Here is a 70,966-nt window from a genome sequence, read left to right on the forward strand (position 1 = left end):
AGGGTCTCAACCAATGCCTAATCCTATGTCGCAGGGACTGTCAGGGTCTCATAAGCGCCCACTATCCAGATTGTTGACACAGATACCGACACGGATTCTGACTCCAGTGTCGATTACGATGATGCAAAGTTACAGCCAAAATTGGCAAAATACATTTGATATATGATTATGGCAATAAAAGATGTTTTGCACATCACAGAGGAGCCCCCTATCCCTGACAAGAGGGTACATATGTACAAGGGAAAGAAGCCTGAGGTAACCTTTCCCCCCTCACACGAGCTGAACGAGTTATGTGAAAAAGCTTGGGAATCTCCTGCAGATTTCCAAAAGGATTCCCCTTTCCCATCAACGGATAGGTTACGATGGGAATCCTCCCCTTGGGTGGACAAAGCATTAACACGCTTATCCAAGAAGGTAGCCCTCCCATCCCAGGATACGGCTACCCTCAAAGAGTCTGCTGACCGCAAACAGGAGATTACCCTGAAGTCCATTTATACACATTCAGGTACCTTACTCAGACCGGCAATTGCGTCGGCCTGGGTGTGTAGTGCTGTAGCGGCATGGACGGATACCCTAGATAAGGCTACTATTTTATTGCCCCTGGGGCATATAAGAGATGCTGTCCTATATATGTGTGTATGCAAACTACAGGTGGTGCTGCAGGGCTCACACCCTTTTACTTGTCTTGTAGAGCAACTCTGGAGCTGTTACTGGGTCCAGCTGCTGCAAGAAATCAGCTTGAATGCTTCAGGGGCTTGGGCATGGCCAACATGAGCCCCACACTGATGGGGGTGTATAAAGCGATCTAGGGGTCATCCAAGCGCAACCCCACAAAGGCCGCCATGCCCTGCGTGACCATTTTCTCTTTTCATATGCAGACGAGGGTTGCAGCCAACTATGCCCATTGCTTGGATGACATCACCGTATGCAAATCCGTCTGCTGCAGACCTTTCCCCAGGAATGCTTGTACTAGTTGTTGCATATGGTTTGATGTTTGAGGGTGCTTCAGTATTAGGCAGCCTTCCGCCCTCTCATGTTCATCTGAAAATATGTGGTCTCCCTGCAGTTCCCTTGTGCTTCCTCAGTTGAATCTCCTTAACTTGACGGGTGTGTGCCCGAGCAGCCGCCCTCCACAGCCCTATCCCAGCACATGCTTTTCTTGCGTATGAGATCTCTTGATCATGAAGATAGTTCTCACAGGGTGAGGTTCATCCATTACATTTTAAAGTAGGAAGGTACAAATTACATATTCAAATTACATATATGTGCTGGATTCAAATGTTTTCCCCCCTTCCTTTCTCAATTGTGCCCATCAGCAGCTATTCTAATGTTGCTGCCAATGGGTGTGACACATTAATTTCTTCTGTGGGATACACTGGACTCCACAAGGATTCACATTGGGGTGTAGAGTAGGATCTTGATCTGAGGCACCAACAGGCTCAAAGCTTTTGACTGTTCCCAAGATGCTCAGCGCCCCCTCCTCTATAACCTCGCTTCCATGAACAAGGGAGCTCAGTTTGTAGTTGGTGCCTTCAGTAGCAGGCCACTTAAGAGGGGGCTGCCTCAGGCAGCCTATTCTTAGCTATTAATTTTGACAAGAAAAGAAGAACTTTTTTTTATAAGAATCTACAAGGGCTGCAGCAGGCTAGGTCTAATAGACATCTTTACTGCAGCTCCATCACTCCCAGCGGCGCAGTATACTCCCGCGCCCTGGTTGCTGGGTCACTGCAGCGGAGGCTCCGGTTTCTTCCTAAGGTCAGTCACACACACACCGCCCTCCGGGATCACGAGGCCGCTGATGAAAGGGAGGTAAGGGACTTCTGTGCCCACACTATACCGTGATCCAGCGTGGCTGTAGGGGGCGGGCCATGTGCGCACTGGCGTGGACACTGATTACTGGGCAGCCGCTCCACTAGCCACCAGGGACAGTTAAGGAGCACAGCTCTGGGGGGTTTTCTCTTATATTAACCCCATTTTGTACTACCCGCAGTGCATTGTGATAGGTAATAGAGCCTGATTCAGGTTGGATTGCAATCGCAATAAGCAGTCCAACTGCAAAAATTGCTAAGAGCATACGCATGCGCCTGCATTTTCTGCGGCACCCCGCAGTTAATGCAATCGCCTCTGACTGTCAATCGGTGCTGGGGGGGGGGGTCAGCAACACTCCATTTCCAAGTCGGAGATGGAGCGGTGCGTGGGCAGGGCTTCAAAATGGGGTCGGCAACGGAGAAACAGGAGGCGTGGTCAGAGCGGTTGCATGACATCACATGCAGCAGCTGCGATCACAAAAATGGTGGCGGCTTCCTGCGCACACATACAGTCTGCACCAACAGGAGGCTAACCCATTTTTTATGATCACGCTGAACTGCACTGCGACTGCAATTTCAGCGTGGTCAAGAAGGGAGGCGGCATGCTGGGTGGCCCCAGCATGCGAACCAAAGGATTGCAAATTCTGTTACTTAGCAGAATTTGCAATCCTTACTGAATTAGGCCCATTGATTACAAAATTTATTTGTAAATATTTGAAGTTTTTCTTCAGGGACTAACACAAAAGATGCTTGGGGCTACTAACACATGGGTAAGCCACGTAAAGCTTCCCATTGGTCAGTGGCATCACAACGGGGTTGCGGCCCACACCCGAGTGTCACCCGCCAAGGGGGGTGACACCAAAGTGCCGGCTCCTCTTCAGTGACAGAATATGGGTGTTTCACTGTGACATTACGTGCAACACCCAGTTTCTGTCACTGTGCAGGAGCCAGCACCACTCACACACTAGTCCCCGGGTGCAGCACTCAACCCCCGGGATACCCGGAGCAACAAAATGGAGATTCAGGCCAACAGGCCACACCCCTACCTATGAGACCATGCCTCCATTTTACCATTGCGCTGCTTATCTGCGTGCACTGCATTACAATCTCCCTCGCTGCCTCTCTGGGTGTCACCAATGATAGTGACACCTTTGCCATGCTTGTAGCAGCTGGTCCTAAGATCTACGCCTCCAGCCCTGAGTGTTTGCCCTTGTGACTTGTTGATCATCATAGCGAAGCAGATTCTTACAGAAAACTGCAGGGGCTTAGATTGAAAAGAAAAACATTGACGAACCCATCATTTCAGCAACAGGGTCTGCCACACGGCTGACTGAAATGACTGGTTGGTTTGGACCCCCACCAAAAAAGAAGCAATCAATCTCTCCTTGCACAAACTGGCTCTACAGAGGCAAGATGTCCACCTCATCATCCTCCGATTCCTCACCCCTTTCACTGTGTACATCGCCCTCCTCACAGATTATTAATTCGTCCCCACTGGAATCCACCATCTCAGATCCCTGTGTACTTTCTGGAGGCAATTGCTGGTGAATGTCTCCACGGAGGAATTGATTATAATTCATTTTGATGATCATCATCTTCTCCACATTTTCTGGAAGTAACCTCGTACGCCGATTGCTGACAAGGTGAGCGGCTGCACTAAACACTCTTTTGGAGTACACACTGGAGGGAGGGCAACTTAGGTAGAATAAAGCCAGTTTGTGCAAGGGCCTCCAAATTGCCTCTTTTTCCTGCCAGTATACATACGTGCCTACCTGGATGCGGTCACTCATATAATCCTCCACCATTCTTTCAAAGGTGACAGAATCATATGCAGTGACAGTAGACGACATGTCAGTAATCGTTGCCAGGTCCTTCAGTCCGGACCAGATGTCAGCACTCACTCCAGACTGCCCTGCATCACCGCCAGCGGGCGGGCTCGGAATTCTTAGCCTTTTCCTCGCACCCCCAGTTGCGGGAGAATGTGAAGGAGGAGCTGTTGACGGGTCACGTTCCGCTTGACTTGACAATTTTCTCACCAGCAGGTCTTTGAACCTCTGCAGACTTGTGTCTGCAGGAAAGAGAGATACAATGTAGGTTTTAAATCTAGGATCGAGCACGGTGGCCAAAATTTATTGCTCTGATTTCAACAGATTGAATCCTGGTTAAGCGAATTAAGGGCTCCATCCACAAGTCCCACATGCCTAGCAGAATCGCTCTGTTTTAGCTCCTCCTTCAATGTCTCCAGCTTCTTCTGCAAAAGCCTGATGAGGGGAATGACCTGACTCAGGCTGGCAGTGTCTGAACTGACTTCACGTGTGGCAAGTTCAAAGGATTGCAGAACCTTGCACAACGTTGAAATCATTCTCCACTGCGCTTGAGTCAGGTGCATTCCCCCTCCTTTGCCTATATCGTGGGTAGATGTATAGGCTTGAATGGCCTTTTGCTGCTCCTCCATCTTCTGAAGCATATAGAGGGTTGAATTCCACCTCGTTACCACCTCTTGCTTCAGAGGATGGCAGGGCAGGTTCAGGAATGTTTGGTGGTGCTCCAGTCTTCGGCACGCGGTGGCTGAATGCAGAAAGTGGCCCTCAATTCTTCGGGCCACCGACAGCATCTCTTGCATGCCCCTGTCGTTTTTTAAATAATTCTGCACCACCAAATTCAATGTATGTGCAAAACATGGGACGTGCTGGAATTTGCCCAGATGTAATGCACGCACAATATTGGTGGCGTTGTCCGATGTCACAAATCCCCAGGAGAGTCAAATAGGGGTAAGCCATTCTGCGATGATGTTCCTCAGTTTCCGTAAGAGGTTGTCAGCTGTGTGCCTCTTATGGAAAGCGGTGATACAAAGCGTAGCCTGCCTAGGAACGAGTTGGCATTTGCGAGATGCTGCTACTGGTGCCGCCGCTGCTGTCCTTGCTGCGGGAGGCAATACATCTACCCAGTGGGCTGTCACAGTCATATAGTCCTGAGTCTGCCCTGCTCCACTTAACCACGGACATGTGGACTAGTGGACATTGGGTACAACTGCATTTTTTAGGACACTGGTGACTCTTTTTCTGAGGTCTGTGTACATTTTCGGTATCGCCTGCCTAGAGAAATGGAACCTAGATGGCATTTGGTACCGGGGACACAGTACCTCAATCAAGTCTCTAGTTGCCTCTGAATTAACGATGGATACCGGAACCACGTTTCTCACCACCCAGGCTGACAAGACCTGAGTTATCCGCTTTGCAGCAGGATGACTGCTGTGATATTTCATTTTCCTCGCAAAGGACTGTTGGACAGTCAATTGCCTACTGGAAGTAGTACAAGTGGTCTTCCGACTTCCCCTCTGGGATGACGATCGACTCCCAGCAGCAACAACAGCAGCGCCAGCAGCAGTAGGCGTTACACTCAAGGATGCATCGGAGGAATCCCAGGCAGGAGAGGACTCGTCAGACTTGCCAGTGACATGGCCTGCAGGACTATTGGCTCTCCTGTCTAAGGAGGAAATTGACACTGAGGGAGTTGGTGGTGTGGTTTGCAGGAGCTTGGTTACAAGAGGAAGGGATTTAGTGGTCAGTGGACTGCTTCCGCTGTCATCCAAAGTTTTTGAACTTGTCACTGACTTATGATTAATGCGCTGCAGGTGACGTATAAGGGAGGATGTTCTGAGGTGGTTAACGTCCTTACCCCTACTTATTACAGCTTGACAAAGGCAACACACGGCTTGACACCTGTTGTCCGCATTTGTGTACAGGATGCATACCTTCATGTCCAAATTTATCCATCTCATCAGTCGTACCTCAGATTTGCGGTACAGGACTGTCATTGCCAATTTCAGACGTTGCTGTTTGGTCTCTCCACTGCCCAGAGAATTTTCACCAAGGTAATGGTGGAAATGATGGTTTTCCTGCGCAAGCAAGGTGTCACAATTATCCCGTACTTGAGCGATCTCATAAAAGCGAGATCAAGAGAGCAGTTGCTGAACAGCGTATCACTTTCACTGAAAGTGTTACAGCAACACGGCTGGATTTTCAATATCCCAAAGTCGCAGTTGGTTCCTACGACTCGTCTGTCTTTCTTGGGCATGATTCTGGACACAGACCAGAAGAGGGTTTATCTCCTGATAGAAAAGGCCCAGGAACTCATGACTCTTGTCAGGAACCTATTGAAACCAAAACTTGTGTCAGTGCATCACTGCACTCGAGTCCTGGGAAAGATGGTGGCATCATACAAAGCCACTCCATTCGGCAGGTTCCATGCGAATACTTTCCAATGGGACCTACTGGACAAGTGGTCTGGGTCACATTTACAGATGCATTGGTTGATCACCCTGTCCCCCAGGGTCAGGGTATCACTCCTGTTGTGGCTGCAGAGTGCTCACCTTCTCGAGTGACGCAGATTCGGCATTCAGGACTGGATCCTGGTGACCACAGATGCAAGCCTCCAAGGTTGGGGAGCAGTCACACAGGGAAGAAATTTCCAAGGTCTTTGGTCAAGTCAAGAGACTTGTCTTCACATCAACATCCTGAAACTAGGGGCCATATACAATGCCCTACGTCAAGCGGAGACCTTACTTTGCGACCAACCGGTTCTGATCCAGTCAGACAACGTCACCGCAGTGGCTCATGTAAACCGCCAAGGCGGCACAAGGAGCAGAGTGGCGATGGCACAAGCTACCTTTGCATTTTTCTCCCAAACGAAGGACACTAGAATGAAAATTTTAAAGCCTCCTGTTAGTGCTTCATCTACACGGTATAGCCCTGAATTTTCCAATGCGTAGCTCTTTGCAAAAGAGAGATATTGGCAAGGAAAAGCTGTCTTGTACCTTTGCATTTTTCTCCCAAACGAAGGACACTAGAAAGAAAATTTTAAAGCCTCCTGTTAGGCCATCATCTACACGGCTTAGCCCTGAATTTTCCAATGCGTAGCTCTTTGCAAAAGAGAGATATTGGCAAGGAAAAGCTGTCTTGTACCTTTGCATTTTTCTCCCAAACGAAGGACACTAGAAAGAAAATTTTAAAGCCTCCTGTTAGGCCATCATCTACACGGCATAGCCCTGAATTTTCCAATGTGCAGCTCTTTGCAAAAGAGAGATATTGGCAAGGAAAAGCTGTCTTGTACCTTTGCATTTTTCTCCCAAACGAAGGAAACTAGAATGAAAATTTTAAAGCCTCCTGTTAGTGCTTCATCTACACGGTATAGCCCTGAATTGTCCAATGCGTAGCTCTTTGCAAAAGAGAGATATTGGCAAGTAAAAGCTGTCTTTCAACTCTTCCACAACTGAAAAACAGATAGTGTTCCCAAGCCTTCCATCCTGTAATATCTTCAGTCTCTCGTCAATGAAGAAAACAATCCCTCCAGCAGACTCTTCAACCACGATACAAGATCACAGCCAAAAGGGCGAGAAGCAACTACACTTGCGTTTAACCAAAATGGCTAAAACTTAGTGGAGGAAAGTGCAGTGCACCAAAACATAAGCTGACACAATCATGGAGAATGCGCCAGCATATATGCTCTTCTATCTATATTTTGCAAACCTGCTCTTGTCCCCTCCAGCTGCTCCATGTAGATTTGACGCCTGGCAAGGTGCATAACCCACTGACAAGCAGGCACACTCCTGCATGAGTTTTCACTCTCACTAGCAGGATGATACACATTCATTTGCATGTGCTCCACCTCTGACACACCGCCCACCCAACCACCCAGTCACCAGAGCCACCCACAAGCCAACTGGCTCCGTGATTTAATTTGCACAGTGCAGTCATCCAGGCAGCATGTCCTTCTCAATGGAATAATCTCTGGTTCCATGGAATCTTCCGCATTGGAATGCTGCGGAACAAAAAGGATTTAAACATTCAGCTTGCTAGCATTCAATGTACCTGCGGCTTGGCTCTAGCACATGGGTCTTCATCCTGTGGCCCTCCAGCTGCTGTGAAACTACACATCCCAGCATGCCCTGCCACAGTTTTGCTATTAAGGTATGCTAAAACTGAGGCAGGGCATGCTGGTATATGTAGTTCCACAGCAGCTGGAGGGTCGCAGGTTGAAGACCCATATTCTGGCATGCCTGTTCTATGATGCATGTTCCGTGATGTCACAATCAGCTTGGAATGGGGTGTCTAGCATGCATTTGCTGACAGCCACTTGAGGGAGACACACATCAGGAGATGCAGCATATCGGAGGTCTTCGATGCCTTTCCAGCAAATGCACACCACCAGCTGCTGGTCTGGACACAAAACAATACCCACAATTGAAGGCTCAAAATGCTCAACTACAGGATTAATGTAAGTAGTGAATTTAGGAATGAATTTAGAAGTAGGAAATTAAGTTAGTTCACAAGTACATTCAAATTCCGATCTAAAGTCTAGGTAGGCCTCACGTCCTGGCAGCCCCCAGCATTTAAAAATGCCTTGATTAGAGGTAGGTAATTAAATGTAGATAAGAAGTAGACACAAAATAACACTCCACAGAGCAATTATCAGGTGTCTTTATCAATTGTTGCATTTAAAAAATCAAGCAATTAGGGAACACAATGTTGCGACAATGTAACCCTATTTGCAAAATAGTACTAAATAAGTTTGTCGATGTAAGACATTTGCAAAGGCGCAAACAAAACACGCTGGAAAATGCAACTGAATCTGTTTTTGGAGGTTAGAATAGATGCAGGATCAAGTAGCTCAATGGGTAGGGTGTTTGATTAGAATTCAACAGGTTATAGATTTGAATCCTGGGTATGATAGTTTGAGGTGTTATTTAATAAAGTATGTTTATATATTAGTCACACATGGCTTACTTGTACAAATGGCATGTCACCAGTTAGTGCTGACTGCTGATATGCCATTTGCACAAACACGCCATGTGTGACTGTATATGCATTTAAGGAGGGCACCCCGGCAATACCACAAACCATTGAGTGTCAAGTATACTAGATATATCTTCATATCTCATGTGCTTTCTCTGAGACCAATCTTGTTATGCCCCTTCCCCACAAGGCATGCGCCTTTTGTCCATATTGCAAAAATGGGGAGGGGAGGGGGGGGGCATATAATTCTCTGTCACAGGGCACCAAAAAGTCTAGTTATGGCTCTGGTATGCATTATGTAATCTGGCAGACCATATCTCCAACACTGGCTGGTTGGAATAGAAATCCGGTTATCTATGTGAGCAAATGACCATCAACGATTTACTCTCAAACACTAGAAAATGGACAAACATGGTCCCCTAAACAAATTGGTTAAATTTTGGGTTTAACCAATTTGTGTAATGACCATTTTTGACCACTTTTCTAGTGTTTGGGAGCAAATGGTTAATTGACATTTGCTACTATACATTACCAGATCAGATTTTCATTCCATCCATCCAGACTGGATAGATAGCCTGACAGATAATTGTGTAGTGTACGCCCAGGATAACTGTCAGTTGTGCTTTCTTTTATGACGGCACATAAATGGGTGGGCAGATCCAGAGCAAGCACTGCCCACTCATGCATAGTTGTCAACTGATGTGAAGTTCCAGGGGGCAATCTCAGTTATAAAGAAAAGTATCTGGAAATTGTCCCAAGTTTAAAAAAAAAATTAAAAAAAATTGATCAACTCCATTTATTTAGTATGATATCCCAGCAGTCAGAACAACATACTTTATTAAATAACACATCTCAAACTACCATACCCAGGATTCAAACCTATAACCTGTTGAATTCTAATCAAACACCCTACCTATTGAGCTATTTGATCCTGCATAAAAATTGTGAACATTATATGAAGCTATTGGTACTTTGCAAAAAAAAAGTATCAGCATTACAACGCAGCAGATCCATGCAGTTTGCAGCCACACACTACATGTATCTGCTCAGCCACAATGCTGATTATTTCTTCACAAAGTACAAGGTGAGCTCCAAACAGAATTCTCTAGCTTAGAATTATACCTTTCTATGCCAAACCTAGAAGTCGGGCCCCCCACCATGGGATCCCCCAGAGGGAGGCCTGCACCGTCATGCGGCAGGCTTGTCCGTTTTGGAAGCAGGCTGATGGGCAGCCCAGGCTTGCTTCAGTCTGGGCTTGGCAGGTCTGGAAGCATGAGCTTGCTTTGGGTATGCCTGACCTTGGGTACGCTTTACCTGAGGGATGAAAGGGCCAAGGGAAAGTACTTTTAGCCTTCTGCGTGGTAGGAGTCATACGAGGTAGGCAAGCTGTTTTAGCAGTAGCCAGATCAGCTACAATCTTATTGAGGTCTTCTCCAAAGAGAGTGTCTCCCTTGAAAGGAAGCACCTCCAGGGTTTTCTTGGAATCCATATCCACCGACCAGGATCTCAACCAGCTGTATAAAGTATTACCTTGGAACTGGCTCTCCACTCCCCATTATCTGGTTATCATGGCTTCCTCCGCCAGTGTCCAGACTCGCTTGCTGAAGCTCGGCCACTTCTTCCTAGCAGCAGGCTCCTGGATCACTGGGCAGCAGAGGTGCTTGGGAGCCGGAAGGGGGCGGAGCAATCAGGCAGGCAGTTGCAGTGCTGCCCAGCTATCTGTGGTGTGAGAAGAAGCAGGGGCACCCCACCGCTGGCAGTGCTGCAGCTAGCGGTGGTGGCAGCGGCGAGGCTGCTGGGCTGGGTCTTGAAAAAGGTGGAAAGAAGGGTGTTACGGCATGGAATGTACAAACTGCGAGACCCTGCTGGTAGCGCCTTTGTCTATTTAGTAGGAAGGGCACGTAACAGCCGGGGGGCAATGGAGGAAGCCCCTTTAGGGCTGGAGCCCCTTCAGGGCTGGAGCCCGGCGGCAACTGACTCCGTTGTCTCTGGCAGTTCTGCCCCTGGACTAGAGGAATGGTCAAGAACATGGCAACATTTAATGCCAAAAAATGCAAAATCATACACGTCTCAAAAATGCAAAGGCTAACTATAATATTAAGGGCATTATAATGGCAAGAGGAAAGCTATCTAAGTATTACTATTTCAGGTGAGCAATGTAACAAAGCAATAGGAAAGGCAAGTCAGATGCTTGTTTGCATAGGTTAAAGAACCAGTAGCAGAAAAAAGTAATACAGGTTGAGTATCCCATATGCAAATATTCTGAAATACGGAATATTCCGAAATACGGACTTTTTTGAGTGAGACTGAGATAGTGAAACCTTTGTTTTTTGATGGCTCAGTGTACACAAACTTTGTTTAATACTCAAAGTTATTAAAAATATTGTATTAAATGAACTTCAGACTGTGTGTATAAGGTGTATATGACACATGAATGAATTCTGTGAATGTACACACACTTTGTTTAATGCACAAAGTTATAAAAAATATTGGCTAAAATGACCTTCAGGCTGTGTGTATAAGGTGTATATGAAACATAAATGCATTCTGTGCTTAGATTTAGGTCCCATCACCATAATATCTCGTTATGGTATGCAATTATTCCAAAATACAGAAAAATCCGATATCCAAAATTCCTCTGGTCCCAAGCATTTTGGATAAGGGATACTCAACCTGTAATGCCACTGTATAGGTCCTTGGTACAGCCACATTTAGAATCCTGTGTTCAGTTCCAGAAGCCATATCTCCAGAAGGCTGTAAATACATTAGGGCAACTAAAATTGTGCATGGCCTACATCACAAAACTTACCTGGAAATACTAAAAGATTATGTGTATAGTTTGGAGAAGGGAAGAGGGAACATACAGTAATAGAAACATTTAAATATATAGGGAGGAATGTAATAGGGTGTGAGAATCAGAAAGTGAGAGATTTTGTGTTTTTTCCTGTTGTTTTTTTTTTTTTTATTGTTTGTTTTTTAAAGTGGCAATCCTTTACATGGCAAAACCAGGTTGATATTTGCCATGTAAAGGATTGCCACCGTGGGCATGTGTAGAAGGGGCACTGCTACTGTTGGCATTATGTGTGTAAGCTGCACTGATATGGTGGTTATGTGTATAAAGGGCACTGCGACTGTGGGTATTATTATTATTATTATTATTATTACATGCGGTGTAATGACAATAAGATAGTGCTACTGTGTGGCGTATTTTGATTTGGGGTGCTATTGTGTGGCCATGCCCCTTCCTTGTGATACCACACCGTCTTTTTTTAAGGAGCGCACTGTCCCTTTATTAAGTATTGGAGAGAGGGCCCAAATTAATAGTTTGCAGGGAGGCGCCAAACACCCTAGCACTGGCCCTTTGGTAGGGGACAGGATTTGCTTCTGCTTGTGCACATATGTTATGATTGCCAGCCAACAGCACTGGTTTTGCCTATAACACTAACTATAAATATTTTGAATTGGTCCTGGACCACCAATCCAAGGCACCCCTGCAAGTGTCCTGAGGCACCCCAGGGTGCAGTTTGAGAACCACTGGTCTAGTGAGTACCCAGGATAATTATTGTAGCTGGTCTGCGGGTAACAGCTCTCAGATCCACTTCTAGAAAAAATGCAGCAATGTAATTTGAGTGACAAACTGCAGAGATGAACCCTTTCTGTGACTGCTGCACAGGGATCACACAAACTCTATTCATAGGGCTGACTTCACTTAGGGGAGATGTTCTCACCCCGCAAAGAAGTGCGAGTATATACCGCACTTACGGTACCATTGGATTTACAGATATTTTCTTGCAATACACTATGGGGTTCATTCTGAGTTGATTGCTCGCTAGCAGTTTTTAGCAGCCATGCAAACGCATTGTCGCTGCCCACTGGAGAGTGTATATTCACTTTGGAGAAGTGCGAACACTTGAGCAGCAGAGCGCCTGCAAAATCATTTCAAAATAAGACCAGCACTGTAGTTACACTTCGTGTGCGTTGATTCTAACAACCGAGGGACGGCTTTTGATGTCACACACCCATCCAGCGAATGCCCAGCCACGTCTGCATTTCTTCTGCCACGCCTGCATTTTTCCAAGCACTCCCTGAAAACGGTCAGTTGACACCCAGAAACGCCCTCTTTCTGTCAATCTCCTTGTGGCCTGTTCTGTGATTGGAATAATCGCTAGAACTAGTGCAAAACCACAATGGACTTTGTACCCGTACGATGCGCATGCACATTACGGAGCATGCGCATGCACAGATTAGCCATTTTTTTTCAACTGATTGCTACGCAGCGAACAACGGCAGCAAGCGATCAACTCGGAATGACCCCCTATATACATAGAAACATGGATTTTTACTGCAGGAATTATGGTTAGTTTAGGGGTATCGGTTAGGGTCAACAGAGGTGTAGCTAGGGGTCCAAGCGCCCCTGGCAAAGTAAGGGACTAGCGCCCCCCCTTTCGATAAAGCATTGCAGTCCATTGGCGGTTACCATGTTGGAGCCACAGCAACTGACCCCCTCCCCCACACGCTGCCCTACATCATCGGCTGGGATTCACTGTTGGTGTGAAGCCACTGGGAACATTCTGGTAGCATTAGCAGCAGTCTGTGTCATAGATAGGGAAGGCAGAAGGTTAACTAGCTAAAAGCAGTCTGTTGGCAGCAGAGGCTGGGCGGGGGGCTGAGAATGAGCCAACGCTGATCAGTGTCCAGTCTGCTCAGACAAAAATATTTTGTGATCAGGGCTGGTTCTAGACCAAAGGAGCCAATGGCAAAAATTTCCTTTGGCACCCCCCCCCCCCACACACACACACATACACACACACACACACACACACACACACACACACACCAAAAAAGAACAATTCCCAGTTTAACATAATGCTATGTGGTGCAAGGTGTGGAGCTGGTCACTTGTATCAGACCTCTGACATTTGCCTTTTCACCCATATTGCATACTTTTTCTTGCAGGTTGTGTCTTAATTCAAGAAGTGTTCTAAGTACTTCAGCTTAGTATCTTTACTGACCCCTCTTTACCCCACACTACATAACTGACCCCTCTATACCCTACACTACATCACTGACCTTTCTATAACCATCACTGCATTACTGACCCCTCTATACAGTACACTGACCTCTATATACCTGCTAGTACATCCCTGATGCCTATATTCCCTAAGCTAAATCCCTGACGCCTCTATTCCCTACGCTACATTCCTGATGCCTCTATAACCTACGCTACATCCCTGACGCCTCTATACCCTACGCTACATCCCTGACGCCTCTATACAGTACAATGCATTACTGATCCCTCTAGACCATACATCCTCATTACATCAGAGAGATAGTGAAACACTGGAAAAAATAAGGATAAAGTGGACTACAGAAACTGATGCTCTAAACAAAGGAGAGAGAGAGAAAAGCACAAGGGAAAGTGGGCAATCGGAACACCATAGAGAGAGGAGAGATAGAAATGCCTGAAAAAGTAAAGGGGGTTGGGTATGGCATCCGGCGCTCGGGATTCCAGCAGTCACATGATACCTAATCCTAATCCTAACCCTCTGGGGGGGGTGGCGGATAGGGCTAACCCTCAGGGGGTGGCAGCTAGGACTAACCCCCCCCCTCCTAGTGCCTTCCCTAACACCCCCTCCCCCGGTCCTAACCCTCCCTCTAATACTCGCCTTCGGGATGTTGGCTGTCTGTGTGCCGGCACCAGTCTCCCAAGTGGTGTCAGGATTCCAACATCGGTCAAATGACCGCCGGTATACCGTCTGCCGGGATGGTAAATGTATCCTGAGGACAGGTAGTGAGTGTGGAGGGATAGGTGGTTCAGTAAAATGTAACAGCTCAAACTGCGATCATTCACTGATAAATTGATTTATAGCTCTCCCTTTTTAACCATTGCAGTCATAAAAGCAATGTTTTTTAAACTTTTAAATAAAGCTTGTTAGCATCCCCAGCACACTGTATATGCTGGGAGATGTAGTTCTCAATATGAAAACATTTAATTACTGTATGAACTCTAATTCCCCAACTAAAACCTCTCACAAACACACACTCCTAAATCTAGTACACACACACACACATTTCCCCAGTACTGACAACTCTCATCACTTCCACACACTGACAACTCCCTCCTGCTCCTCTCCCCACTGACACTGACAGCTCCCTCACAGTCACACACATCCTCCACCCCCCCACCCCCCACACACACACACTGATAGCACACATGCACAAATCCCCCCCTCCTCGACACTAACTGTCACGGACTGCTTGGGCAGCAGGGGGCAGGCTCTGACTTGAAGTGCTGAAATTCAACAGCTCTCTCGAACTTGCAAGGCATGGCTGTGCAGCTGTCTCCAGCCATCTCCTTGCCCACTGTGTAATTTGTGGCGTTCTCTGATGTTCCCCGCTCTGCCTCTACAACTGGCACATAATGTACAGCAGTGGTGACTCCTGAGTATGGGCCTGGAGAACTCCGCCTACCGGGGGGTAGGGATTAATAATTTCAAAGGGGCAGAGCTAGGAGTGAAGCAGTGGACAGCAGTTGAGGGGCGTTTCAAACTGTAACAGGGTTGGGACAATTTCAGTATCCTTCCCTCACCGTCTAATTGGTCAGTCCCACGCTGATTGCCATAGCGCCCTTTCGAGACTGCAGAACTCTATCCCTTAGCCACGGTTGGCACAGCTGGATGGTGCCCCTGGCAAGTGCCATCCTGGCCAAGGGGTAGATACGCCCCTGAGGGTCAGGGCCAGCAACAGAAATCTCGGGGCCCAGTACACTGATATCTCTGGGGCCCCCTCAACCCCCCCTTAACTTGGCAGAGGGATCTTTAAAAAAAAATGGAGCCTTTGACTCGGACCGTCAGTGAGGCCGGCAGGTGGTTTTCATACTGGGCTATCCAGCTCTTCGGTGGCGGTGGCAGGGACATTCAGAAAAGGGCCAGCACAGCAACATGCATAATAATGGCAATACAGTATGGACCACAGGGACTGGACAAAGTGATGGGGTAAAAGGAGGGGGGAGGGCTTAGTTGGCCTGTTAATTGTTTTCCTGCTTAAATTGAGCAGTTGGTGGATACACTTTAAAAAGCAATATTGGCACTGTGGCCCCATTATTTCTGTTCTTAATACTTGGAGCCCTGAACAAGTGTCCCCTTTGTTTCCCCTGTCAGCGGGCCTGTTCAGGCGTTACCTATGGAGAAGCTGCGACATGACATCCTAGGACACGATACTGCACCATGCATCACCATTATATTTCAGTGTGCCTTGTCAATATTTAAATCTTGTTCTGTGTGACGTGAGTTGTAAATGGTTGAAAATCTCTGTGCTACAGTATCGTCACCATGTAGTTATAACAACACCGCAAAACCACCAAAAGACGTGTTTTGGTAGAGGGACTGCTGGAGGGGCCCATTGGGGCCCCCAGTTTGCTACCCCACCCCAGTATACCTGTGCTGTAGCCAGTGGAAGGGGCACTATCTTCCCGGTGATCTCTTCGGGAAGATGGTGCCGCACATAGAAAGCAAAGACTCTGGCTGCACTCTCCTGCCCTCGCTCTAAGCAAGGTGATCGGGCCACAAAAGGACCCCTGTCGGACCCCTGCCGGACCCCGGCCTGTGGGCCACAAAAGGATGCATTGGGGGCGGCATGCGGCCCATGGGTTTGACACCCCTGCCCTAGAGTATCAAAATTTGTTTCACGGCACCCCTAGGCCAAAGTTTTTTTTATTGAGAAATTCAGAAAAAAATATAAAATTAAGTAAATTGTGTTTATAGCATGTCATCCTCAGGTTCAGTTATGTTGTGAGGGAATGGTTTTGCCAATTTAATAAAGTATAAATAATTTTAATTGGTCCTGGACCACCAAACTATGCTACCAGTGCAAGAACCCCAGTTTGGAAACTACTGCCATAAAATAAACCTTTTTTGTTTTTTTTAAACTACATGTAATACACCTTAGAGCTCAGTTCCTAAAAGGTTTTAAACCCTTGCATACAGTAAACTACACATATTTAAAAATCCTACACCGGGCACAAGTGCTCACGGGCCAATTTCATGGCAGTCTCGGATAGGAGGGCATTGTGGATTCACCAAGGGAATGCTGATGCTGACTCCAAGAAGAAAGGGAGTCTCTTCCCTATGAAGGTGAAGCCTTGTTTGGCGACGGCCTAGTTAATTTGATCTCGGCAGCTCCCGCAGGTAAGTCATCCTTCTTGCCCTATGTTCCCTCTCAACGGATGAAGACGCATCATTATCTGACGCAGTCATTTCGGCCCAATAGATATGCAAGAAGTTAAGATTCCCCTTTCTTTGCAGGTAGAGGAAGGAAAAGAGGGAAGAGGTCTGTAGCCTCTTCAAGATCGCAGGAGCAGAGATCGTCCTCTGCTTCTGCCAAATCCACTGCATGACGCTGGGGCTCTCTTGCAGGAGCCCGCACCAGTGGGGGGCACGTCTAAAACTCTTCAGTCAGTTCTGGATTCATTCGGACCTGGACTCGTGGGTTTTACAAATAGTGTCCCAAGGGTACAAACTGGGGTTTCAAGACGTTCCCCCTCACCGATTGTTCAAATCAGCCTTAGTCAGCAGGGAGAAGGTTTTTATTCAAGCCTCTTCGTGGTCCCGAAGCCGGACGGCTCAGTCAGACCAATCTTAAATCTGAAATCCCTTAATTTCTACCTAAAGAAATTCAATTTCAAGATGGAATCTCTCAGGGTAGTGATCTCCAGTCCGGGGGATAAAGGAGATTTCATGGTTTTGGTAGACATAAAGGATGCCTACTTATATGTTCCCATTTAGCCACTGCATCAAGCTACCTGAGGTTTGCAATTCAGGATTGTCATTACCAATTTCAGACGTTGCCGTTTGGTCTGTCCACGGCTCCGAGGATTTTCACCAGGGTGATGGCGGAAATGATGGTTCTCCTTCGCAAGCAAGGAGTCACAATTATCCCGTACTTGGATGATCTCCTGATAAAGGCGAGATCCAGGGACCAGTTGGTGCAAAACATCTACTCTCCCTGACAGTTCTTCAACAACATGGTTGGCTCCTAAACTTGCCAAAATCGCAGTTGGTCCCAATGACGCGGTTGTTGTTTTTGGGAGTGATACTGGACACAGAAGAGGTTTTCTTCTAGTGGAAAGGCTCTGGAGATCCAGAGTCTGGTCAAACAAATTCTGAAACCAGCAAGAGTGTTAATCCATCAATGCATTCAGTTGCTGGGGAAGATGGTTGCGGCCTACGAGGCCATTCAGTTTGGCAGGTTCCATGCCAGAGTGTTCCAGTGGGACCTGTTGGACAAGTGGTCCGGATCCCACCTACACATGCACCGGAGGATAATCCTGTCTTCCAAGACCAGAATCTCACTCCATTGGTGGCTGCACAGTTCTCACCACCTAGAGGGGCGATGGTTCGGGATCCAGGACGGGATCCTAGGGACCACGGATGCAACCCTCCGAGTCTGGAGAGCAGTCACACAGGGGGAAAACATCCAAGGAAGATGGTCAAGTCTTCCTTGGATGTTTTCATCTCCACATAAATGTTCTGGAGTTAAGGGCCATTTAATAACTGCAGACACAGTACGCACTGGGACGGGTGCCCAGCATCCTCTACGGACTAAGAGAAAAGGATTTACCGGTAGGTATTAAAATCCTATTTTCTCTAACGTCCTAGAGGATGCTGTGGACTCCGTAAGGACCATGGGGATAGACGGGCTCCGCAGGAGACATGGGCACTTTCAGAAAGACTTTAGTTCTGGGTGTGCACTGGCTCCTCCCTCTATGCCCCTCCTCCAGAACTCAGTTTGATACTGTACCCAGTGGAGACTGGGTGCTTTTCAGGAGCTCTCCTGAGCTTTCTGACAGAAAGTATTTTGTTAGGTTTTTAATTTTCAGGGAGCACTGCTGGCAACAGACTCCCTCATCGAGGGACTGAGGGGAGAGAAGCAGCCCTGCTCTCTGAGTTGCAAGGTCCTGCTTCTTAGGCTACTGGACACCATTAGCTCCAGTGGGATTGGTACGCAGGATCTCACCCTCGCCGTCCGTCCCAGAGCCGCGCCGCCGTCCCCCTCGCAGAGCCGGAAGATAGAAGCCGGGTGAGTATGAGAAGAAAAGAAGACTTCAGAGGCGGCAGAAGACTTCATGATCTTCACTAAGGTAACGCATAGCACTGCAGCTGTGCGCCTTTGCTCCCATACACCTCACATACTCCGGTCACTGTAAGGGTGCAGGGCGCAGGGGGGGCGCCCTGGGCAGCAATATAAACCTCTTTCGCAAAAATATAACATATATACAGCTGGGCACTTTATATATGTATAAGCCCCCACCAATTTTACAGTTTAAGCGGGACAGAAGCCCGCCTCCGAGGGGGCGGGGCTTCTCCCTCAGCACTCACCAGCGCCATTTTTTCTCCACAGCACCGCTGAGAGGAAGCTCCCCGGACTCTACCCTGCTTATACCACGTTAGACAAGAGGGTTGAAAAGAGGGGTGGGGGGGGCACATAATTCGCAAATTACATACAGCAGCACTACTGGGCAAACATTAAGTTACTGTTTTATTCCTGGGTTATATAGCGCTGGGGGGTGTGCTGGCATACTCTCTCTCTGTCTCTCCAAAGGGCCTTGTGGGGAAACTGTCTTCAGAAAAAGCATTCCCTGTGTGTGTAGTGTGTCGGTACACGTGTGTCGACATGTCTGAGGAAGAAGGCTATATTAGAGAGGAGCGGGAGCAAATGAATGTGGTGTCTCCGCCGACAGCTGATTGGATGGATATGTGGAATGTTTTAAATGCTAGTGTAAACTCATTGCACAAAAGATTAGACAAGGCAGAAGCTTTGGGACAGTCAGGGTTTCAACCCATGCCTGATCCTATGTTGCAGGGACTGTCAGGGTCTCATAAGCGCCCACTATCCCAGATTGTTGACACAGATACCGACACGGATTCTGACTCCAGTGTCGATTACGATGATGCAAAGTTACAGCCAAAATTGGCAAAATCCATTCGATTCATGATTATGGCAATAAAAGATGTTTTGCACATCACAGAGGAACCCCCTGTCGCTGACAAGAGGGTACATATGTACAAGGGAAAGAAGCCTGAGGTAACCTTTCCCCCCTCACACGAGCTGAACGAGTTATGTGAAAAAGCTTGGGAATCTCCAGATAAAAGACTGCAGATTTCCAAAAGGATTCTTATGGCGTATCCTTTCCCATCAACGGATAGGTTACGATGGGAATGCTCCCCTAGGGTGGACAAAGCATTAACACGCTTATCCAAGAAGGTAGCCCTCCCGTCCCAGGATACGGCTACCCTCAAAGAGTGTGCTGACCGCAAACAGGAGATTACCCTGAAGTCCATTTATACACATTCAGAGGCAGAGGTGACAGGGATAGTGGGTGACTGAGGTAGGGGTGATATGGAGATAGTGGTTGACTGAGGCAGGGGTGACAGAGATAGTGGGTGACTAAAGCAGGGGTGACTGGTATAGTGGGTGACTGAGGCAGGGGTCGCAGGTATGGTGGTTAACTGAGGCAGCGGTGACTGGGAGATAGTGGGTAACTGGGGCAGGGGTGACAGGGAAAGTGTGTGACTCAGGCAGGGGTGATAGGGAGATAGTGGGCAGCAGATCACTGCCTCGCTGACAGCAGCACATCCCTGCTTCACTGACAGCAGCACATCCCTGCCTCATTGACAGCAGCACATACCTGCCTCACTTATAGCAGCACATCCCTGCCTCACTGGCAGCAGCAGATCCCTGCCTCACTGGCAGCAGCAGATCACTGCTTCACTGACAGCAGCACATCCCTGCCTCACTGGCAGCAGCAGATCCCTGCCTTACTGACAGCTGTATATAGGGCCTAATTCAGACCTGATCTCTGCTGTGCATATTCACACAACAGGAGATCAGGTCTGAAGTGTGTGTGTGTGTGCTGGTGCCGCAGTGCACCGGCACATGCCAGAGATGCGATCAGCATCTCTGCCCAGTGAGCGCCTCTGCCAACACATACTTATCTTGCATATGAGATCTCTTGTTCATGAAGATAGTTCTCACAGGGTGAGGTTCATCCATTACATTTTAAAGTAGGAAGGTACAAATTACATATTCAAATTACATATATGTGCTGGATTCAAATGTTTTCCCCCCTTCCTTTCTCAATTGTGCCCATCAGCAGCTATTCTAATGTTGCTGCCAATGGGTGTGACACATTCATTTCTTCTGTGGGGTACACTGGACTCCACAAGGATTCACATTGGGGTGTAGAGTAGGATCTTGATCTGAGGCACCAACAGGCTCAAAGCTTTTGACTGTTCCCAAGATGCTCAGCGCCCCCTGCTCTATAACCTCGCTTCCATGAACAGGGAGCTCAGTTTGTAGTTGGTGCCTTCAGTAGCAGGACACTTAACAGGGGGCTGCCTCAGGCAGCCTATACTTAGCTATTAATTTTGACAAGAAAAGAAGAACTTTTTTTATAAGAATGTACAAGGGCTGCAGCAGGCTAGGTCTAATAGACATCTTTACTGCAGCTCCATCACTCCCAGCGGCGCAGTATACTCCCGTGCCCTGGTTGCTGGGTCACTGCAGCGGAGGCTCCGGTTTCTTCCTAAGGTCAGTCACACACACACCGCCCTCCGGGATCACGAGGCCGCTGATGAAAGGGAGGTAAGGGGCTTCTGTGCCCACACTATACCGTGATCCAGCGTGGCAGTAGGGGGCGGGCCGTGTGCGCACTGGCGTGGACACTGATTACTGGGCAGCCGCACCACTAGCCACCAGGGACAGTTAAGGAGCACAGCTCTGGGGGTTTTTCTCCTATATTAACCCCATTTTGTACTACCTGCAGTGCATTGTGATAGGTAATAGAGCCTGATTCAGGTTGGATTGCAATCACAATAAGCAATCCAACTGCAAAAATTGCTAAGAGCATACGCAAGCGCCTGCATTTTCTGTGACTGTCAATCGGTGTGGGGGGGGGGGGGGGGGTCAGCAACACTCCATTTCAAAGTCGGAGATGGAGCGGTGCGGGGGCAGGGCTTCAACGGAGAAACAGGAGGCGTGGTCAGAGCGGCTGCATGACATCACATGCAGCCGTTGCGATCACAAAAATGGTGGCGGCTTCCTGCGCACACGTACAGTCTGCACCAACAGGAGGCTAACCCATTTTTTATGATCACGCTGAACTGCACTGAGACTGCAATTTCAGCGTGGTCAAGAAGGGAGGCGGCATGCTGGGTGGCCATGCCCTGTGATGGGTGGCCCCAGCATGCGAACCAAAGGATTGCAAATTCTGTTACTTAGCAGAATTTGCAATCCTTACTGAATTAGGCCATTGATTACAAAATTGTAAACAATATTTGAAGTTTTTCTTCAGGGACTAACACAAAAGATGCTTGGGGCTACTAACACATGGGTAAGCCACGTAAAGCTTCCCATGGGTCAGTGGCATCACAACGGGGTTGCGGCACACACCCGAGTGTCACCCGCCAAGTGGGGTGACACCAAAGTGCCGGCTCTTCTTCAGTGACAGAATATGGGTGTTTCACTGTGACATTACGTGCAACACCCAGTTTCTGTCACTGTGCAGGAGCCAGCACCACTCACACACTAGTCCCCGGGTACAGCCCCCAACCCCCGGGATACCCGCAGCAACAAAATGGTGATTCAGGCCACGCCCCTACCTATGAGACCATGCCTCCTTTTTACCATTGCGCTGCTTATCTGCGCGCACTGCATTACAATCTCCCTTGCCGCCTCTCTGGGTGTCACCAGTGATAGTGACACCTCTGCCATGCTTGTAGCAGCTGGTCCTAAGATCTACGCCTCCAGCCCTGAGTGTTTTCCCTTGTGACTTGTTGATCATCATAGCGAAGCAGATGCTTACAGAAAACTGCAGGGGCTTAGATTGAAAAGAAAAACATTGACGAACCCATCATTTCAGCGACAGGGTCTGCCACACGACTGACTGAAATGACTGGTTGGTTTGGGCCCCCACCAAAAAAGAATCAATCAATCTCTCCTTGCACAAACTGGCTCTACAGAGGCAAGATGTCCACCTCATCATCCTCCGATTCCTCACCCCTTTCACTGTGTACATCCCCCTCCTCACAGATTATTAATTCGTCCCCACTGGAATCCACCATCTCAGATCCCTGTGTACTTTCTGGAGGCAATTGCTGGTGAATGTCTCCACGGAGGAATTGATTATAATTAATTTTGATGATCATCATCTTCTCCACATTTTCTGGAAGTAACCTTGTACGCCGATTGCTGACAAGGTGAGCGGCCGCACTAAACACTCTTTCGGAGTCCACACTGGAGGGAGGGCAACTTAAGTAGAATAAAGCCAGTTTGTGCAAGGGCCTCCAAATTGCCTCTTTTTCTCCACCATTCTTTCAAAGGTGACAGAATCATATGCAGTGACAGTAGACGACATGTCAGTAATCGTTGCCAGGTCCTTCAGTCTGGACCAGATGTCAGCACTCACTCCAGACTGCCCTGCATCACCGCCAGCGGGTGGGCTCGGAATTCTTAGCCTTTTCCTCGCACCCCCAGTTGCGGGAGAATGTGAAGGAGGAGCTGTTGACGGGTCACGTTCCGCTTGACTTGACAATTTTCTCACCAGCAGGTCTTTGAACCACTGCAGACTTGTGTCTGCCGGAAAGAGAGATACAATGTAGGTTTTAAATCTAGGATCGAGCACGGCGGCCAAAATGTAGTGCTCTGATTTCAACAGATTGAATCCTGGTTAAGCAAATTAAGGGCTCCATCCACAAGTCCCACATGCCTAGTTGAATCGCTCTGTTTTAGCTCCTCCTTCAATGTCTCCAGCTTCTTCTGCAAAAGCCTGATGAGGGGAATAACCTGACTCAGGCTGGCAGTGTCTGAACTGACTTCACGTGTGGAAAGTTCAAAGGGTTGCAGAACCTTGCACAACGTTGAAATCATTCTCCACTGCGCTTGAGTCAGGTGCATTCCCCCTCCTTTGCCTATATCGTGGGCAGATGTATAGGCTTGAATGGCCTTTTGCTGCTCCTCCATCCTCTGAAGCATATAGAGGGTTGAATTCCACCTCGTTACCACCTCTTGCTTCAGATGATGGCAGGGCAGGTTCAGGAATGTTTGGTGGTGCTCCAGTCTTCGGCATGCGGTGGCTGAAGGCAGAAAGTGGCCCGCAATTCTTCGGGCCACCGACAGCATCTCTTGCACGCCCCTGTCGTTTTTTAAATAATTCTGCACCACCAAGTTCAATGTATGTGCAAAACATGGGACGTGCTGGAATTTGCCCAGATGTAATGCACGCACAATATTGGTGGCGTTGTCCGATGTCACAAATCCCCAGGAGAGTTCAATTGGGGTAAGCCATTCTGCGATGATGTTCCTCAGTTTCCGTAAGAGGTTGTCAGCTGTGTGCCTCTTATGGAAAGCGGTGATACAAAGCGTAGCCTGCCTAGGAACGAGTTGGCAATTGCGAGATGCTGCTACTGGTGCCGCCGCTGCTGTTCTTGCTGCGGGAGGCAATACATCTACCCAGTGGGCTGTCACAGTCATATAGTCCTGAGTCTGCCCTGCTCCACTTAACCACAGACAAGTGGACATTGGGTACAACTGCATTTTTTAGGACACTGGTGACTCTTTTTCTGAGGTCTGTGTACATTTTCGGTATCGCCTGCCTAGAGAAATGGAACCTAGAGGGTATTTGGTACCGGGGACACAGTACCTCAATCAAGTCTCTAGTTGCCTCTAAATTAACGATGGATACCGGAACCACGTTTCTCACCACCCAGACCTGAGTTATCCGCTTTGCAGCAGGATGACTGCTGTGATATTTCATCTTCCTCGCAAAGGACTGTTGGACAGTCAATTGCTTACTGGAAGAAGTACAAGTGGTCTTCCGACTTCCCCTCTGGGATGACGATCGACTCCCAACAGCAACAACAGCAGCGCCAGCAGCAGTAGGCGTTACACTCAAGGATGCATCGGAGGAATCCCAGGCAGGAGAGGACTCGTCAGAGTTGCCAGTGACATGGCCTGCAGGACTATTGGCTCTCCTGTCTAAGGAGGAAATTGACACTGAGGGAGTTGGTGGTGTGGTTTGCAGGAGCTTGGTTACAAGAGGAAGGGATTTAGTGGTTAGTGGACTGCTTCCGCTGTCATCCAAAGTTTTTGAACTTGTCACTGACTTATGATGAATGCGCTGCAGGTGACATATAAGGGAGGATGTTCCGAGGTGGTTAACGTCCTTATCCCTACTTATTACAGCTTGACAAAGGCAACACACGGCTTGACACCTGTTGTCCGCATTTGTGTACAGGATGCATACCTTCATGTCCCCATTTATCCACCTCATCAGGCGTAACTCAGATTTGCGGTACAGGACTGTCATTGCCAATTTCAGACGTTGCTGTTTGGTCTCTCCATGGCCCTGAGAATTTTCACCAAGGTAATGGCGGAAATGATGGTGCTCCTGTGCAAGCAAGGTGTCACAATTATCCCGTACTTGGGCGATCTCATAAAAGCGAGATCAAGAGAGCAGTTGCTGAACAGCGTATCACTTTCACTGAAAGTGTTACAGCAACACGGCTGGATTCTCAATATCCCGAAGTCGCAGTTGATTCCTACTACTCGTCTGTCTTTCTTGGGCATGATTCTGGACACAGACCAGAAGAGGGTTTATCTCCTGATAGAAAAGGCCCAGGAACTCATGACTCTTGTCAGGAACCTATTGAAACCAAAACAGGTGTCAGTGCATCACTGCACTCGAGTCCTGGGAAAGATGGTGGCATCATACGAGGCCATTCCAATCGGCAGGTTCCATGCGAGGACTTTCCAATGGGACCTACTGGACAAGTGGTCCGGGTCACATTTACAGATGCACTGGTTGATCACCCTGTCCCCCAGGGTCAGGGTATCACTCTTGTGGTGGCTGCAGAGTGCTCACCTTCTCGAGGGACGCAGATTCAGCATTCAGGGCTGGATCCTGGTGACCACAGACGCAAGCCTCCAAGGTTGGGGAGCAGTCACACAGGGAAGAAATTTCCAAGGTCTTTGGTCAAGTCAAGAGACTTGTCTTCACATCAACATCCTGGAACTAAGGGCCATATACAATGCCCTACGTCAAGCGGAGACCTTACTTTGCGACCAACCGGTTCTGATCCAGTCAGACAACGTCACCGCAGTGGCTCATGTAAACCGCCAAGGCGGCACAAGAAGCAGAGTGGCGATGGCACAAGCCACCAGAATTCTTCGCTGGGTGGAGAATCACGCAAGCGCACTGTCAGCAGTGTTCATTCCGGGAGTGGACAACTGGGAAGCAGACATCCTCAGCAGACACGACCTACATCCGGGAGAGTGGGGACTTCATCAGGAAGTCTTTGCACAGATTACAAGTCGGTGGGAACTGCCACAGATAGACATGATGCCGTCCCGGCTCAACAAAAAGCTACAGAGGTATTGCGCAAGGTCAAGAGACCCTCAGGCAGTAGCTGTAGACGCCCTAGTGACACCGTGGGTGTTCCGGTCGGTCTATGTATTTCCTCCTCTTCCTCTCATACCCAAGGTGTTGAGGATAATAAGACAAAGAGGAGTGAGAACAATCCTCATTGTTCCAGATTGGCCACGGAGGACCTGGTATCCGGATCTGCAGGAAATGCTCACAGAAGATCTGTGGCCTCTCCCTCTAAGACAGGACCTGTTGCATCAGGGGCCCTGTCTGTTCCAAGACTTACCGCGGCTGCGTTTGACGGCATGGCGGTTGAATGCCGGATCCTAGCATTCCGGTTGAGGTCATCCCTACGCTGATAAAGGCTAGGAAGGATGTAACGTTAAAACATTACACCGTATATGGCGAAATTATGTTTCTTGGTGTGAGGCCAGGAATGCTCCTACGGAAGAATTCCATCTGGGCCGTTTCCTTCACTTCCTACAAACTGGAGTGAATTTGGGCCTAAAATTAGGCTCTATTAAGGTCCAGATTTCGGCCTTATCCATTTTCTTTCAAAAAGAATTGGCTTCTCTTCCAGAAGTTCAGACTTTTGTAAAAGGAGTGCTGCATATTCAGCCTCCTTTTGTGCCTCCGGTGGCACCTTAGGACCTTAACGTGGTGTTAAGTTTTCTAAAATTACACTGGTTTGAACCACTTAAAACAGTGGAGTTAAAATATCTCACATGGAAGGTGGTCATGTTATTAGCCTTGGCTTCGGCTAGGCGAGTGTCAGAATTAGCGGCTTTGTCACATAAAAGCCCATATTTGGTATTCCATGTGGATAGAGCGGAATTGCAGACCCGTCCTCAATTCCTACCAAAAGTGGTCTCATCTTTTCATAGGTTGGTTCATGCTTGTGGCTACGCGTGACTTGGAGGATTCCGAGTTACTTGATGTGGTTAGGGCTTTGAAAATTTACGTGGCCAGGACGGCTAGAGTCAGGAAAACTGAAGCGCTGTTTGTCCTGTATGCAACCAACAAGATTGGTGCCCCTGCTTCAAAGCAGGCTATTGCTCGCCGGATATGTAACACGATTCAGCAAGCGCATTCTATGGCTGGATTGCAGTTACTGAAATCGGTCAAGGCCCATTCCACGAGGAAAGTGGGCTCTTCTTGGGCGGCTGCCCGAGGGGTCTCGGCACTACAGCTGTGTCAAGCTGCTACTTGGTCGGGTTCACACACCTTTGCAAAATACTATAAGTTTGATACCCTGGCTGAGGAGGAACTCATGTTTGCTCAATCGGTGCTGCAGAGTCATCCGCACTCTCCCGCCCGTTTTGGAGCATTGGTATAATCCCCATGGTCCTTACGGAGTCCCCAGCATCCTCTAGGACGTTAGAGAAAATAAGATTTTAAACCTACTGGTAAATCTTTTTCTCGTAGTCCGTAGAGGATGCTGGGCGCCCGTCCCAAGTGCGGACTACTTCTGCAATACTTGTATATAGTTATTGCTTCAATAAGGGTTATGTTATAGTTGCATCGGTCCTGCACTGATGCTATGTTGTTTTTTCATACTGATAACTGGGTAGTTTATCACAAGTTATACGGTGTGATTGGTGTGGCTGGTATGAATCTTGCCCTGGATTAACAAAATCCTTTCCTCATACTGTCCGTCTCCTCTGGGCACAGTTTCTCTAACTGTGGCATAGAGGGAGGAGCCAGTGCACACCCAGAACTAAAGTCTTTCTTAAAGTGCCCATGTCTCCTGTGGAGCCCGTCTATCCCCATGGTCCTTACGGAGTCCCCAGCATCCTCTACGGACTACGAGAAAAAGATTTACCGGTAGGTTTAAAATCTTATTTTCTACTTTATTCTTTTCTATCCTAGTTTATTACGACCAACTCTCATCCAAGGAGTTTGATATTCTACTACCTGCATGCAATTTAAATTGCTTAAATTGTTTATATGGTTGATTTGTCCTTCACAATCCATAATCTGCAACTTGGATGTACTTGTGTCATTGAAAATCTTATAATAAAAATGTATATACAGATACTCAACCTGTATATTGAAAAAAAAAAAAAAGTTATAAGACATATGCATTCAATATTTGAAGAAACAAAATAAAATAAAGCTATCTATTGGGTTTCACTAACAAGCACATTGGAAGACTTGACTACTGTTAAAAGACATGCATTACATGGTATAGAGCCACAAACCACAATGTAGTAAAATAAAAACAAACTTACATGTGTATCAAACCTATGTGAGGCTTACATTGATAGTGCAAGATCAACACTCTATCAACTGTGCAAACTAGACTGCACATAAATGCCATAAAATTTATCTGAGATCTTAGTAAATAAGGCCCGTTGCTGTCCGGGTCACGCAGCCGTCACGGCCCGCCCCCATACGGTCCGGTCATGTCTGCGTTGTCCTGACTGTGCCCCCAAAATGGCGGCACAACGCCGCTGGCCCGACTCCTCCTGCCCAGTGACCGCCTCTGCCTGTCAATCAGGCAGAGGCGCTCACTGGGCAGAGATGCTGATCGCATCTCTGGCATGTGCCGGTGCACTGCGGCACCAGCACACACGCACTTCAGACCTGATCTCCTGTTGTGTGAATATGCACAGCAGGGATCAGGTCTGAATTAGGCCCTATATACAGCTGTCAGTAAGGCAGGGATGTGCTGCTGCCAGTGAGGCAGGGATGTGCTGCTGGTAGTGAAGCAGTGATGTGCTGCTGTCAGCGAAGCAGTGCTGTGCTGCTGTCAGCGAGACAGGGATGTGCTGCTGTCAGCGAAGCAGGGATGTGCTGCTGTCAGCGAAGCAGGGATGTGCTGCTGTCAGCGAAGCAGGGATGTGCTGCTGTCAGCGAGGCAGGGATGTGCTGCTGTCAGCGAGGCAGGGATGTGCTGCTGTCAGCGAGGCAGGGATGTGCTGCTATAAGTGAGGTAGGGATGTGCTGCTGTCATTGAAGCAGGAATGCACTTGGCTTTGTGGACACTTTTCAGAGAACAAATTTGTTAGCATAAAAATAAAGCCAGAAAATGAAGAGCTGTTTAATCACTCAATTGGATTTTTCTGCCAGCATATTTTTTTTCTCTGCAACCCACTGCTAAATTGTGCTTCCTAGCTGTTTTTTATAAAATCACTGAATCAAATCTAACTCTGATTACATCAGAGAAGGCCAGGTACCCTACACAATAAGAGTGGGTTTGAAATTTTGACTTGTCTACTTAAATATCACCAAAATCTGATCACAAGGTCAATTACGTCGCTGGGTGGGATTGAACCACCAACCTTTTGGTTAATAGCCGAACACACTAACCGATTGCGCCACAGAGACACTTTGCAAACAGTACATACTGACAAAGGCTAATAAGCATACATCTAGAACGTTTCCTAGAAAAACATTAAAAAATCAATAATCTGGAGAGTTTTTGTAAGATGTTTCTTCCATCAACCAATGAATAAACACATTGGTACTTTCCCATGATGAGTGAGTGCTTCAGGATCTCTTGCACTTACATGTGCAGCAGAGTACTGCAATGGAAGCATGCTGGACCCATAACCCAGAGGTAGGCAGATTGAAACTATCCTTTGCTATATGCATTTTTTTTTTGTTAATTTAAGTAATCAAAACTGGGATTGATATTTTTGCTCTTTTATTTTTACTTAAAGTACAATAACTTTTACCATTTTAATTTGTTTTAATAGTATATTGACAGTATAGTTTTCTTTCAAAAATCCACTTAATTTTCTTTACCCTATTATTAAAATGGTAATTGACAAAAAAAACGACATTGTCACCAGAAGAGCAATACAAAATGTACAAGTGATATATTAAAATCATCTTTCCAGCTTGAATTTCAATGATGCATTGGGGCAACAATTTTGTGAGAAACATCTTCACCCTTAAATAAAGATTTTTGTAATTTCTTACCTGTGTGCTAATTAGATATCACCTTGTTTTCACATTAAACAGACTTCCACATGAGAAAGCAGCAAGGATGCAGTGGCGTTAATGTTTCCTGGTGTCAACCTGTATTATTTCAGTAGACATTGAAATGAGGATGCATCTTGCTGCCTTTCCAATGAAGCAAGTTTAATTTAGTAATAGGTGAAAAACCATCCCTACAAAGGTGTTAATCAGAGACTTGGCTTTGTGGACACTTTTCAGAGAACAAATTTGTTAGCATAAAAATAAAGCCAGAAAATGAAGAGCTGTTTAATCACGCAATTTGATTTTTTTGCCAGCATATTTCTTTTTCTCTGCAACCCACTGCTAAATTGTGCTTCCTAGATGTTTTTATAAAATCACTGAATCAAATCTAACTCTGATTACATCAGAGAAGGCCAGGTACCCTACACCATAACAGGGGGTATGAAATTTGACTTGTCTACTTAAAGATCACCAAAATCTGATAACAAGGTCAATTAGGTCCCTGGGTGGGATTGAACCACCAACCTTTTGGTTAATAGCCGTACATACTAACTGATTGCGCCACAGAGACCCTTTTACTTGCCTTACAGAGCAGCTCTGGAGCTGTTACAGTGCCCAGCTGCTGCAAGAAATCAGCTTGAATGCTTAAGCGGCTGGGGCATAGCCAACATGAGCCCCACACCGAAGGAGGGTGGAGGTGTTTAATGCGAACTAGGGGTCATCCAAGCGCCGCAAAAGGCCGCCATGCCCTGCACACCCCTTTTCTCTTTTCATATGCAGACGAGGGTTGAAGCCAACTTTGACCCACTGCTTGGATGACATCACCATATGCAAATCCATCTGCTGCAGGCCTTCCCCCAGGAATGCTTGCACTAGTTGTTGCATTTGGTTTGTTGTTTGGGGGTGCTTCAGTATTAGGCAGCCTTCTGCCCTCCCATGTTCATCTGAAAATATGTGTTCTCCCTGCAGTTGTTGTCCCCAGATGAGAGTTCCCTTGTGCTGCCTCAGTTGAATCTCCTTTACTTGACAGAGATGTGCCTGAGCAGCGGCCCTCCCCAGCTCTATCCCAAATCATACTTATTTTGCATAGGAGATACCATGGTCATGAAGATTGTTCTCCCAGGGTGAGGTTCATTCATTGCATTCTGGGTATGCTGACCCCTATGATTTCCCCAAATGTGGGAAACTCGACTGCATTATTTGTGGTAGTGGGGGACTGTGTTTGTGCTTTCCTCTGGTCAGCTCTGGTAAAAGTCAGATTTCTTTGTCTCAGATCTTCCTCTAGCCTTGTTCTTTTTTCTAGAGTTCCCTTGCGCTGCCTCAGTTGGATCTCCTTCACTTGACAGGGGGGTACCCGAGCAGCAACCCTCCCCAGCTCTAGCCCAACTCCTACTTACCTGCCAGGTGAGATACTATGATCATGAAGGTGCTTCTCCCAGGGCAAGGCTCACCCATTGCACTCTGGGTGTGCTGCTCCTGCGATTTCCCCAAATGTGGGAAACTTGACTGCATAATTTGTGTTTCCCCTGGTCGGCTCTCGTATAATTCAGATCTCTTTGTCTCAGGTCTCTCTCCAGCCTAGTTTGCTGTCTGTTTCCACTTCTCTTTTCTTGAGCCGCTCCCTTCTATGCCCTTGCGCACTATCCTGACTTCTCCCGTCTGCTTACTTTGTGCTTTCCAATGCACAATGCAAACTACAGGTAGTACTGCAGGGCCCACACCCTTTTACTTGCCTTACAGAGCAGCTCTGTGGCTGTTACAGTGCCCAGCTGCTGCAAGAAATCAGCTTGAATGCTTCAGGGGCTGGGGCATAGCCAACATGAGCCCCACACCGAAGGAGGGTGGAGGTGTTTAATGCGAACTAGGGGTCATCCAAGCGCCGCAAAAGGCCGCCATGCCCTGCACGCCCCTTTTCTCTTTTCATATGCAGACGAGGGTTGAAGCCAACTTTGACCCACTGCTTGGATGGCATTACCATATGCAAATCAATCTGCTGCAGGCCTTCCCCCAGGAATGCTTGCACTAGTTGTTGCATTTGGTTTGTTGTTTGGGGGTGCTTCAGTATTAGGCAGCCTTCTGCCCTCCCATGTTCATCTGAAAATATGTGTTCTCCCTGCAGTTGTTGTCCCCAGATGAGAGTTCCCTTGTGCTGCCTCAGTTGAATCTCCTTTACTTGACAGAGATGTGCCTGAGCAGCGGCCCTCCCCAGCCCTATCTCAAATCATACTTATTTTGCATAGGAGATACCATGGTCATGAAGATTGTTCTCCCAGGGTGAGGTTCATTCATTGCATTCTGGGTATGCTGACCCCTGTGATTTCCCCAAATGTGGGAAACTCGACTGCATTATTTGTGGTAGTGGGGGACTGTGTTTGTGCTTTCCTCTGGTCAGCTCTGGTAAAAGTCAGATTTCTTTGTCTCAGATCTTCCTCTAACCTTGTTCTTCTTTCGAGAGTTCCCTTGTGCTGCCTCAGTTGGATCTCCTTCACTTGACAGGGGGGTGCACGAGCAGCGACCCTCCCCAGCTCTAGCCCAACTCCTATTTACCTGCCAGGTGAGATACTATGATCAGGAAGGTGCTTCTCCCAGGGCAAGGCTCACCCATTGCACTCTGGGTGTGCTGCTCCTGCGATTTCCCCAAATGTGGGACACTTGACTGCATAATTTGTGTTTCCTCTGGTCGGCTTTCATATAATTCAGATCTCTTTGTCTCAGGTCTTTCTCCAGCCTAGTTTGCTGTCTGTTTCCACTTCTCTTTTCTTGAGCCGCTCCCTTCTATGCAGTTGCGCACTATCCTGACCTCTCCCGTCTGCTTACTTTGTGCCTTCCAACGCACAATGCATACTACAGGTAGTGCTGCAGGGCCCACACCCTTTTACATGCTTTACAGAGCAACTCTGGAGCTGTTACAGTGCCCAGCTGCTGCAAGAAATCATCTTGAATGCTTCAGGGGCTGGGGCATAGCCAACATGAGCCCCACACCGAAGGAGGGGTCATCCAAGCGCCACAAAAGGACACCATGCCCTGCACATCCCTTTTTTCTTTTCATATGCAGACGAGGGTTGAAGCCAACTTTGACCCACTGCTTGGATGACATCACCATATGCAAATCCATCTGCTGCAGGCCTTCCCCCAGGAATGCTTGCACTAGTTGTTGCATTTGGTTTGTTGTTTGGGGGTGCTTCAGTATTAGGCAGCCTTCTGCCCTCCCATGTTCATCTGAAAATATGTGTTCTCCCTGCAGTTGTTGTCCCCAGATGAGAGTTCCCTTGTGCTGCCTCAGTTGAATCTCCTTTACTTGACAGAGATGTGCCTGAGCAGCGGCCCTCCCCAGCCCTATCCCAAATCATACTTATTTTGCATAGGAGATACCATGGTCATGAAGATTGTTCTCCCAGGGTGAGGTTCATTCATTGCATTCTGGGTATGCTGACCCCTGTGATTTCCCCAAATGTGGGAAACTCGACTGCATTATTTGTGGTAGTGGGGGACTGTGTTTGTGCTTTCTTCTGGTCAACTCTGGTAAAAATCAGATTTCTTTGTCTCAGATCTTCCTCTAGCCTTGTTCCTCTTTCGAGAGTTCCCTTGTGCTGCCTCAGTTGGATCTCCTTCACTTGACAGGGGGGTACCCGAGCAGCGACCCTCCCCAGCTCTAGCCCAACTCCTACTTACCTGCCAGGTGAGAAACTATGATCATGTAGGTGCTTCTCCCAGGGCAAGGCTCACCCATTGCACTCTGGGTGTGCTGCCCCTGTGATTTCCCCAAATGTGGGAAACTTGACTGCATAATTTGTGTTTCCCCTGGTCGTCTCTCGTATAATTCAGATCTCTTTGTCTCAGGTCTCTCTCCAGCCTAGTTTTCTGTCTGTTTCCACTTCTCTTTTCTTGAGCCGCTCCCTTCTATGCCCTTGCGCACTATCCTGACTTCTCCCGTCTGCTTACTTTGTGCCTTCCAACACACAATGCAAACTACAGGTAGTGCTGCAGGGCCCACACCCTTTTACTTGCCTCACAGAGCAGCTCTGGAGCTGTTACAGTACCCAGCTGCTGCAAGAAATCAGCTTGAATGCTTCAGGGGCTGGGGCATTGCCAACATGAGCCCCACACCGAAGGAGGGTGGAGATGTTTAATGTGAACTAAGGGTCACCCAAGCGCCGCAAAAGGCCGCCATGCCCTGCACGCCCCTTTTCTCTTTTCATATGCAGACGAGGGTTGAAGCCAACTTTGACCCACTGCTTGGATGGCATTACCATATGCAAATCAATCTGCTGCAGGCCTTCCCCCAGGAATGCTTGCACTAGTTGTTGCATTTGGTTTGTTGTTTGGGGGTGCTTCAGTATTATGCAGCCTTCTGCCCTCCCATGTTCATCTGAAAATATGTGTTCTCCCTGCAGTTGTTGTCCCCAGATGAGAGTTCCCTTGTGCTGCCTCAGTTGAATCTCCTTTACTTGACAGAGATGTGCCTGAGCAGCGGCCCTCCCCAGCCCTATCCCAAATCATACTTATTTTGCATAGGAGATACCATGGTCATGAAGATTGTTCTCCCAGGGTGAGGTTCATTCATTGCATTCTGGGTATGCTGACCCCTGTGATTTCCCCAAATGTGGGAAACTCGACTGCATTATTTGTGGTAGTGGGGGACTGTGTTTGTGCTTTCTTCTGGTCAACTCTGGTAAAAATCAGATTTCTTTGTCTCAGATCTTCCTCTAGCCTTGTTCCTCTTTCGAGAGTTCCCTTGTGCTGCCTCAGTTGGATCTCCTTCACTTGACAGGGGGGTACCCGAGCAGCGACCCTCCCCAGCTCTAGCCCAACTCCTACTTACCTGCCAGGTGAGATACTATGATCATGTAGGTGCTTCTCCCAGGGCAAGGCTCACCCATTGCACTCTGGGTGTGCTGCCCCTGTGATTTCCCCAAATGTGGGAAACTTGACTGCATAATTTGTGTTTCCCCTGGTCGTCTCTCGTATAATTCAGATCTCTTTGTCTCAGGTCTCTCTCCAGCCTAGTTTGCTGTCTGTTTCCACTTCTCTTTTCTTGAGCCGCTCCCTTCTATGCCCTTGCGCACTATCCTGACTTCTCCCGTCTGCTTACTTTGTGCCTTCCAACACACAATGCAAACTACAGGTAGTGCTGCAGGGCCCACACCCTTTTACTTGCCTCACAGAGCAGCTCTGGAGCTGTTACAGTACCCAGCTGCTGCAAGAAATCAGCTTGAATGCTTCAGGGGCTGGGGCATTGCCAACATGAGCCCCACACCGAAGGAGGGTGGAGATGTTTAATGCGAACTAAGGGTCACCCAAGCGCCGCAAAAGGCCGCCATGCCCTGCACGCCCCTTTTCTCTTTTCATATGCAGACGAGGGTTGAAGCCAACTTTGACCCACTGCTTGGATGGCATTACCATATGCAAATCAATCTGCTGCAGGCCTTCCCCCAGGAATGCTTGCACTAGTTGTTGCATTTGGTTTGTTGTTTGGGGGTGCTTCAGTATTAGGCAGCCTTCTGCCCTCCCATGTTCATCTGAAAATATGTGTTCTCCCTGCAGTTGTTGTCCCCAGATGAGAGTTCCCTTGTGCTGCCTCAGTTGAATCTCCTTTACTTGACAGAGATGTGCCTGAGCAGCGGCCCTCCCCAGCCCTATCCCAAATCATACTTATTTTGCATAGGAGATACCATGGTCATGAAGATTGTTCTCCCAGGGTGAGGTTCATTCATTGCATTCTGGGTATGCTGACCCCTGTGATTTCCCCAAATGTGGGAAACTCGACTGCATTATTTGTGGTAGTGGGGGACTGTGTTTGTGCTTTCCTCTGCTCAGCTCTGGTAAAAGTCAGATTTCTTTGTCTCAGATCTTCCTCTAGCCTTGTTCTTCTTTCGAGAGTTCCCTTGTGCTGCCTCAGTTGGATCTCCTTCACTTGACAGGGGGGTGCCCGAGCAGCGACCCTCCCCAGCTCTAGCCCAACTCCTACTTACCTGCCAGGTGAGATACTATGATCAGGAAGGTGCTTCTCCCAGGGCAAGGCTCACCCATTGCACTCTGGGTGTGCTGCTCCTGCGATTTCCCCAAATGTGGGAAACTTGACTGCATAATTTGTGTTTCCTCTGGTCGGCTCTCGTATAATTCAGATCTCTTTGTCCCAGGTCTTTCTCCAGCCTAGTTTGCTGTCTGTTTCCACTTCTCTTTTCTTGAGCCGCTCCCTTCTATGCCCTTGCGCACTATCCTGACCTCTCCCGTCTGCTTACTTTGTGCCTTCCAATGCACAATGCATACTACAGGTAGTGCTGCAGGGCCCACACCCTTTTACATGCTTTACAGAACAGCTCTGGAGCTGTTACAGTGCCCAGCTGCTGCAAGAAATCATCTTGAATGCTTCAGGGGCTGGGGAATAGCCAACATGAGCCCCACACCGAAGGAGGGTGGAGATGTTTAATGCGAATTAAGGGTCATCCAAGCGCCACAAAAGGACGCCATGTCCTGCACATCCCTTTTTTCTTTTCATATGCAGACGAGGGTTGAAGCCAACTTTGACCCACTGCTTGGATGACATCACCATATGCAAATCCATCTGCTGCAGGCCTTCCCCCAGGAATGCTTGTACTAGTTGTTGCATTTGGTTTGTTGTTTGGGGGTGCTTCAGTATTAGGCAGCCTTCTGCCCTCCCATGTTCATCTGAAAATATGTGTTCTCCCAGCAGTTGTTGTCCCCAGATGAGAGTTCCCTTGTGCTGCCTCAGTTGAATCGCCTTTACTTGACAGAGATGTGCCTGAGCAGTGGCCCTCCCCAGCCCTATCCCAAATCATACTTATTTTGCATAGGAGATATCATGGTCATGAAGATTGTTCTCCCAGGGTGAGGTTCATTCATTGCATTCTGGGTATGATGACCCCTGTGATTTCCCCAAATGTGGGAAACTCGACTGCATTATTTGTGGTAGAGGGGGACTGTGTTTGTGCTTTCCTCTGGTCAGCTCTGGTAAAAGTCAGATTTCTTTGTCTCAGATCTTCCTCTAGCCTTGTTCTTCTTTCGAGAGTTCCCTTGTGCTGCCTCAGTTGGATCTCCTTCACTTGACAGGGGGGTGCCCGAGCAGCGACCCTCCCCAGCTCTAGCTCAACTCCTACTTACCTGCCAGGTGAGAAACTATGATCAGGAAGGTGCTTCTCCCAGGGCAAGGCTCACCCATTGCACTCTGGGTGTGCTGCCCCTGTGATTTCCCCAAATGTGGGAAACTTGACTGCATTATTTGTGGTAGTGGGGGACTGTGTTTGTGCTTTCTTCTGGTCAACTCTGGTAAAAATCAGATTTCTTTGTCTCAGATCTTCCTCTAGCCTTGTTCCTCTTTCGAGAGTTCCCTTGTGCTGCCTCAGTTGGATCTCCTTCACTTGACAGGGGGGTACCCGAGCAGCGACCCTCCCCAGCTCTAGCCCAACTCCTACTTACCTGCCAGGTGAGATACTATGATCATGTAGGTGCTTCTCCCAGGGCAAGGCTCACCCATTGCACTCTGGGTGTGCTGCCCCTGTGATTTCCCCAAATGTGGGAAACTTGACTGCATAATTTGTGTTTCCCCTGGCCGTCTCTCGTATAATTCAGATCTCTTTGTCTCAGGTCTCTCTCCAGCCTAGTTTGCTGTCTGTTTCCACTTCTCTTTTCTTGAGCCGCTCCCTTCTATGCCCTTGCGCACTATCCTGACTTCTCCCGTCTGCTTACTTTGTTCCTTCCAACACACAATGCAAACTACAGGTAGTGCTGCAGGGCCCACACCCTTTTACTTGCCTCACAGAGCAGCTCTGGAGCTGTTACAGTACCCAGCTGCTGCAAGAAATCAGCTTGAATGCTTCAGGGGCTGGGGCATTGCCAACATGAGCCCCACACCGAAGGAGGGTGGGGGTGTTTAATGCGAACTAAGGGTCATCTTGAACTTGAACCGTTTTATATACGTGTTCAAAGATTTAAAATGGGTCTCACCGAACCGTCCGGTTTCGGTACCACAAACATTGTGGAATAGTAACCCCTTCCTTGTTGAAGGAGGGGTACCTTGACTATCACCTGCTGCAAATACAGCTTGTGAATTTGCCTCTATCACAGCCTCCCTGTCCAAGGGAGATGTTGGCAAGGCAGATTTTAGGAAACGGCGAGGGGGAGACGTCTCGAATTCCAGCTTGAATCCCTGAGACACTACTTGTAGAATCCAGGGATCCACCTGTGAGCAAGCCCACTGATTGCTGAAGCACTTGAGACGGGCCCCCACCGCACCTGGCTCCACCAGTGGAGCCCCAGCGTCATGCTGTGGACTTAGCGGAAGCGGGGGAGGACTTTTGTTCCTGGGAACTGGCTGTAAATATATATATATATACACACACACTCATGTATATACTTGTATACACAAATACACGTATGTACATGTTTATGTATGTATAATACACTGAGTACATTATATTTATTAATTAATTGCTTCCCGATTCTGCAGCAGCATCATCAGCACCATCAGTGTTACTCACAGTCACCAGCAGCGTGTAGGGGGCAGGCCTGGTCCACTTGTCAGGAGAGAGCAGTCACTGGAGGGTAAGAAGGGGACGGGGCCTAGTCCTACAGACGGGAGAGAGCACAGACAGGAGAGAGCAAGGTACAGGGGTAGAAGGGGACGGCTGATGTGAAGAAGGGGGCGGGGCCTATTCTTGCATCCTTTCAAAATTCGACTTTTTAAAATTCGACATTTGACAAATTCGATTTTCTGCAATGGTACAAATGCGGCAATTCAACAAAAGTATATTCAATTGAAGTTTGTAAATTCGACAACAGTGCTTTTAAACAGTAAATTCGTCATTTTCAATCCGCCACACTTTGCAGGCGGAATCTAATAAAAAATAATATTTTTTTGGGGTAATAGCATATCTATTTATATTAGAAGGGATTAGGTACTTGGTTTGTCTTTTTTGGAGGCACAAGTATTATTTATATATTTTTTAAAAGATTATTATTATTATTATTTTTTTTTTTAAATGGAATGTGAAAAACCCGGAAAAGAAAAATTGCGTGGGGTCCCCCCTCCAAAGCATAACCAGCCTCGGGCTCTTCGATCCGGTCCTGGTTCTAAAAATCCGGGGGAAAAACGGACAGGGGATCCCCCGTATTTTTAAAACCAGCTCCGGGCTCTGCGCCTGGTGCTGGTGCAAAAAATACGGGGGACAAAAAGAGTAGGGTCCCCCATTATTTTTACACCAGCATCGGGCTCCACTAGCTGGACAGATAGTGCCACAGCCGGGGGTCACTTTTATACAGTGCCCTGCGGCCGTGGCATTAAATATCCAACTAGTCACCCCTGGCCGGGGTACCCTGGGGGAGTGGGGACCCCTTCAATCAAGGGGTCCCCCCCCAGCCACCCAAGGGCCAGGGGTGAAGCCCAAGGCTGTCCCCCCATCCAAGGGCTGCGGATGGGAGGGTGATAGCCTTGAGAAAATTGAAAGAATATTGTTTTTTCCAGTAGTACTACAAGTCCCAGCAAGCCTCCCCCGCAATCTGGTACTTTGAGAACCACAAGTACCAGCATGCGGGAGAAAAACGTGCCCGCTGGTACCTGTAGTTCTACTGGGGGAAAAATACCCAAATAAAAACAGGACACAGACACCGTGAAAGTATAACTTTATTTCACACCTGCCGACACACACATACTTACCTATGTTGACACGAAGCAGTCGGTCCTCTTCTCCAAGTAGAATCCACGGGTACCTGAAAATAAAAGATAATTATACTCACCTGATCCAGGTTCCAGATTAACTCCACGTACTTGGCAAAACAACAAACCGAACACCCGGACCAGACGGACTGAAAGGGGTCCCATGTTTACACATGGGACCCCTTTCCACGAATGCAGACATCCGAATCTCGCGGGAATCCGACAGCGGGATGATGACGTTCGGGCGCGCTCGGGTTAGCCGAGCAAGGCGGGAAGGTTCGAACCTGCCTCGGACCCATGTAAAATGGGTGAAGTTCGGGGGGTCCGGATTCCGACGAACCGAACCCACTCATCACTAGTATGTACGTGTGTGTCAGGTGCCGTGCGCGTACGTACGTGTGTGTCAGGTGTCGTGCGTGTACGTGTGTGTGTGTGTGTGTGTGTGTCAGGTGGCGCGTACCTACATGTGTGTATGTCAGGTGCTGTGCATGTGTGTACGTACACGCGTGTATGTGTCAGGTGCCGCGTGTGTGTGTGTGTGTGTGCCAGTGTGCCAGGAGCCACGCGTGTACATGCGTGAGGGTGTTAGGAGCCGCACGTATACGTACATACGTGTAGGTTTCAGGTGCCGCGCGTATACATACGTGTGTGTGTCAGGAGCCGAGCGCGTACGTACATGTGTGTGTGTCAGGAGCAACGCGCGTGTGTGTCAGGAGCCACACGTGTGCATACGTGTGTGTGTCAGGTGCCACACATGTACGTACGTGTGTGTGTGTGTGTTTGTGTCAGGTGCCGCGCGTGTACGTGTGTGTGTCAAGTGCCGCGTGTGTACGTACGTATGTGTGTGCCTGGAGCCGCGCGTGTACATACATGTGTGTGTGTGTGTCTCAGGTGCTGTACGTGTATGTGTGTGTCTCAGGTGCTGCACGTGTATATGTGTGTATTTCAGGTGCTGCATTTGTATGCGTCAGCTGCCACGTGGGTGTCAGGTGTTGAGCGTGTATGTGTTTGTGTCAGCTGTCGCATCTGTATGTGTGTGACTGTCAGGTGCTGCGCGTGTATGTGTGTTTCAGGTGCTGTTCATGTATGTGGGAGTGGCAGGTGCTGCATGTGTATATATGTGTGAGTGGCAGGTGCTGCGTGTGTATACGAGTGTGTGTGAGGTGCTGCGAGTGTATGTGTGTGTTAGGTGCACTGAGTGTATATGATTGTGTGTCAGGTGCTGTGCATGTGTGCGTTAAATGCCACATGTATATATGTGTGTCAGGTGCTGCGTGTGTGTGTGTGTGTGTGTGTGTCAGGTGCTGCATGTTTGTATGTGTGTGTGTGTGTCAGGTGCTGCATGTCTGTATGTGTGTGTGTGTCAGGCGCTGCATGTCTGTGTGTGTGTGTGTGTGTGTGTGTGTGTCAGGTGCTGCATGTCTGTATATGTGTGTGGGTGTGTCAGGTGATGCATGTCTGTGTGTGGGTGTGTCAGGTGATGCATGTGTGTGTGTGTGTGGGTGTGTCAGGTGCTGCATGTCTGTGTGTGTGTGTGTGGGTGTGTGTGTCTGTCAGGTGCTGCATGTGTGTGTCAGGTGCTGCATGTCTGCGTGTGTGTGTGTCAGGCGCTGTATGTCTGCGTGTGTGTGTCAGGCGCTGCATATCTGTGTCAGGTGCTGTGTGTGTGTGTGCGTGTCTGTCAGGTGCTGCGTGTCTGCGTGTGTGTCAGGCGCTGCGTGTCTGCGTGTGTGTCAGGCGCTGCGTGTCTGCGTGTGTCAGGCGCTGCGTGTCTGCGTGTGTGTCAGGCGCTGCGTGTGTGTCAGGCGCTGTGTGTGTGTCAGGCGCAGCGTGTGTGTCAGGCGCTGCGTGTGTGTCAGGCGCTGCGTGTCTGCGTGTGTGTCAGGCGCTGCGTGTCTGCGTGTGTGTCAGGCGCTGCGTGTGTGTCAGGCTCTGCGTGTGTCAGGCGCTGCGTGTGTGTCAGGCGCTGCGTATCTGCGTGTGTGTCAGGCGCTGCGTGTCTGCGTGTGTGTCAGGCGCTGCGTGTCTGCGTGTGTGTCAGGCGCTGCGTGTGTGTCAGGCTCTGCGTGTGTCAGGCGCTGCGTGTGTGTCAGGCGCTGCGTGTCTGCGTGTGTGTCAGGCGCTGCGTGTCTGCATGTGTGTCAGGCGCTGCGTGTCTGCGTGTGTGAGGGGAGGGTGACCGGACACACGGCAGGGAGGGGAGGGGGTGGCCGAACACAGCAGGAAGAGGGGGGAGTTGCCGAACACACAGCAGGGGAGGGGAGGGGATGGTGGCCAGACAAACAGCAGGGGAGGGGAGGGGGGGGAGGGGAGGCCGGACACACAGCAGGTGAGGGAGGGGGGGTGGCTGGACACACAGCAGGGAGGGGGGGTAGGCAGGACACACAGCAGGGGAGGGGAGGGTGGCCGGACAAACAGCAGGGAGAGAGGGGGGGGGTAGGCCGGACACACAGCAGGGGAGGGGGGGGGGTGGCTGGACACACAGCAGGTGAGGGGGGGCTGGACACACAGCAGGTGAGGGGGGGGGGCTGGACACACAGCAGGTGAGGGGGGGGGCCTGGACACACAGCAGGTGAGGGGGGGGCTGGACACACAGCAGGTGAGGGGGGGGGGGCTGGACACACAGCAGGTGGGGGGGGGCTGGACACGCAGCAGGTGAGGGGGGGGCTGGACACGCAGCAGGTGAGGGGGGGTAGGCCGGACACACAGCAGGGGAGGGGAGGGTGGCCGGACACACAGCAGGGGAGGGGAGGGTGGCCGGACACACAGCAGGGGAGGGGAGGGTGGCCGGACAAACAGCAGGGGAGGGGAGGGTGGCCGGACAAACAGCAGGGAGGGGGGGGGGGTAGGCCGGACACACAGCAGGGGAGGAGGGGGGGCTGGACACACAGCAGGTGAGGGGGGGGGCTGGACACACAGCAGGTGAGGGGGGGGGTAGGCCGGACACACAGCAGGGGGGGGGGGTAGGCCGCCGGACACACAGCAGGGAGGGGGGGTAGGCAGGACACACAGCAGGGGAGGGGAGGGTGGCCGGACAAACAGCAGGGAGAGAGGGGGGGGGGTAGGCCGGACACACAGCAGGGGAGGGGGGGTGGCTGGACACACAGCAGGTGAGGGGGGGCTGGACACACAGCAGGTGAGGGGGGGGGGCTGGACACACAGCAGGTGAGGGGGGGGGCCTGGACACACAGCAGGTGAGGGGGGGGGGCTGGACACACAGCAGGTGAGGGGGGGGGGCTGGACACACAGCAGGTGGGGGGGGGGGGCTGGACACGCAGCAGGTGAGGGGGGGGGGGCTGGACACGCAGCAGGTGAGGGGGGGTAGGCCGGACACACAGCAGGGGAGGGGAGGGTGGCCGGACACACAGCAGGGGAGGGGAGGGTGGCCGGACACACAGCAGGGGAGGGGAGGGTGGCCGGACAAACAGCAGGGGAGGGGAGGGTGGCCGGACAAACAGCAGGGAGGGGGGGGGTAGGCCGGACACACAGCAGGGGAGGAGGGGGGGCTGGACACACAGCAGGTGAGGGGGGGGGCTGGACACACAGCAGGTGAGGGGGGGGGTAGGCCGGACACACAGCAGGGAGGGGGGGGGTAGGCCGCCGGACACACAGCAGGTGAGGGGGGGGTGGCTGGACACACAGCAGGTGAGGGGGGGGGTCTGGACACACAGCAGGGGGGGGGGGGGGTAGGCCGGACAAACAGCAGGGAGGGGGGGGGGGGTAGGCCGGACACACAGCAGGGAGGGGGGGGGGGGGCTGGACACAGCAGGGGGGGGGGTAGGCCAGACACACAGCAGGTGAGGGGGGGGGGGTGGCTGGACACACAGCAGGGAGGGGGGGGGGTAGGCCGGACACACAGCAGGTGGGGGGGGGGGGCTGGACACACAGCAGGTGAGGGGGGGGGGCTGGACACACAGCAGGTGAGGGGGGGGTAGGCCGGACACACAGCAGGTGAGGGGGGGGTAGCTGGACACACAGCAGGGAGGGAAGGGGGTAGGGGGGTGGCCTTATTATAATAACCGTGTGGGGGAGGAGTCTGCGGCGGTGGGTGAATGAGATGTGGGGGCAGGCTGCTAAGGGTGCAGGGGAGGAGGGGAAGGGAGCCGGATGGATCTGAATGTGAGCCGCACGTAAGGGACCATACTGATCCTCCCCACCTCAGCCCGCTGGTGCTGCTGCCTGACTTCTTCCGTGCAGCACAGCTGTCTTCTCCGGCTGCCGCTGCCGCTCCCGCACCCGCTTCAGGTGTGGGGGTACCACACCGCTCAGTAGGCAAGCGCTGTCAGTCAGGAGTCAGCGCTGCACCGGATGTCTCTTCTGGATGTCCTCTGACTTTCTCCTGCGGCGCAACTCCAGCTATTCCTCCCGCTGCGGCTCCCACTTCGGGTAAGGGGACCATATTGCTCAGTAGTGAGCACTTTCGGTAAGCCTGCGGCTGCTATGCCGCTACCCCTCTCCTCCACAGTCCTAATGGGTCGCTGCAGTCTGTAAGGGACCGCAGGTGCACACACCCAGGAACCGCTGGCTCTCCTCCCGCCGCCAGCAGCTACTTTTATAACCTCAGCCTGCACGAGACCCCTTCCCTCACTCACTCTCGCTCTCCTGGCGGCCACTGCGCAGCCGCAACAAATTGAAAAGCCCTATCTCTATAATGGGGCATATTTCTCTTAATTAAAAAAACCCTATAACTTTCTGAAAAACCACAACCCCAAAAGGCACTACACTGGGGCATACTCTATCTAGTAAAACAAACCCCAAGTCTTAATTCGTCCTCTATCCGGAGTTATGCCTTCCCAAAAAATATCTAATTCACTCTATAGGAAAACGGTGTCAAAAAGCCACAAAGGAAGCCACAGAAAAAAACTGACAGTTGGAACTTTAGGTTACTCCCAATTCCTCATTTTTTATTATTTTGCCCTGAAATTTGGCATGCAGCACCGGGTGACGATTCTACACGCCCATGCCAAATTTCAGCTCAGTACGTCCAATCAGTTTTGAGGTGTAGCCCCTCAAACACCATGCCCCCATCTCAGAAGTTCCCTATGGGAGAATTCCGTTTGTTCGATTCAGCCTTAATATAAGGGCACGACCGTGCCCTTATAATATCTATCTATCTATCTATCTATCTATCTATCTATCTATCTATCTATCTATCTATCTATCGTATGTGTGTGTATATATACATCTATACATACATGCGCTAACACCTGGACATACACTGATGTACCCACACCTAATATCCATACATACACGCCCTGACACCTGGACATACACCAACATTCCCACACCTGCATCTATACATACACATGCTGACACCTGGACATACACCAACATACAAGCACCTGCATCTATATATACACGCGCTGACAAATGGACATACACCGACGTACCCACACTTGCATCTATACATACATGCACTGACATCTGGACATACAAGCACCTGCATCTATACATACACGCGCTGACACCTGAACCTACACTGACCTTCCCACACCTGCATCTATACATACACATTCTGACACCTGGACATACACAGACGTACTCACACCTGCATCTATACATACACGCGTTGACACCTGGACGTACACTGACGTACACACACCTAAATCTATATATGCATGGATGCAAATGTGGGTACGTCTGTATACGTCCAGGTGTTAGCATGTGTATGTATAGATGTTAGGTGTGGGTACATCAGTGTATATCCAGGTGTCAGCACATGTATGTATAGATTCACATGTGGGTAAGCCGGTGTACGTCCACGTGTCAGCATGTGTAGGTATAGATGCAGGTGTGGGTACGTTGGTGTACGTTTAGGGGTCAGCGTGTTAATGTATAGATGTTGGTGTGTATGTCAGTGTACGTACAGATATAGGTGTGTGTGTGTGTGTGTGTGTGTGTATGTATGTATGTATGTATATGTATAGAGGAAGGTGTGATACATACATATAACACATACATGATAGATACATACATATATCACACACACGATAGATAGATAGATAGATAGATAGATAGATAGATAGATAGATACATACAAGATAGATACATACATACATGATAGATACATATATATACACACACATACGATAGATAGATAGATAGATAGATAGATAGATAGATAGATAGATAGATAGATAGATAGATAGATAGATAGATAGATAGATAGATAGAGAGATAGATAGATAGATAGATAGATACATATATATATATATATCACAAACATATATGATTCATACATATATCACACACACATACATGATACATACATGAGAAAGACCTGGGATGGTGATGAGGCCAGGGCCCCCTGCTGATGTTGCGTTGAGGAAGGCAGTGTTCCAGGGCAGATGCCAGTCGGGGAGAGCGCCGCGCAGCCCGGGAAAAATACTGCTGAGGAGCTACATCTGGAAGAGCCCCTGGGAGGGAGAGTGCCACATGCCCCATCCTGCGCGGCAGACTCTGCAGGCCTGCACATGGGAAGGGAGGTCTCTGGCCACACGTACTCACCCTTCTGCTGAAGCCCCGCTGCTGTCCCCATCAGCGCTCTCCAGCGGGGAGCGGGGCCAGGATGAACCTCAACCTGTGAGAACTATCTTCATGATTAAGAGATCTCATATGCAAGATAAGTATGTGTTGGGATAGGGCTGGGGAGGGTGGCTGCTCGGGCACACCCCCGTCAAGTTAAGGAGATTTAACTGAGGAAGCACAAGGGAACTCTCGTCTGGGGACAACAACTGCAGGGAGACCACATCTTTTCAGATGAACATGGGAGGGCGGAAGGCTGCCTAATACTGAAGCACCCTCAGACATTAAACCATATGCAACAACTATTGCAAGCATTCCTGGGGGAAGGTCTGCAGCAGACGGATTTGCATACGGTGATGTCATCCAAGCAGTGGGCCAAAGTTGGCTGGAACCCTCATCTGTATATGAAAAGAGAAAAGGGGCATGCAGGGCATGGCGGCCTTTTGCGGCGCTTGGATAACCCCAAGTTTGCATTAAACACCCCCACCCTCCTTCGGTGTGGGGCTCATGTTGGCCATGCCCAAGCCCCTGAAGCATTCAAGCTGATTTCTTGCAGCAGCTGGGCACTGTAACAGCTTCAGAGCTGCTCTACAAGACAAGTAAAAGGGTGTGGGCCCTGCAGCACCACCTGTAGTTTGCATACACACATATATAGGACAGCATCTCTTATATGCCCCAGGGTCAATAAAATAGTATCCTTGTCTAGGCTATCCATCCCCTCAGATAAGGTATTTGTCCATGCCGCTACAGCACTACACACCCAGGCCGACGCAATTGCCGGTCTGAGTAAGGTACCTGAATGTGTATAAATGGACTTCAGGGTAATCTCCTGTTTGCGGTCAGCACACTCTTTGAGGGTAGCCGTATCCTGGGACGGGAGGGCTACCTTCTTGGATAAGCGTGTTAATGCTTTGTCCACCCTAGGGGAGGATTCCCATCGTAACCTATCCGTTGATGGGAAAGGATACGCCATAAGAATCCTTTTGGAAATCTGCAGTCTTTTATCTGGAGATTCCCAAGCTTTTTCACATAACTCGTTCAGCTCGTGTGAGGGGGGAAAGGTTACCTCAGGCTTCTTTCCCTTGTACATATGTACCCTCTTGTCAGCGACAGGGGGTTCCTCTGTGATGTGCAAAACATCTTTTATTGCCATAATCATAAATCGAATGGATTTTGCCAATTTTGGTTGTAACTTTGCATCATCGTAATCGACACTGGAGTCAGAATCCGTGTCGGTATCTGTGTCAACAATCTGGGATAGTGGGCGCTTATGAGACCCTGACAGTCCCTGCAACATAGGATCAGGCATGGGTTGAAACCCTGACTGTCCCAAAGCTTCTGCCTTGTCTAATCTTTTGTGCAATGAGTTTACACTAGCATTTAAAACATTCCACATATCCATCCAATCAGCTGTCGGCGGAGACACCACATTCATTTGCTCCCGCTCCTCTCTAATATAGCCTTCTTCCTCAGACATGTCGACACACGTGTACCGACACACTACACACACAGGGAATGCTTTTTCTGAAGACAGTTTCCCCACAAGGCCCTTTGGAGAGACAGAGAGAGAGTATGCCAGCACACCCCCCAGCGCTATATAACCCAGGAATAAAACAGTAACTTAATGTTTGCCCAGTAGTGCTGCTGTATGTAATTTGCGAATTATGTGCCCCCCCCCCCCCCTCTTTTCAACCCTCTTGTCTAACGTGGTATAAGCAGGGTAGAGTCCGGGGAGCTTCCTCTCAGCGGTGCTGTGGAGAAAAAATGGCGCTGGTGAGTGCTGAGGGAGAAGCCCCGCCCCCTCGGAGGCGGGCTTCTGTCCCGCTTAAACTGTAAAATTGGTGGGGGCTTATACATATATAAAGTGCCCAGCTGTATATATGTTATATTTTTGCGAAAGAGGTTTATATTGCTGCCCAGGGCGCCCCCCCTGCGCCCTGCACCCTTACAGTGACCGGAGTATGTGAGGTGTATGGGAGCAAAGGCGCACAGCTGCAGTGCTGTGCGTTACCTCAGTGAAGATCATGAAGTCTTCTGCCGCCTCTGAAGTCTTCTTTTCTTCTCATACTCACCCGGCTTCTATCTTCCGGCTCTGCGAGGGGGACGGCGGCGCGGCTCTGGGACGGACGGCGAGGGTGAGATCCTGCGTACCAATCCCACTGGAGCTAATTGTGTCCAGTAGCCTAAGAAGCAGGACCTTGCAACTCAGAGAGTAGGGCTGCTTCTCTCCCCTCAGTCCCTCGATGAGGGAGTCTGTTGCCAGCAGTGCTCCCTGAAAATGAAAAACCTAACAAAATACTTTCTGTCAGAAAGCTCAGGAGAGCTCCTGAAAAGCACCCAGTCTCCACTGGGTACAGTATCAAACTGAGGTCTGGAGGAGGGGCATAGAGGGAGGAGCCAGTGCACACCCAGAACTAAAGTCTTTCTTAAAGTGCCCATGTCTCCTGCGGAGCCCGTCTATCCCCATGGTCCTTACGGAGTCCCCAGCATCCTCTAGGACGTTAGAGAAAATAGGATTTTAATACCTACCGGTAAATCCTTTTCTCTTAGTCCGTAGAGGATGCTGGGCACCCGTCCCAGTGCGTACTGTGTCTGCAGTTATTAAATGGCCCTTAACTCCAGAACATTTATGTGGAGATGAAAACATCCAAGGAAGACTTGACCATCTTCCTTGGATGTTTTCCCCCTGTGTGACTGCTCTCCAGCCTCAGAGGGTTGCATCCGTGGTCCCTAGGATCCCGTCCTGGATCCCGAACCATCGCCCCTCTAGGTGGTGAGAACTGTGCAGCCACCAATGGAGTGAGATTCTGGTCTTGGAAGACAGGATTATCCTCCGGTGCATGTGTAGGTGGGATCCGGACCACTTGTCCAACAGGTCCCACTGGAACACTCTGGCATGGAACCTGCCAAACTGAATGGCCTCGTAGGCCGCAACCATCTTCCCCAGCAACTGAATGCATTGATGGATTAACACTCTTGCTGGTTTCAGAATTTGTTTGACCAGACTCTTGATCTCCAGAGCCTTTCCACTAGAAGAAAACCTCTTCTGTGTCCAGTATCACTCCCAAAAACAACAACCGCGTCATTGGGACCAACTGCGATTTTGGCAAGTTTAGGAGCCAACCATGTTGTTGAAGAACTGTCAGGGAGAGTAGATGTTTTGCACCAACTGGTCCCTGGATCTCGCCTTTATCAGGAGATCATCCAAGTACGGGATAATTGTGACTCCTTGCTTGCGAAGGAGAACCATCATTTCCGCCATCACCCTGGTGAAAATCCTCGGAGCCGTGGACAGACCAAACGGCAACGTCTGAAATTGGTAATGACAATCCTGAATTGCAAACCTCAGGTAGCTTGATGCAGTGGCTAAATGGGAACATATAAGTAGGCATCCTTTATGTCTACCAAAACCATGAAATCTCCTTTATCCCCCAGACTGGAGATCACTACCCTGAGAGATTCCATCTTGAAATTGAATTTCTTTAGGTAGAAATTAAGGGATTTCAGATTTAAGATTGGTCTGACTGAGCCGTCCGGCTTCGGGACCACGAAGAGGCTTGAATAAAAACCTTCTCCCTGCTGACTAAGGCTGATTTGAACAATCGGTGAGGGGGAACGTCTTGAAACCCCAGTTTGTACCTTTGGGACACTATTTGTAAAGCCCACGAGTCCAGGTCCGAATGAATCCAGAACTGACTGATGAGTTTTAGACGTGCCCCCCACTGGTGCGGGCTCCTGCAAGAGAGCCCCAGCGTCATGCAGTGGATTTGGCAAAAGCAGAGGACGATCTCTGCTCCTGCGATCTTGAAGAGGCTACAGACCTCTTCCCTCTTTTCCTTCCTCTACCTGCAAAGAAAGGGGAATCTTAACTTCTTGCATATCTATTGGGCCGAAATGACTGCGTCAGATAATGATGCGTCTTCATCCGTTGAGAGGGAACATAGGGCAAGAAGGATGACTTACCTGCGGGAGCTGCCGAGATCAAATTAACTAGGCCGTCGCCAAACAAGGCTTCACCTTCATAGGGAAGAGACTCCCTTTCTTCTTGGAGTCAGCATCAGCATTCCCTTGGTGAATCCACAATGCCCTCCTATCCGAGACTGCCATGAAATTGGCCCGTGAGCACTTGTGCCCGGTGTAGGATTTTTAAATATGTGTAGTTTACTGTATGCAAAGGTTTAAAACCTTTTAGGAACTGAGATCTAAGGTGTATTACATGTAGTTTAAAAAAAACAAAAAAGGTTTATTTTATGGCAGTAGTTTCCAAACTGGGGTTCTTGCACTGGTAGCATAGTTTGGTGGTCCAGGACCAATTAAAATTATTTATACTTTATTAAATTGGCAAAACCATTCCCTCACAACATAACTGAACCTGAGGATGACATGCTATAAACACAATTTACTTAATTTTATATTTTTTTCTGAATTTCTCAATAAAAAAAACTTTGGCCTAGGGGTGCCGTGAAACAAATTTTGATACTCTAGGGCAGGGGTGTCAAACCCATGGGCCGCATGCCGCCCCCAATGCATCCTTTTGTGGCCCACAGGCCGGGGTCCGACAGGGGTCCTTTTGTGGCCCGATCACCTTGCTTAGAGCGAGGGCAGGAGAGTGCAGCCAGAGTCTTTGCTTTCTATGTGCGGCACCATCTTCCCGAAGAGATCACCGGGAAGATAGTGCCCCTTCCACTGGCTACAGCACAGGTATACTGGGGTGGGGTAGCAAACTGGGGGCCCCAATGGGCCCCTCCAGCAGTCCCTCTACCAAAACACGTCTTTTGGTGGTTTTGCGGTGTTGTTATAACTACATGGTGACGATACTGTAGCACAGAGATTTTCAACCATTTACAACTCACGTCACACAGAACAAGATTTAAATATTGACAAGGCACACTGAAATATAATGGTGATGCATGGTGCAGTATCGTGTCCTAGGATGTCATGTCGCAGCTTCTCCATAGGTAACGCCTGAACAGGCCCGGTGACAGGGGGGACAAAGGGGACACTTGTTCAGGGCTCCAAGTATTAAGAACAGAAATAATGGGGCCACAGTGCCAATATTGCTTTTTAAAGTGTATCCACCAACTGCTCAATTTAAGCAGGAAAACAATTAACAGGCCAACTAAACCCTCCCCCCTCCTTTTACCCCATCACTTTGTCCAGTCCCTGTGGTCCATACTGTATTGCCATTATTATGCATGTTGCTGTGCTGGCCCTTTTCTGAATGTCCCTGCCACCGCCACCGAAGAGCTGGATAGCCCAGTATGAAAACCACCTGCCGGCCTCACTGACGGTCCGAGTCAAAGGCTACATTTTTTTTAAAGATCCCTCTGCCAAGTTAAGGGGGGGTTGAGGGGGCCCCAGAGATATCAGTGTACTGGGCCCCGAGATTTCTGTTGCTGGCCCTGACCCTCAGGGGCGTATCTACCCCTTGGCCAGGATGGCACTTGCCAGGGGCACCATCCAGCTGTGCCAACCGTGGCTAAGGGATAGAGTTCTGCAGTCTCGAAAGGGCGCTATGGCAATCAGCGTGGGACTGACCAATTAGACGGTGAGGGAAGGATACTGAAATTGTCCCAACCCTGTTACAGTTTGAAACGCCCCTCAACTGCTGTCCACTGCTTCACTCCTAGCTCTGCCCCTTTGAAATTATTAATCCCTACCCCCCGGTAGGCGGAGTTCTCCAGGCCCATACTCAGGAGTCACCACTGCTGTACATTATGTGCCGGTTGTAGAGGCAGAGCGGGGAACATCAGAGAACGCCACAAATTACACAGTGGGCAAGGAGATGGCTGGAGACAGCTGCACAGCCATGCCTTGCAAGTTCGAGAGAGCTGTTGAATTTCAGCACTTCAAGCCAGAGCCTGCCCCCTGCTGCCCAAGCAGTCCGTGACAGTTAGTGTCGAGGAGGGGGGGATTTGTGCATGTGTGCTATCAGTGTGTGTGTGGGGGGGGTGGGGGGGTGGAGGATGTGTGTGACTGTGAGGGAGCTGTCAGTGTCAGTGGGGAGAGGAGCAGGAGGGAGTTGTCAGTGTGTGGAAGTGATGAGAGTTGTCAGTACTGGGGAAATGTGTGTGTGTGTGTACTAGATTTAGGAGTGTGTGTTTGTGAGAGGTTTCAGTTGGGGAATTAGAGTTCATACAGTAATTAAATGTTTTCATATTGAGAACTACATCTCCCAGCATATACAGTGTGCTGGGGATGCTAACAAGCTTTATTTAAAAGTTTAAAAAACATTGCTTTTATGACTGCAATGGTTAAAAAGGGAGAGCTATAAATCAATTTATCAGTGAATGATCGCAGTTTGAGCTGTTACATTTTACTGAACCACCTATCCCTCCACACTCACTACCTGTCCTCAGGATACATTTACCATCCCGGCAGACGGTATACCGGCGGTCATTTGACCGATGTTGGAATCCTGACACCACTTGGGAGACTGGTGCCGGCACACAGACAGCCAACATCCCGAAGGCGAGTATTGGAGGGAGGGTTAGGACCGGGGGAGCGGGTGTTAGGGAAGGCACTAGGAGGGGGGGGGGTTAGTCCTAGCTGCCACCCCCTGAGGGTTAGCCCTATCCGCCACCCCCCCAGAGGATTAGGATTAGGTATCATGTGACTGCTGGAATCCCGACCGCCGGATGCCATACCCAACCCCCTTTACTTTTTCAGGCATTTCTATCTCTCCTCTCTCTATGGTGTTCCGATTGCCCACTTTCCCTTGTGCTTTTCTCTCTCTCTCCTTTGTTTAGAGCATCAGTTTCTGTAGTCCACTTTATCCTTATTTTTTCCAGTGTTTCACTATCTCTCTGATGTAATGAGGATGTATGGTCTAGAGGGATCAGTAATGCATTGTACTGTATAGAGGCGTCAGGGATGTAGCGTAGGGTATAGAGGCGTCAGGGATGTAGCGTAGGTTATAGAGACATCAGGAATGTAGCGTAGGGTATAGAGGCGTCAGGGATGTAGCATAGGGAATAGAGGCGTCAGGGATGTAGCGTAGGGAATAGAGGCGTCAGGGATTTAGCTTAGGGAATATAGGCATCAGGGATGTACTAGCAGGTATATAGAGGTCAGTGTACTGTATAGAGGGGTCAGTAATGCAGTGATGGTTATAGAAAGGTCAGTGATGTAGTGTAGGGTATAGAGGGGTCAGTTATGTAGTGTGGGGTAAAGAGGGGTCAGTAAAGATACTAAGCTGAAGTACTTAGAACACTTCTTGAATTAAGACACAACCTGCAAGAAAAAGTATGCAATATGGGTGAAAAGGCAAATGTCAGAGGTCTGATACAAGTGACCAGCTCCACACCTTGCACCACATAGCGTTATGTTAAACTGGGATATGTTCTTTTTTGGTGTGTGTGTATGTATGTGTGTGTGTGGGGGGGGGGGGTGCCAAAGGAAATTTTTGCCAGTGGCTCCTTTGGTCTAGAACCAGCCCTGATCACAAAATATTTTTGTCTGAGCAGACTGGACACTGATCAGCGTTGGCTCATTCTCAGCCCCCCGCCCAGCCTCTGCTGCCAACAGACTGCTATTAGCTAGTTAACCTTCTGCCTTCCCTATCTATGACACAGACTGCTGCTAATGCTACCAGACTGTTCCCAGTGGCTTCACACCAACAGTGAATCCCAGCCGATGATGTAGGGCAGCGTGTGGGGGAGGGGGTCAGTTGCTGTGGCTCCAACATGGTAACCGCCAATGGACTGCAATGCTTTATCGAAAGGGGGGGCGCCAGTCCCTTACTTTGCCAGGGGCGCTTGGACCCCTAGCTACACCTCTGTTGACCCTAACCGATACCCCTAAACTAACCATAATTCCTGCAGTAAAAATCCATGTTTCTATGTATATAGGGGGTCATTCCGAGTTGATCGCATGCTGCCGTTGTTCGCTGCGTAGCAATCAGTTGAAAAAAAATGGCTAATCTGTGCATGCGCATGCTCCGTAATGTGCATGCGCATCGTACGGGTACAAAGTCCATTGTGGTTTTGCACTAGTTCTAGCGATTATTCCAATCACAGAACAGGCCACAAGGAGATTGACAGAAAGAGGGCGTTTCTGGGTGTCAACTGACCGTTTTCAGGGAGTGCTTGGAAAAATGCAGGCGTGGCAGAAGAAATGCAGGCGTGGCTGGGCATTCGCTGGATGGGTGTGTGACATCAAAAGCCGTCCCTCGGTTGTTAGAATCAACGCACACGAAGTGTAACTACAGTGCTGGTCTTATTTTGAAACGATTTTGCAGGCGCTCTGCTGCTCAAGTGTTCGCACTTCTCCAAAGTGAATATAAACTCTCCAGTGGGCAGCGACAATGCGTTTGCATGGCTGCTAAAAACTGCTAGCGAGCAATCAACTCAGAATGACCCCCATAGTGTATTGCAAGAAAATATCTGTAAATCCAATGGTACCGTAAGTGCGGTATATACTCGCACTTCTTTGCGGGGTGAGAACATCTCCCCTAAGTGAAGTCAGCCCTATGAATAGAGTTTGTGTGATCCCTGTGCAGCAGTCACAGAAAGGGTTCATCTCTGCAGTTTGTCACTCAAATTACATTGCTGCATTTTTTCTAGAAGTGGATCTGAGAGCTGTTACCCGCAGACCAGCTACAATAATTATCCTGGGTACTCACTAGACCAGTGGTTCTCAAACTGCACCCTGGGGTGCCTCAGGACACCTGCAGGGGTGCCTTGGATTGGTGGTCCAGGACCAATTCAAAATATTTATAGTTAGTGTTATAGGCAAAACCAGTGCTGTTGGCTGGCAATCATAACATATGTGCACAAGCAGAAGCAAATCCTGTCCCCTACCAAAGGGCCAGTGCTAGGGTGTTTGGCGCCTCCCTGCAAACTATTAATTTGGGCCCTCTCTCCAATACTTAATAAAGGGACAGTGCGCTCCTTAAAAAAAGAAGGTGTGGTATCACAAGGAAGGGGCATGGCCACACAATAGCACCCCAAATCAAAATACGCCACACAGTAGCACTATCTTATTGTCATTACACCGCATGTAATAATAATAATAATAATACCCACAGTCGCAGTGCCCTTTATACACATAACCACCATATCAGTGCAGCTTACACACATAATGCCAACAGTAGCAGTGCCCCTTCTACACATGCCCACGGTGGCAATCCTTTACATGGCAAATATCAACCTGGTTTTGCCATGTAAAGGATTGCCACTTTAAAAACAAACAATCAAACAAAAACAAAAAAAACAACAGGAAAAAACACAAAATCTCTCACTTTCTGATTCTCACACCCTATTACATTCCTCCCTATATATTTAAATGTTTCTATTACTGTATGTTCCCTCTTCCCTTCTCCAAACTATACACATCAACATTTTTTAGTATTTCCAGGTAAGTTTTGTGATGTAGGCCATGCACAATTTTAGTTGCCCTAATGTATTTACAGCCTTCTGGAGATATGGCTTCTGGAACTGAACACAGGATTCTAAATGTGGCTGTACCAAGGACCTATACAGTGGCATTACAGGTTGAGTATCCCTTATCCAAAATGCTTGGGACCAGAGGAATTTTGGATATCGGATTTTTCTGTATTTTGGAATAATTGCATACCATAACGAGATATTATGGTGATGGGACCTAAATCTAAGCGCAGAAGGCATTTATGTTTCATATACACCTTATACACACAGCCTGAAGGTCATTTTAGCCAATATTTTTTATAACTTTGTGCATTAAACAAAGTGTGTGTACATTCACAGAATTCATTTATGTTTCATATACACCTTATACACACAGTCTGAAGTTCATTTAATACAATATTTTTAATAACTTTGAGTATTAAACAAAGTTTGTGTACACTGAGCCATCAAAACACAAAGGTTTCACTATCTCAGTCTCACTCAAAAAAGTCCGTATTTCGGAATATTCCGTATTTCGGAATATTTGGATATGGGAAACTCAACCTGTATTACTTTTTTCTGCTACTGGTTCTTTAACCTATGCAAACAAGCATCTGACTTGCCTTTCCTATTGCTTTGTTACATTGCTTACCTGAAATAGTAATACTTAGATAGCTTTCCTCTTGCCATTATAATGCCCTTAATATTATAGTTAGCCTTTGCATTTTTGAGACGTGTATGATTTTGCATTTTTTGGCATTAAATGTTGCCATGTTCTTGACCATTCCTCTAGTCCAGGGGCGGAACTGCCAGAGACAACGGAGTCAGTTGCCGCCGGGCTCCAGCCCTAAAGGGGCTTCCTCCATTGCCCCCCGGCTGTTACGTGCCCTTCCTACTAAATAGACAAAGGCGCTACCAGCAGGGTCTCGCAGTTTGTACATTCCATGCCGTAACACCCTTCTTTCCACCTTCACAATGAAGCTATTGGTACTTTGCAAAAAAAAAAATTATTAGCATTGCAACTCAGCAGATCAATGCAGTGTGCAGCCACACACTCCATATATCTGCTCAGCCACAAAGCTGATTATTTCTTCACAAAGTACAAGGTGAGCTCCAAATAGAATTCTCTAGCTTAGATTATACCTTTCTATGCAAGGGTAAATAGCTCAATTGTTTGACTGCAATGCCACAGGAAATGGTTTGGATCCAAGACAGTGTGACTGAATAATAAAGAAACCTTAAGATGAGTTCATGAATGTTGTATAAGTATTAGTGAGAGAAGGGGTCAGGAGCATGCTAGGCTGCAAAAAATAAGGTAGGCTGCAAGTGAAAGTAATGATCTCCTATATATTTTCCCAGATCTGTCACTCTGTGTGGCTAACTCTGGGGGAAGTCACAGCAATGGGCGGAGACGGCAACTGCAGGACGATACACCAGTGCCAGCAGCAGACCGTAACAAAGTGACAGATCAGGGAGAATATATAGGAGGTAGGGAGGTGGCCATGGTACATGGCTGGCCAAGGGACACTAGCTCATGTACACCTTTACCACTGAGGCTGGCCACCAAGGATGGACCTGTCACCAGTGCACATGCAATAACCTCTTCTGCTGCCCTCTTTGCAACTCAGATTGCCCAGTGCTCCCCTTCGCTAACAGTCCACAAAGTTTCCCCATCTCACGATCTGCCTCCTCACCCCCACTTTCATCTCTACAGCACACGCGCATATCATACAAGATCCCATCATGCGTACGTAGGTCTGAAATGCAAGAGGGAGGTTGGGGGGAGATTGGCATGCGCCAGCAACACCACACAGCTCACTGTGACCACAGTGGAGAGACGCTGCAACAGGACAATACACCAACCTCGGAGCAAGGAACTGCGTCGGTCAGGAGGAGAACTATTTCAATAGCATAAAAAGGTTAATGCGTCCCACCCTATGGACACCAGACTCATCAAGTCACTGTTGCCAGAGTCTCATACAATGACTCTGAACCTCTAAGCACACTATTTGACTGTCCACACCCTGCTGTGCCTATTACCCATCTCCTCCACCACCCTCAACACTGACCCACACATCATTCACCCACAAAGATACAATAAAGGTAGTTTGGATAAATTAGCTAAATGAAATGGATTTAACCAATTTATCTAAATGACCATTTTTGGATGTTTTCCAGTGTTTGTGAGCAAATGGTCAATTGTCATTTGCTGCCACATATTAGCATAATTTTGTTTCAACTAGAAAAAAAAATTGGACAGATAATCTAAGTGTGGATCCAGTTTAAAGGTCCGTATTCACGGCCCGATTTTTGGGAGAGATGTGTGCTGAGCGAACTGCTCAGCACACATCTCTCCCCCCGCTCAGCACAGCGTGATGTGTGCTGAGCATACGGGGGGTGGGGGGGGCGCTCATTTCACCCTCTGTGTAGGGCATTCTGTGTGTATCCAGCTTAACAGGTGTGAGCATCATACAACTACTGACTTGCGAGTAACTATACAGCAGCTCCATACCTTGTGACTTGAAGAAACACCAGTTAACCCCGGGAATGCTGCAGTCAAAGCAACAATTCCTCTTCTTACATTCCGCTGCACTTATTGTGGGGTAGCCGCAATCCCTTCTGCTGTACGGTTCCACATTACATTGTTTCTTGTCACTTCCTGTTGATGCAGTAAGGAAACATCCAGGAATTACAGAAGCTTAGTTTTTTTTTTAACTGGGGCAATTTAGCTAGATCACAGGGCAATTTAGCTCCTTTGGTCCTTTTTTAGGACCAGTTAATCAGACAGTTGAGCAAACTGAAAAACAGCTAACAGGAAATTTCCACTTAAATGGTATTTTCTAATCTTATCTGACCATGACTAAGAATAAAGGATACACAAGATAAACTCTTAGAGCCATGGACCTTATCCATGTTTAAGCTCCATCAAATCTGTAATCAATAGCACTTCATGCTCCCACTTTACCACTGTACTATATACTCTACCTGTGTTTTTAAGGTAAAAACACCATTTAACCCCAGTGACACTTGAATTAAAGCAGCAGCCTCTGGAATAGCATTCCTTAGCATTAATCCCAGGAAATCTGCAATCTTCACGCTCTTTGATAGCCATGCTACATTGCTGTTTACTTGGATGGAGCAGAGAGCACAACATCAGGACATAGGAAATATTACAATGCATGATAAGAAAGGTGTGAGCTCTACAGCAAGGCCTCTAACCCTTTGCCAGTGCCAAATACATAGGGCTTAACTCAGATCTGATCACAGCAGCAATTTTATTAGCTAAAACCATGTACACTGCAGGGGGGGGTGTATAATATGTGCAGAGAGAGTTAGATTTTGGTGCGGTGTGTTCAAACTGAAATCTAAATTGCAGTGTAAAAACAAAACAGCCAGTATTTACCCTGCACACAAACAATATAACCCACCTAAATCTCTCTGCAAATGTTATATCTGCCCCCCCCCATCCCTGCAGTGCACATGGTTTTGCCCACTAGCTAACAAATTTGCTGCATCTGGGAATTACAGCAGCTTAATATTTCTTTTTACAGAAGGTTCAGCAAATTAAATTATTTAGTGAAATACTGTAATCATAACAGTTACAGGGATATTGTAGGTAGATTTATTGTCAGTGGATAAATGTAAAAATTAAACCCTTAGGCATAGTTCCAAAATGCTGTCATTGCAATCCAGATTTTAAGGATATCATGCTTGAGCACAGGTGACTTAATTAGAACTTCGGTCAATGTGAATTAACCATTGGACTCAACCATGGTTATCCTTAAAACCCAGGGGTCTATTTAAGATCGATCTTAATCGATGTTGGGCTTCCAGGTTGAAAAAAACACACATTTACTAACATTTTAAAATTTATATAAAAAAATCATCTGTTCGTAAATGCAGTGCACATGGTTTTGCCCAACTGCTAACAAAAATCCTGCTGCGATCAACTCAGAATTACCCCATTGCACACGCTAAGCTGCCGCCTACTGGGAGTGAATCTTAGCATCTTAAAATTGCGAACGAAAAATTTGCAATATTGCGATAAGACATCTCTGTGCAGTTTCTGAGTAGCTCGAGACTTACTCTGCCAGTGCGATCAGTTCAGTGCTTGTCGTTCCTGGTTTGACGTCACAAACACACCCAGCGTTCGCCCAGACACTCCTCCGTTTCTCCAGCCACTCCCGCGTTTTTCCCAGAAACGGTAGCATTTTTTCCCACACGCCCCTAAAGCGGCCTGTTTCCGCCCAGAAACACCCACTTCCTGTCAATCACATTACGATCACCAGAACGATGAAAAAAACGTGAGTAATATTCCTAACTGCATAGCAAATTTACTTGGCGCAGTCGCAGTGTGAACATTGCGCATGCGCATTAAGCGGAAAATCGCTGCGATGCGAAGAAAATTACCGAGCGAACAACTCGGAATGACCACCTATGTGCACTGCAGGAAAGGCAGATTTAACATGTGCAGAGAGAGTTAGATTTGGGTGTGGTGTGTTCAATCTGCAATCTAATTTGCAGTGTAAAAATAAAGCAGTCAGTATTTACCCTGCACAGAAACAAAATAACTCACCCAAATCTAACTCTTTCTGCACATGTTATATCTGCCTCCCCTGCAGTACACATGGTTTTGCCCAACTGCTAACAAAATTCCTGCTGCAATCATCTTGGAATTACCCCCATCGATTGATGTTTTCACACTGCTCGTGTATATAAGACATAGGGCCTAATTCAGTTTGGATCGTAATACGCGTTCCAACCGCAAAAACTATGAAGAGGATGGGGGCATATACGCAGGGTCCATCCTGTGCGTGTGCCTACATTTTCTCCGGGTGCCCCGCAGAAAATGCGAATGCCTCTGCCTGTCAATCAGTAGAGGGCGTACCTTCGCAGGTATATCGCGATCATGAGCCATGTCTCCCATTTTTGTCATTATAGGTGCTCTGTGAGCTGCTGGCCATGCCCCAGCCCCTCTGTCTCCCGTGAATAGACATTGAGGCTTATTCAGACCAGATCGCTTCAATTTATTTTCACCCAGCGGGCAATCTGGTCTGCACTGCACATGCGTATGCGCCACAATGCGTAAGTGCGACGGTCCGGAGATCACAAGAAGATTGACAAGAAGAGGGTGTTTGTGTGGGTGGCAACTGAATGTTTCTAGGGAGTGTCCGGAAAAACACTGGAGGGACCCGGCGTTTTGTGGGAGGATTTGTGACGTCACCTCAATGGCTGAGTAAGTGCTGAGCTGTGCAGCTCTTGTGCACATGTGATCACACACCTGCACAGCAAATTTTCCCTTCCGCTGTAGGCGGCAACTACCTGATTACAGGGATGCAAAAAACACACCCTAGCGATCAGGTCTGAATTACCCACAATGTGCATATTTGCAGAGCAACAAGCTACAGGGAGCCTTCCACCCCCCCCCTTCCCCATGGGAAGGGGGGGGGGGTTGTTTGGGTTAGCTGGACATTCCCCAAAAAAGTGACTGTCCTGCAAAAATTGGGATAGTTGGGAGGTATGTTCAAATACATTTATTGTTTTGCATGCAGGGTAAATACTGGCTTCTTTGACATTTAGCCACAAATGCTGCACAGCTGAATTACAGTATTACACTGCAATTAACAGTTATGCTAGGACATTCCCCCTCCCAAATCTACCTCTCTCTGCATGTTACATCTGTCCCACAGTGGCGTGCGGTGAGGTCAGTGGCTAGTGAGGCACTACAGCCATAATGTCCGCCGAATCCTGCCGATGACCCTTAGCCAATGCCCGCTACTGCCTCTGAGCCGATACCCGCTGCCACCGCCAATGGCTTACAAACTCGCCCACAATCAACTGACCCAGCCCTCCACCACTAATTTCTATCTCAGTCCGATGCCGCCAATGCCCGCTGCCTGCCTGCTCATTGTTCTCGTTATATATTATAAATTTTTAAAGAAAAAAAAATGAGTGTTTGGGACTGGGAAGGGTGAGGGAGGAGGACATGAATGCAATTTTGTTGTCCAGGGCTTCCATTAACTTAAAGGAGAAGGGTCTGAATGGGTTAAAAAAAATGCGTGAGGTCCCCCCTCCTTAGTATAACCAGCCTCGGGCTCTTTGAGCCGGTCCTGGTTATTTAAATACTGGGGGAAAAATTGGACAGGGGTTCCCCGTATTTAGACAACTAGCACCAGGCTCTTAGACCGGTCCAGGTTCCAAAAATACGTGGGACAATAGATGTAGGGGTCCCCCATATTTTTAAAACCAGCACCGGGCTCCACTAGCCAGAGAGATAATGCCACAGCCGGGGGACACTTTTATGTAGGTCCCTGCGGCCCTGGCATTACCCCTCCAACTAGTCACCCCTGGCCGGGGTTCCCTGGAGGAGTGGGGACCCCTTAAATCAAGAGGTTCCTCCCCTCGAGGCACCCAAGGGCCAGGGGTGAAGCCCGAGGCTGTCCCCAGCACCCCTGGGTGGTGGGTGCCGGGCTGATAGCCATGTGTGTAAAAAAAGAATATTGTTTTTTCGTTGTGGAACTACAAGGCCCAGCAAGCCTCCCCCGCTTGCTGGTACTTGGAGAACCTCAAGTACCAGCAGGCGGGGAAATAACGGGCTTGCTGGTACCTGTAGTTCTACAACAACAAAAAATACCCAAATAAAAACACAAACACACACAGCGTGACAGTAAAATTATTGAGACAGGCTGTAGCATGTGGGTGCATGTAACCCTATAAAAGTGATGGATTGGGTGACTATTACAATACCCACTGTTGCTGTCTGAAAAATGATGGATTTATAGATTGCTCTGCCGAGACATGTTTTTTTCTAAAATGCACCACAGGTATGGATGGATAGTATACTTGACGACACAGAGGTAGGTAGAGCAGTGGCCTACTGTACCGTACTGCTATATATTATATTATTTATTATTATTATTATTATCCTTTATTTCTCTGACGTCCTAAGTGGATGCTGGGGACTCCGTCAGGACCATGGGGATTAGCGGCTCCGCAGGAGACAGGGCACAAAAGTAAAAGCTTTAGGATCAGGTGGTGTGCACTGGCTCCTCCCCCTATGACCCTCCTCCAAGCCTCAGTTAGATTTTTGTGCCCGGCCGAGAAGGGTGCAATCTAGGTGGCTCTCCTAAAGAGCTGCTTAGAGTAAAAGTTTTGTTAGGTTTTTTATTTTCAGTGAGTCCTGCTGGCAACAGGCTCACTGCTACGAGGGACTTAGGGGAGAAGAAGTGAACTCACCTGCGTGCAGGATGGATTGGCTTCTTAGGCTACTGGACACCATTAGCTCCAGAGGGATCGAACACAGGCCCAGCCATGGAGTCCGGTCCCAGAGCCGCGCCGCCGACCCCCTTGCAGATGCCGAAGAGTGAAGAGGTCCAGAAACCGGCGGCAGAAGACTTTTCAGTCTTCATGAGGTAGCGCACAGCACTGCAGCTGTGCGCCATTGTTGTCAGCACACTTCACACCAGCGGTCACTGAGGGTGCAGGGCGCTGGGGGGGCGCCCTGGGCAGCAATGAAATACCTATACTGGCTAAAAGATACATCACATATAGCCCCTGGGGCTATATGGATGTATTTAACCCCTGCCAGGTCTCAGAAAAACGGGAGAAGAAGCCCGCCGAAAAGGGGGCGGGGCCTATTCTCCTCAGCACACAGCGCCATTTTCCCTCACAGAAATGCTGGTGGGAAGGCTCCCAGGCTCTCCCCTGCACTGCACTACAGAAACAGGGTTAAAACAGAGAGGGGGGGCACTTATTTGGCGATATGATTATATATATTAAGATGCTATAAGGGAAAAACACTTATATAAAGGTTGTCCCTGTATAATTATAGCGTTTTGGTGTGTGCTGGCAAACTCTCCCTCTGTCTCTCCAAAGGGCTAGTGGGGTCCTGTCCTCTATCAGAGCATTCCCTGTGTGTGTGCTGTGTGTCGGTACGTGTGTGTCGACATGTATGAGGACGATGTTGGTGAGGAGGCGGAGCAATTGCCTGTAATGGTGATGTCACTCTCTAGGGAGTCGACACCGGAATGGATGGCTTATTTAAGGAATTACGTGATAATGTCAACACGCTGCAAGGTCGGTTGACGACATGAGACGGCCGGCAAACCAATTAGTACCTGTCCAGGCGTCTCAAACACCGTCAGGGGAGTTAAAACGTCCTTTTACCTCAGTCGGTCGACACAGACACGGACACTGACTCCAGTGTCGACGGTGAAGAAACAAACGTATTTTCCTTTAGGGCCACACGTTACTTGTTAAGGGCAATGAAGGAGGTGTTACATATTTCTGATACTACAAGTACCACAAAAAAGGGTATTATGTGGAGTGTGAAAAAACTACCTGTAGTTTTTCCTGAATCAGATAAATTAAATGAAGTGTGTGATGATGCGTGGGTTTCCCCCGATAGAAAATTATTGGCGGTATACCCTTTCCCGCCAGAAGTTAGGGCGCGTTGGGAAACACCCCTTAGGGTGGATAAGGCGCTCACACGCTTATCAAAACAAGTGGCGGTACCGTCTCCAGATACGGCCGCCCTCAAGGAGCCAGCTGATAGGAGGCTGGAAAATATCCTAAAAAGTATATACACACATACTGGTGTTATACTGCGACCAGCGATCGCCTCAGCCTGGATGTGCAGCGCTGGGGTGGCTTGGTCGGATTCCCTGACTGAAAATATTGATACCCTTGACAGGGACAGTATTTTATTGACTATAGAGCATTTAAAGGATGCATTTCTATATATGCGAGATGCACAGAGGGATATTTGCACTCTGGCATCAAGAGTAAGTGCGATGTCCATATCTGCCAGAAGATGTTTATGGACACGACAGTGGTCAGGTGATGCAGATTCCAAACGGCACATGGAAGTATTGCCGTATAAAGGGGAGGAGTTATTTGGGATCGGTCCATCGGACCTGGTGGCCACGGCAACAGCTGGAAAATCCACCTTTTTTACCCCAAGTCACATCTCAGCAGAAAAAGACACCGTCTTTTCAGCCTCAGTCCTTTCGTCCCCATAAGGGCAAGCGGGCAAAAGGCCAGTCATATCTGCCCAGGGATAGAGGAAAGGGAAGAAGACTGCAGCAGGCAGCCCATTCCCAGGAACAGAAGCCCTCCACCGCTTCTGCCAAGTCCTCAGCATGACGCTGGGGCCGTACAAGCGGACTCAGGTGCGGTGGGGGGTCGTCTCAAGAGTTTCAGCGCGTAGTGGGCTCACTCGCAAGTGGACCCCTGGATCCTACAAGTAGTATCCCAGGGGTACAGATTGGAAATTCGAGACGTCTCCCCCTCGCAGGCTCCTGAAGTCTGCTTTACCAACGTCTCCCTCCGACAGGGAGGCAGTATTGGAAACAATTCACAAGCTGTATTCCCAGCAGGTGATAATCAAAGTACCCCTCCTACAACAAGGAAAGGGGTATTATTCCACACTATATTGTGGTACTGAAGCCAGACGGCTCGGTGAGACCTATTCTAAATCTGTAATCTTTGAACACTTACATACAAAGGTTCAAATCAAGATGGAGTCACTCAGAGCAGTGATAGCGAACCAGGAAGAAGGGGACTATATGGTGTCCCTGGACATCAAGGATGCTTACCTCCATGTCCCAAATTGCCCTTCTCACCAAGGGTACCTCAGGTTCGTGGTACAGAACTGTCACTATCAGTTTCAGACGCTGCTGTTTGGATTGTCCACGGCACCCCGGGTCTCTACCAAGGTAATGGCCGAAATGATGATTCTTCTTCAAAGAAAAGGCGTCTTAATTATCCCTTACTTGGACGATCTCCTGATAAGGGCAAGGTCCAGAGAACAGTTGGAGGTCGGAGTAGCACTATCTCAAGTAGTTCTACGACAGCACGGGTGGATTCTAAAAATCGCAGCCGTTTCCGACGACACGTCTGCTGTTCCTAGGGATGATTCTGGACACAGTCCAGAAAAAGGTTTTCTCCCGGAGGAGAAAGCCAGGGAGTTATCCGAGCTAGTCAGGAACCTCCTAAAACCAGGAAAAGTGTCAGTGCATCATTGCACAAGGGTCCTGGGAAAAATGGTGGCTTCTTACGAAGCGATTCCATTCGGCAGATTCCACGCAAGAACTTTTCAGTGGGATCTGCTGGACAAATGGTCCGGATCGCATCTTCAGATGCATCAGCGGATAACCCTATCTCCAAGGACAAGGGTGTCTCTCCTGTGGTGGTTACAGAGTGCTCATCTTCTAGAGGGCCGCAGATTCGGCATTCAGGATTGGATGCTGGTGACCACGGATGCCAGCCTGGAAGGCTGGGGAGCAGTCACACAAGGAAAAAATTTCCAGGGAGTGTGATCAAGTCTGGAGACTTCTCTCCACATAAATATACTGGAGCTAAGGGCAATTTACAATGCTCTAAGCTTAGCAAGACCTCTGCTTCAAGGTCAGCCGGTATTGATCCAGTCGGACAACATCACGGCAGTCGCCCACGTAAACAGACAGGGCGGCACAAGAAGCAGGAGGGCAATGGCAGAAACTGCAAGGATTCTTTGCTGGGCGGAAAATCATGTGATAGCACTGTCAGCAGTGTTCATTCCGGGAGTGGACAACTGGGAAGCAGACTTCCTCAGCAGGCACGGCCTCCACCCGGGAGAGTGGGGACTTCATCGGGAAGTCTTCCACATGATTGTGAACCGTTGGGAAAGACCAAAGGTGGACATGATGGCGTCCCGCCTGAACAAAAAACTGGACAGGTATTGCGCCAGGTCAAGAGACCCTCAGGCAATAACTGTGGACGTTCTGATAACACCGTGGGTGTACCAGTCGGTGTATGTGTTCCCTCCTCTGCTTCTCATACCCAAGGTATTGAGAATTATAAGACGTAGAGGAGTAAGAACTATACTCGTGGCTCCGGATTGGCCAAGAAGGACTTGGTACCCGGAACTTCAAGAGATGCTCACAGAGGACTCATGGCCTCTGCCGCTAAGAAGGGACTTGCTTCAACAAGTACCATGTCTGTTCCAAGACTTACCGCGGCTGCGTTTGACGGCATGGTGGGGGAACGCCGGATCCTAAGGGAAAAAGGCATTCCGGAAGAGGTCATTCCTACCCTGGTCAAAGCCAGGAAGGAGGTGACCGCACAACATTATCACCACATGTGGCGAAAATATGTTGCGTGGTGTGAGGCCAGGAAGGCCCCACGAAGAGATTTCAACTCGGTCAATTCCTGCATTTCCTGCAAACAGGAGTGTCTATGGGCCTCAAATTGGGGTCCATTAAGGTTCAAATTTCGGCCCTGTCGATTTTCTTCCAGAAAGAATTGGCTTCAGTTCCTGAAGTCCAGAAGTTTGTCAAGGGAGTACTGCATATACAACCCCCTTTTGTGCCTCCAGTGGCACTGTGGGATCTCAACGTAGTTCTGGGATTCCTCAAATCACATTGGTTTAAACCGCTCAAATCTGTGGATTTGAAATATCTCACATGGAAAGTGACCATGCTGTTGGCCCTGGCCTCGGCCAGGTGAGTGTCAGAATTGGCGGCTTTGTCTCGCAAAAGCTCATATCTGATTGTCCATTCGGACAGGGCAGAGCTGCGGACTCGTTCCCAGTTTCTCCCTAAGGTGGTGTCAGTGTTTCACCTGAACCAGCTTATTGTGGTACCTGCGGCTACTAGGAACTTGGAGGACTCCAAGTTGCTAGATGTTGTCAGGGCCCTGAAAATATAGGTTTCCAGGACGGCTGGAGTCAGGAAAACTGACTTGCTGTTATCCTGTATGCACCCAACAAACTGGGTGCTCTTGCTTCTAAGCAAACGATTGCTAGTTGGATGTGTAGTACAATTCAGCTTGCACATTCTGTGGCAGGCCTGCCACAGCCAAAATATGTAAATGCCCATTCCACAAGGAAGGTGGGCTCATCTTGGGCGGCTGCCCGAGGGGTCTTGGCTTTACAACTTTGCCGAGCTGCTACTTGGTCAGGGGCACACCCTGACTGAGGAGGACCTGGAGTTCTCTCATTCGGTGCTGCAGAGTCATCCGCACTCTCCCGCCCGTTTGGGAGCTTTGGTATAATCCCCATGGTCCTGACGGAGTCCCCAGCATCCACTTAGGACGTCAGAGAAAATAAGAATTTACTTACCGATAATTCTATTTCTCGTAGTCCGTAGTGGATGCTGGGCGCCCATCCCAAGTGCGGATTGTCTGCAATACTTGTACATAGTTATTGTTACAAAAATTGGGTTATTATTGTTGTGAGCCATCTTTTCAGAGGCTCCGCTGTTATCATGCTGTTAACTGGGTTCAGATCACAGGTTGTACAGTGTGATTGGTGTGGCTGGTATGAGTCTTACCCGGGATTCAAAATCCTTCCTTATTGTGTACGCTCGTCCGGGCACAGTATCCTAACTGAGGCTTGGAGGAGGGTCATAGGGGGAGGAGCCAGTGCACACCACCTGATCCTAAAGCTTTTACTTTTGTGCCCTGTCTCCTGCGGAGCCGCTAATCCCCATGGTCCTGACGGAGTCCCCAGCATCCACTACGGACTACGAGAAATAGAATTATCGGTAAGTAAATTCTTATTTTATATGGCGCCACAAGGGTTCCGCAGTGCCCAATTACAGAGTACATAAACAAATAATCAAACAGGAAAACAGCAACTTACAGTTGACGACAATATAGGACAAGTACAGGGTAAATAAACATAGCTACATCAGCAGATGACACTGGAATAAGTATCAGGTGGCAGAAGACTGCTGGATTTGGTGCAGCTGAAGATTATTAAAGTAAGAAAAGAGTAAGCACATGAGGGAAGAGGGACCTGCTCGTGAGAGCTTACATTCTAAAAGGGAGGGGTAGACAGACAGGGGTGAGACAGATGGGGTACATAGAGAGCATGGAACAGAGGTTTAGGATGAGATTTGGCTGGGTTTGGTGAAGAAGTGGGTCTTGAGAGCCCGTTTGAAGTTTTGTAGAGAGGTGGAGAGTCTGAGGGGGAGAGGTAGGGAATTCCAGAGAAGTGGTGCAGCACGTGAAAAATCTTGGAGGTAGGAGTGGGAGGAAGTAATCCGTAGGCAGGAGAGTCGGTGTGCATTAGCAGAGCGAAGAGGACGGGTGGGAGTGTAAAGCGAGATAAGATCAGAGATGTAGATGGGAGAGGAGTGGGTGAGGGCTTTGTAAGCAAGTGTGAGAAGCTTGAAATGGATTCTGAAAGGGAAGGGGAGCCAGTGAAGGACTAGTAAGAGAGGAGAGGTGGACGTAGTGCGTTTGGTGAGGAAAATGAGCCGGGCAGCAGCATTGAGGATAGATTGGAGTGGAGAGAGGTATTTGTCAGGAATGCCAGTCAGGAAGAGATTACAGCAGTCCAGTCTGGAGATGACCAGTGAGTGGATAAGAGTCTTAGTAGCATCCTGGGTCAGAAAGGGTCTGATCCTGGAAATATTTTTTAGATGAAAACGGCAGGTTTGTGAGAGGTGCTGAATGTGTGGTTTGAAGGAGAGGGAGGAGTCAAGGATTACTCCAAGACAGCGCGCTTGGGGGGTAGAGGAGATAGTAGTGCGATTGTAGGAGGTGAGATTATGCGGGAGGGAGGGAAGATGATCAGCTCGGTCTTAGACATGTTAAGTTTAAGAAAGCGCTGGGACATCCAGGAAGAGATAGCAGAGAGACAGTTGGAGATACGAGTGAGGAGAGTAGGGGAGAGGTCTGGAGAGGAAAGATAGATTTGAGTGTCATCAGCATAGAGATGATATTGGAAACCAAAAGAACTAATGAGCTTACCTAGTGAGGACGTATAGAGAGAGAAGAGAAGAGGACCAAGGACAGAACCTTGGGGTACCCCTACAGTTAGTGGAAGTGAGGGGGAGGTGGAGTCATGAGAGGAGACAGAGAATGAACGGTCAGAAAGGTAGGACGACAACCAAGAGAGGGCAGTGTTACGCAGACCAATGGAGTGAAGGATTTGCAGTAGGAGAGGATGGTCCACAGTGTCAAAAGCAGCAGAGAGATCAAGTAGAATAAGTAGAGAGTAGTGTCCCTTAGATTTAGCAGCATGGAGGTCATTGCATACTTTTGTAAGGGCAGTTTCAGTGGAGTGGAGAGGACCGAAGCCAGACTGGAATGGGTCAAGCAGTGAGTGTGAGGAAAGAAAGGAAGTAAGGCGGTTGTAGACAATACGCTCAAGGAGTTTGGAGGCAAAAGGGAGGAGAGAGATGGGTCGGTAGTTGGAGAGAGTGTTTGGATCAAGGGTAGGTTTTTTAAGAATAGGAGAGATGAGAGCGTGCTTGAAGGCAGAGGGGACAGTGCCTGATGAGAGGGAGAGATTGAGAAGGTGGGAAAGATGGGAACAAGCAGAAGAAGAGAGGTGGCAAAGGAGGCGGGAGGGGATAGGGTCAAGTGGGGAGGTGGTTGTGGGCGGAAAGGAACGAATGAGGGCCATGACTTCCTCTCCAGATGCATGGGAGAAAGATGACAGAGTTGGTACGAGGGATGGGGAGGGTTGGTAAGGGATGGGAGAAGGCTGGTTACTGATAGTCTGGTGTGATGTGATGTCCTGACGTATGGAGTCAATTTTGGATGTGAAGTAAGTGGCAAAGTCAAGAGCAGAGAGTGAGGAAGGGAGACGAGGTGGAGGTGGGCAGAGGAGTGAGTTGAGAGTGGCAAAGAGGCGCCGGGGGTTGGAAGACTGGGAGGAGATGAGGTTCTTGAAGTATGACTGTTTAGCAAGAGAAAGGGCAGCACTGAAGGATGAGAGCATAAGTTTGAAATGGAGGAAGTCTGCCTTAGAGCGTGATTTCCTCCAGTGTCGCTCAGCAGTACATAAGCATTTTTGCAGATATCTGGTGCATTTGGTGTGCCAGGGTTGAGGTGTTAATTTGCAAGGGTGAATAGTCGTTGGTGGAGCAACAGAGTCAAGAGCAGAAGTAAGGGAAGCATTGTATGTGGAAGTGGCTTGTTCAGGGCATGAGAGAGAGAGAATAGGAGAGAGAAGTGAGTCAAACAGGGAGGAAAGGAATGTGGTGTCAATAGCTTCAATGTTACGCTTAGTGATGGTAGCCTTAGGAGGTAGAGATGGGGAAGTCGAGAGAGATAGGTTGAAGGAGAGCAGGTGGTGGTCAGAGAGGGGAAATGGGGAGTTGGAAAAATCAGAAATATCACAGCGGTGAGTGAAGACCAGATCCAGTGAGCTCCCATTCACATGGGAGGGTGAGGAGGTCCACTGGGAGAGACCAAGTGAAGAGGTGAGGTTAAGGAGTTTAGAGGCAGGGGATTGTGTGGGTATGTCAATAGGGATGTTGAAATTGCCTAGGATAATGGTGGGAATGTCAGAAGAGAGGAAGTGAGGAAGCCAGGAAGCAAAGTTGTCGATGAATTTGGAAGCAGTGCCAGGGGGGCGGTAAATGACAGCTACTCTAAGATGGACTGGTTGGAAGAGGCATATGGCGTGGACCTCAAATGTAGAGAATATAAGGGATGGTTCTGGTGGTATGAGTTGGTAG

The 70,966-nt window shown here is 48.7% G+C and overlaps 12 non-coding genes and 1 pseudogene across 12 annotated transcripts; all 13 read left to right on the forward strand.

Moving 5' to 3' along the window:
- The first annotated feature begins 31,021 nt into the window (after nucleotides 1-31,021).
- On the forward strand, nucleotides 31,022-31,185 carry LOC134991134 (U1 spliceosomal RNA). Its single transcript, XR_010195564.1, has one exon. It is a non-coding gene; the product is annotated as a U1 spliceosomal RNA (small nuclear RNA).
- A 152-nt stretch (nucleotides 31,186-31,337) lies between these two features.
- LOC134991124 (U1 spliceosomal RNA) lies at nucleotides 31,338-31,500 on the forward strand. Its single transcript, XR_010195557.1, has one exon. It is a non-coding gene; the product is annotated as a U1 spliceosomal RNA (small nuclear RNA).
- Nucleotides 31,501-32,171: 671 nt separating this feature from the next.
- LOC134991126 (U1 spliceosomal RNA) lies at nucleotides 32,172-32,335 on the forward strand. Its single transcript, XR_010195559.1, has one exon. It is a non-coding gene; the product is annotated as a U1 spliceosomal RNA (small nuclear RNA).
- Nucleotides 32,336-32,487: 152 nt separating this feature from the next.
- On the forward strand, nucleotides 32,488-32,650 carry LOC134991125 (U1 spliceosomal RNA). Its single transcript, XR_010195558.1, has one exon. It is a non-coding gene; the product is annotated as a U1 spliceosomal RNA (small nuclear RNA).
- A 646-nt stretch (nucleotides 32,651-33,296) lies between these two features.
- On the forward strand, nucleotides 33,297-33,460 carry LOC134991115 (U1 spliceosomal RNA). Its single transcript, XR_010195549.1, has one exon. It is a non-coding gene; the product is annotated as a U1 spliceosomal RNA (small nuclear RNA).
- A 152-nt stretch (nucleotides 33,461-33,612) lies between these two features.
- On the forward strand, nucleotides 33,613-33,775 carry LOC134991127 (U1 spliceosomal RNA). Its single transcript, XR_010195560.1, has one exon. It is a non-coding gene; the product is annotated as a U1 spliceosomal RNA (small nuclear RNA).
- Nucleotides 33,776-34,446: 671 nt separating this feature from the next.
- LOC134991116 (U1 spliceosomal RNA) lies at nucleotides 34,447-34,610 on the forward strand. The gene has a single exon (XR_010195550.1). It is a non-coding gene; the product is annotated as a U1 spliceosomal RNA (small nuclear RNA).
- A 152-nt stretch (nucleotides 34,611-34,762) lies between these two features.
- On the forward strand, nucleotides 34,763-34,925 carry LOC134991128 (U1 spliceosomal RNA). Its single transcript, XR_010195561.1, has one exon. It is a non-coding gene; the product is annotated as a U1 spliceosomal RNA (small nuclear RNA).
- A 671-nt stretch (nucleotides 34,926-35,596) lies between these two features.
- LOC134991133 (U1 spliceosomal RNA) lies at nucleotides 35,597-35,760 on the forward strand. The gene has a single exon (XR_010195563.1). It is a non-coding gene; the product is annotated as a U1 spliceosomal RNA (small nuclear RNA).
- Nucleotides 35,761-35,912: 152 nt separating this feature from the next.
- Nucleotides 35,913-36,075, forward strand: LOC134991123 (U1 spliceosomal RNA). Its single transcript, XR_010195556.1, has one exon. It is a non-coding gene; the product is annotated as a U1 spliceosomal RNA (small nuclear RNA).
- A 671-nt stretch (nucleotides 36,076-36,746) lies between these two features.
- Nucleotides 36,747-36,910, forward strand: LOC134991121 (U1 spliceosomal RNA). Its single transcript, XR_010195554.1, has one exon. It is a non-coding gene; the product is annotated as a U1 spliceosomal RNA (small nuclear RNA).
- A 152-nt stretch (nucleotides 36,911-37,062) lies between these two features.
- On the forward strand, nucleotides 37,063-37,225 carry LOC134991118 (U1 spliceosomal RNA). The gene has a single exon (XR_010195552.1). It is a non-coding gene; the product is annotated as a U1 spliceosomal RNA (small nuclear RNA).
- A 152-nt stretch (nucleotides 37,226-37,377) lies between these two features.
- LOC134991130 (U1 spliceosomal RNA) lies at nucleotides 37,378-37,519 on the forward strand (annotated as a pseudogene).
- The last annotated feature ends 33,447 nt before the right edge of the window (nucleotides 37,520-70,966 follow it).

The sequence above is a fragment of the Pseudophryne corroboree genome, unplaced genomic scaffold (assembly GCF_028390025.1).
Source record: "Pseudophryne corroboree isolate aPseCor3 unplaced genomic scaffold, aPseCor3.hap2 scaffold_1201, whole genome shotgun sequence".
Classification (NCBI taxonomy): domain Eukaryota; kingdom Metazoa; phylum Chordata; class Amphibia; order Anura; family Myobatrachidae; genus Pseudophryne; species Pseudophryne corroboree.